The 72089-nt window shown below is 32.6% G+C and overlaps 4 protein-coding genes across 5 annotated transcripts; 3 read left to right on the forward strand and 1 right to left on the reverse strand.

The window, feature by feature from the left end:
• The first annotated feature begins 16626 nt into the window (after positions 1-16626).
• Positions 16627-19873, forward strand: LOC108338901 (protein translation factor SUI1 homolog). The gene is made up of 5 exons (XM_017575967.2): positions 16627-16759; positions 17435-17521; positions 18564-18769; positions 18846-18899; positions 19634-19873. Exons 2-5 carry the CDS (start codon positions 17485-17487, stop codon positions 19676-19678), a joined length of 342 nt encoding a protein of 113 aa, XP_017431456.1. The 5' UTR covers positions 16627-16759; positions 17435-17484; the 3' UTR covers positions 19679-19873.
• Positions 19874-22475: 2602 nt separating this feature from the next.
• Positions 22476-25626, forward strand: LOC108340797 (protein translation factor SUI1 homolog). Of its 2 annotated transcripts, none has more exons than XM_017578381.2 (5): positions 22476-22624; positions 23336-23422; positions 24464-24669; positions 24736-24789; positions 25386-25626. In XM_017578381.2, the coding sequence occupies exons 2-5, from the start codon at positions 23386-23388 to the stop codon at positions 25428-25430; spliced, it is 342 nt and encodes a 113-aa protein (XP_017433870.1). In that variant the 5' UTR covers positions 22476-22624; positions 23336-23385; the 3' UTR covers positions 25431-25626. The 2 variants fall into 2 exon arrangements, with proteins under 2 accessions (XP_017433870.1, XP_017433869.1); XM_017578380.2 differs by having other exon boundaries at positions 22494-22651.
• Positions 25627-32642: 7016 nt separating this feature from the next.
• LOC108339275 (cytochrome P450 77A3) lies at positions 32643-33257 on the reverse strand. The gene has a single exon (XM_017576415.1). The coding sequence runs from the start codon at positions 33255-33257 to the stop codon at positions 32643-32645; it is 615 nt and encodes a 204-aa protein (XP_017431904.1).
• Positions 33258-55209: 21952 nt separating this feature from the next.
• LOC108339541 (thiamine thiazole synthase, chloroplastic) lies at positions 55210-58505 on the forward strand. The gene is made up of 3 exons (XM_017576675.1): positions 55210-55660; positions 57467-57955; positions 58184-58505. The coding sequence occupies exons 1-3, from the start codon at positions 55259-55261 to the stop codon at positions 58343-58345; spliced, it is 1053 nt and encodes a 350-aa protein (XP_017432164.1). The 5' UTR covers positions 55210-55258; the 3' UTR covers positions 58346-58505.
• Positions 58506-72089: the final 13584 nt, after the last annotated feature.

Below are 72089 nucleotides of genomic sequence, written 5' to 3' on the forward strand. Positions count from 1 at the left end.
GATAAATATAATTAAGTCTTTAAACATATTTCTCCCCGTTTTTTATCATTATTAAAAAGGCTCTATGTATGATTAAAAAAATTCCCCCCTTAATATAAAACTCTCCATAATATAAGCCAAAAGAAAAGGTAAAACAAATAAATAATAGTTATCATAATTTTTATTAAAGGGAAACAAGATGCATAATTCAAAACATAGGAAATACAATAAATTTTGAAATCATAACAAATAAATATAAAGAATGTAAAGAAGCACTCCTCGTTATTGAGTAACTTATAAAAACATAAACTACCCCTAAATTTGGTATCTTAAGGAAGAAAGATAAATAATTATCAAATTTTTGTTTTCATTTTAAAATCTCCCCTTCAATTTGACAAACCTTACTTTACCAAGTTTTGGTGCACACCCAAAAGCTTCTTCCTTAATTTTGAAATAACCTGCAAAATAGAAAAGTAATATTTTTGTACCTAAAAATACTTGGTCTTTTAGGTTAGTTAGACAAATATTTAAATTATTTTATAGCCCTAGTGAAACTCTCCACAAGAAACACCGTAATATTTTATTTTACATTTATTTGATGTATGATCCTTTTTCATGTAATAAAAACATGTAGCAACATTTGATTTTCTAATTAATTCCTTGCTTTACACAAATTTTATGAGTTATTTTATATTTATTTTTATTTTTAATTTTTAATTATAATCATAATAATTTTGATTATAATTAGGAACATACTTGATTTGATTTTTATAATAATAATCATGATAATTATAATTATATTTAGGAACATTTTTAATTTTATTACCATAATTATAATCGTAGTAATTATAATTATTTTTGTGAAGATGTTAACACCTTTTTTATTTTTAAATTATTATTATTTTCAGTGTTGGTTGTTTTATCAAGATGCTTCTTTTTATTTGAACATAAAATACATTCTTCACTTTTAGTATATTTACCTTTCTCATAATATAAAATGTTGTTTTTCAAATCTTTATTTTCTTCTAGAATTTTTTTCATGATTTGATTTTAATTTTTTAAATTCTTTCTTCAATTTCTTGTGAGCATTATCTAATTTCTCTGATTCAACTAATAATTCTTTATAGGTGTCAAGTAATTCATTCTCACTATAATTTGAATATTCTAAATCGCTAGAGGAACTTACTTGATTTTTAGAGATGTCATCAGCCATCAAAAATATTTTGACTTGCTCATCAGAGTCGCTTGAGCTTGTTGTTGATTCATTATCTTCTTCCCAAGCAATATATGCCTTCTTTTTCTTGAAGATTTTCTTTGGCCTCTTTCTACACCTTTATTTGGGTTTGAACAATTTGCCTTCATGTGTCCTTTTTTTTCGCAACCATAACAGCGATAGTTTGATGATGATTCCTTATTTTCCTTCTTCCCATTTTTAAATCTTCTTTTCACCTTGGACTTCATGAACTTGTTAAATTTCTTAATGAAGAGATCCACATTTTAATCATCTTCTTTAAAGTATTCTTCTTCACTAAGATGTTTCCTATTATCAATCTCAAATTTGAACGTCAAAGTCTTTTTCTTTCCTTTCTCTTCATCCTTGTTCAATCTCCCGAGATCTAGTTCATGTTCTTTCAACTTACCAAACAATGGAGTCATTGACATAGTGTTGAGATTTTGTGACTCACTAATGGCAGTCACCTTTGGTTGTCAAGTCCTTTCCAAAGATTTAAGAATTTTTATATTTAATTCATCATCATCAAATGACTTAGCTAATCCAATGAGATGATTCACTATATGTGTGAATCACTTCTAAACATTTAATATAGTTTCTCCTTACTTCATGCAGAACATGTCATACTCTTGGATTAGAGTATTTCTTCTGACTCTCCTAACATCATCAGTTCCTTCATGGGTGACTCTCAACATCTCTCACATCTCTTGAGCAGTCTTATAGGTTGAGATACTATAAAATTCATCAATAGTTAAAGTAGATGATATTATGCTACGAGCCTTTACGTCCTGTTGGGATCTTCTTCTATTATCATCATATCATTGTTCACGCGGTTTGGATTCCTGCAAATTGTTAATAAACACAATAGGAACAAAAGGACCATTTGTGAGAGTTTCCCAAATCTCACTATCAATAGATTCCATGAAAATTTGCATTCTCACTTTCCAAAAACCATAATTTTCTCCATTAAAAAATGAAGGTCTATTGGTAAGGCACCCTCAGTAAAGGTTTGATGTTTCCTCGTCATTTTGAATTACTATCAAAGCAAGCTCTCATACCACTTGTTAGAGCGGCGCAGCGAAATGGTTAAGGCATTCAACAAACCAAGATGGGGTGAATTGGTTTCTTATCGCAAATCGCTCTTTTAATAATTTTCTCACGTAAATATAAATTCCTTAAAACAATTTAAACAAATTAAAAGAGTAAAGAAGAGAGAAAATTGCACAGGTAATTTTTATCCAGGTTTGGATCACAAAGATTCTATATCCAGTTGTTAATCTCAATTGAGAATTAACGCTTCACTAGTACAAACCAACAAACGGTTACAATCATAAAGAAAATTATCAAGTTGAAGGTTAGAACACCTCTCTTGTTACCCCAAGAGATGAAAGTCACTTCCCCTACAACCCACAAGAGATGAACACCTCCTCCCAACGCTTCATGAAGGATGACCACCTCCTTTGAATCTTCACAAAGGATGAATACCTCCTTGAATCTTCATAAAGGATGACAAACTTTCAACTTAGCAACAACAACAACACTCAATTACACTCCCAATGAAAGTTCTCGCTCTATGCCAAAAGACCAAGTTCTCAAAGTCACAGAATATGAGTTATACAAATCCTAAAACACATATCATTGCACACTGCAGATAAGAATTTCGAAATAAACTTATTTCGTATGTTGTATTTTGTATTTTAGAATGAAAGCCTCAATATAATTTATAGAGATCTCACTCAAGGATACCTCCAAAATTTGATGTCAACTAATTAACGTGTGACAATCAATTATCCATTTATGGTTATTGATTATGCATTTAATAAATGCACAATGATAAAAAACTTACTTAAAAATTCTCATAATTGTTCATGATAATTGATTATGGCAAGTCATAATAGATTATTTATAATCGATTATTACAATTTGATAATCGATTATCTTGAGTTTAAAATGAGGTTTTCTATTTCAAAACGAATTTTAATGCAACCTAAGGCAAATATTACATAGAATCAAAGATAAACCACATCATATACATAAATCTATTAAATTACAAAAGCTTTAATACAAAACAAGTCATCACGAAGATCTTCTTGCAATAAGAGCACTTAAGACTTGACTTTGAGACATCTTCAAAACTTCTTCTATTAAGCTTTATGCTAACAGCCTATGAAAAATAAAGTTATGTAAAGGTAACTGAATGTTAATTTGATATGTTATAATAAGAAATTATATGTTTAACACACGTAAAGTGTAGCATACATGGTTAGAGTGCCTTGTTATGGGTTAATGGTCATGTGTTTGATTCTTATGTGTGCATAAAATGCATTTCTTTATTTTAAATATGTGTTTTTACGTGTTGTGTATGAATGTGATTATGTGAATTTTTGTGCATGGATATAACAAAGATAATTGTGATAGTTTAGTTGGTTTAGTGTAAGACGTTAAGCTTGAGGTAAGTTTATTTTTCTGTTACTTTTTTTAGGATGAAGATGGCTTAGGTTGAACCTGGAAACAAACAAAATAGACTAATATAAATAAGGTAATGAAGAATAAGAATTTTAACATGCAATCATGGTGATATTATCATATTTTTGTTTAAATGTGATTGAAAGCCGAAAAAGGAAAGATATAATCACAATTAAATGGGTAATTAACATAAAATTATTCTGAAAACATTAGGAGAGTGTAGTTGATGGCAAGTTCAAGGTTTCATCGTCGAATACTAATAATTTTGCTAAGTGAGAAACCTAGCGCAGTAAAATAGAAAGAAAAAACTGAGTGAACCGTGAGTATGGAGAAATTGTTTGTGGTCCTACTAAGAGCAAAAGGGCAAGGAATTTTGAGTCGTGTTGTTGGAAACACATAGGTGTTGAAGTTTTTACTATAAGAGAGGTAAGGGGAGCTAACCTTCAATGTTTACATGTGAATGATATGATGTGTAGTTTTGTGTAATGCTTTGCAATTATGGTCATGCTATTGTTATGTGTTAGATGGGTTATCATGTTGGTTTTGATGACTATTTCACTATAGAGTTGTTTTGTGTTTTATATAATTATCCTTCCAGTGCAGATTGCCATGTTGTCGTTGGTACTTTCCTTTTTCTTTGATGTTACCATATATGATGTTTTTTTTTGCTTTAGGTGCTTGGTTTCAATCATGTTTAGGGTTCTATTATTACTTGTACATTGTCACGTTGTGGTTGGTGCATGTGTAGTTAAGGTCTTATTGTTGCGTTAGTCCATACTACATAAAGGGATTATTTTTTGTTGTACTGTGTTAATTGTTATGAATCATGTTGTTTAGTGATTGGGTTGTGTGGATTGCATTAAAGTCGACTTGGCCATGCTCTTTTTCATTAAGACGATGCTACACTACTTTCGTTGCATGAAAGAATTGGTTTCACTAAATCTGCATGATTTTCTCTTAACCGTATTGATCTGCCTTAAAACCGAAATGGGTACTTTTGAATCTGTGATGTTTTGACTAGAACAAAGTAATTATTCTTTTGGCCATTCTATTTTGACTATCTGTGATGTTTTCCATAATGTTAAGACATTTTACCTAGTTATGTAGTTGTCTAATATGATGGAGTGGTCTGTTTTATGCTATATTAATAATTGTCAGGTTGTACTGATATACTGTCATGAGGTTTGGGTGGTGTCAGGTTGTTTTAAACTGTTATATGGAATTTTAAGCATGTGTCAAGTAGTTTCCTCTTCTAGTATTATGTGTTATGCTTGAGCCTTTATGTTATAATTGTTACCATGATGTTTTTAGGGTTGTGTCAAGCTATTTAACAAGTGCTCATGATGGTTTACTTCAAAATCATTTGATTAGACCATGGTTGTGTTGTTTCGTGATTACAAATTTGGTTTTATGTGTGTCTGAACTACACAACTTTGATATACTAATGTCTTAAGTGTTGTCAAGCTGCATATACATGATTTCTTAGTGTTTAAACATGTTGTCATGTGTTTTTGTATATTGTTTCCAAGTTCTATTGTGTGTTGTCGTGTTGGGCCAGGTTGGGTTGACTAGGCTATATTGGCCGAGCTGCATTGGCCAGGTAGTTTTGTCCAAGTTGTTTTTTTACCTCAGCTTTGGGGTTTTAAAGCTTGATTTTGGATATTTTTGAGGTTGGTCCTGGGATTTTTTATCTTGGTCGAAAAGTTTTTGTTGGTTGTCTTGCTATTTGTAGTTTTAGCTAGGTTGTGATGATTTTATATCGAGTTGTGATTTTGTGTTTTTCGAGCATTATGTGAGTCGGTCGAGCTGTTGCACATGTTTGCCAAGTTATTTCTTGTGTTAGCAAGGTTGTTTGTAGGATGTTGAGTTGTTGTGATGATTGTTGTGTGTTGGTTTGTTTAGTGTGAAGCTGAAAGACATGTTTGGTTGATATGTCTTATTGTTATACCTTGTAAAGCTAGGGGTTGTACCTTTCACCTATGAGAGACAATGAAATGTAGTTTTCTTCTCCTACGCGAGACGATAGAAGAGGAGAGGTTCGAGTGTTGCATATTTCACCTTTGAGAGGCGATGGAAAGGGGAATATGTTTTGTCCATAGCTTTTTGGATCATTGTTGAGTATAGTGTTCGATGAGTGACATTGAAGTTTTTACTCATAAGTTCTTAAGGATCAGGGGAGACAGGTCCTTGTTGTAACACTCCAAAATTTAGGGTGTCATGAGTTATTACAAAAACTGTATATTTCAAAACTTTCTTATACCGCGAAAATGTATTTCTTAAAAATCTCAATATTTAAATTGCATAATTAATTCAAAATGTAATAGTTACAAAAGTCTTGTGCAATTACATTATTAAAAAATAATTAAAATAACTAAGGAAACAAAATAACTCCAATTACATTGTCTCAAAAGTCTCAACACAAGAACTTTAAAAAGAAATCACAAATTTTTTCCCCGTTATCTCTCGAATATATCATGCTTACGGAACATCTACAACATCATATGTATAATACATTATACGATCATCGTCGATAATTTCATTCACAAACACACACAAATATAGGGCAAGCTACCATTAAAACAATAATAAAAACAAGATATATACGCATTGATTATATCAACCATAATTAACTACCTCATACCTAGAAATATTAACAATAAGATTCCTACTCCTATAAATATAAACAATTCAAATCATCTTAGATTACTCAATCCATGATCCACGATCATTGATCCTTGATCTTCAATCCTCAATCATCGATCCTTGATGTCATCACGCACATAGATCCTTGGTCGAACCACTGCTCAACACCTATGCTAACTACCTTATCATCACTATTATATTAACATCACTATCAACATAGCATAAACAAAAGCATCTTCAACACCATGATCATCAACATAAATATACCACCGTCATGAATATCCCCATCATGAGCACATCATCATGAATATCCCCATCATGAACATCACCATCATGAATATCACCATGAGCATTTACAACCTCATGAACTCTATCATGAAAAGACTCCATCACACTCATGTACCCTACCTCAAACACTTGTAGATTCTGTAAAACCCGTAATAAATAAAATATTTATTGATTTTAGTATTTTATTTATTAGTGTGATTTATAATATTACATGTGTACCAAATGACCACGGACGGTCCTAAACAAAACACGTGGGACGTTCGGTAGGACTCAAGCACTCAGACCGGACGGACATGATAGGTAGGTTTGTAGAGGTGATTAAGGTAAAACACTGATTAGAGGGTTGGGTTCGGGATTGGGCCGTGATTAAGGCCCAGCTAATCTTAGGCCCATGACCAAAACTATAAATACAAGTCAAAGGTAAGAGGTAGGCAGATTCATTAATTGCACATTTATTGCAGTACTGAAACAACTGATCAGACCTTTTACTGAATTAAGCATCGGAGCACCTTTAACAGGTACCCTCACAGGCGCACATCGACCTACCGACGGAAGGATCACAAGAAGAGACCAGACGAACGTATAAGAAAGCGTGCAGATTTAGGTGACTCGACCCCATACAAGAACAACATGATTTAACTCTGGTGTGTTAGTGGCTGATGAAATTGTGGTAGAGATGAATAGGGATTTATTTGAATTTAGTTTTATTATTTAATTTTTAGAATTTTTGAAGAAGTATTTGTGTTATTGTTTGAAAAAAATATATAGGGGTTTGGCCTACATTTATTTGTAGTAGAGGTGGGCATGCACACGCAGAGGGAAGCAGTTTCTTTTTAACAAATTATAATTGATTCAACGGGAAGGAATAAGAAAAGGTGGGTCTTAGTTTTAGGAGATATTTTTTAGGGTTATAAAAGTTAGCTTGGAAGAGAAGGGTCAGGGAGGGATAGAAAATAAAAACCCTAGCTTCATTTATCCTCTAACAGATCGAGAGAGAGTGAGAGGAACGAAGAAAAGCTTACAGTTTAGCGTGACTACAGGGAGTGGGAAAGGAGATTAGCCGGGAGTCACTAGGAGGGAATACACCAGCGGTTGTGGAGGGGCGTAAGCACCAGAAAACGTTGCATTCAAGAACGTGAGCAATCCTTGGATCTAGGTAAGGGGAGTGACTAGAATATTTGTGTTTGGATTGCATTATTATTCTCTTCTTGTTTCTCTTGCATTTTTTTGATGTGGTTGAGAAAGGGTGTGTCTCACTGAATATAGGAGGATCTCGGGTTGTGGTTGTGTGTGAAAGAAAGTGAGTAAAGGCATGATTGTGTGGAGGGGTAGTGTTGTTGTGCGCATGAGTGTGCTTAATGGAAATGACAGAAGAGCGGGGATTACATATGGGTGAGTGTTTCGCTGGTAAAAGAGTAGATGGGAGAGAAAGGTTGCAGATTTTACTTGATTACAGAAGTTGAAGGGGGAACGTGAAAGTTAGAAGGTAGAAATGTTCATGCATGGTTTTTTTCTACTTCCAGTGCGCTTCGTAAATTTTAATAAAGAAAGAAAAAGGTATTTTTCCTTATTTACGGGTTTCTACGTTAATTGATAGAGAATTAGAAAGAAAGAAAATAAAATATAAATGGATGATATGTGTATGTACGTGAATATATGCTTTTGGTTCTTTTTTTATAAAGAAGGGAATTATGAATTTTGCTTGGAGAGGGTTTCATATATATATATATATATATATATATATATATATATATATATATATATATATATATATATAGAAAAAGGAAGAAGAATTTTAGAATGGTTAGTAGCTTTTAGTGGGATCCGCGGGTTAATAAAAAAGAAATTTAAGAAGAAAGAAGGAGAATAGGAGAGGGGTGTAGGGACATAAGTTTATTATAGAATGTTTTACTTGTTTATTGAGAGGAGTAATAGAAGAGTGATTATTTAATTTTAGATGGGTCGCACGGTGTAAGATAAAATGATTTAAACTTTAAGAAATGGTGTTGTATTAGGTATAGGGGGTGGAATTCCAGGATTCAAGAAGATTAAATTGAAATGTTAGCACTTGGGTCTATAAGAAAGTGAATGTCTTCTTGTGTTATTAATTAAAGGTGTTTTATTGGATTATTAATTGAAAAGTTTAGAGCAAAGGCCAGCGTGTTGGGTTTTCAAGATTCTTGTACAAATAATAATAGTAAAAAGAGATTAATTAAGAGTGAGTTGTTTCAGGATAAGACTTTATTTATAATTGTGGTGAGTTATTTAAGATTGTTTGTTTCCAGTTATGAATTAATTATTATGTTATAATATAACCTTGTATTTTGAGAAGTTAAGGTATACGATCGAGATTTCGTGTGAAAAATAATGGGAATTGTATTTTATGTTGTGAGTTGCCCGGTGAAGCTTTTGGAAAAGTGGTGGGAGTAGCACTGGTACTTGTTTGGTGAAGCTCACTAGGGGTAGAGTGATGGGGGTGTACACTTGTCCGGTGAAGTCCAAGAGGGTGGTGGAAAATGTATACTTGTCGGTGAAGCTCTAAGAAAGTGGTGGGAAGTAGTGTACTTGCCGGTGAAGCCTTCCAAAGAGTGGTGAGAAATGTCATTATATAATGTTGTGGTAAAATGTATCGACAGGTGGAGCTCTTTAAGTGTGGGTGTGAAATATTGTTTACCTTGACGAAATAATGGTTTGATTATGTGTTGGTGACTGTGATTTCCGATAGTGCGATTGTTAATGATTTGATGATTTATGACGTATGTAATGTCATGTGAAAATGTGTGTAGGTGTATGAAGATATGTATTATTTAGGAATCTATTCTAAGTTGATGTTTAATATTTATGTATGTCTATATGATCTATTCTGTTAGCTCACCCTTGTATATTATGGTTGTGGTTTTTACTTGCGATGATCGTACTTGTACGGGAGTAGATGTTGTTACAGATGTAGTAGCTAAAGCGAAGCTGATCAGCGAGGTACATGGAAGAACTATGGGATTTTAATTTTAATGTTAATAGTTTTGTAATAGAATTCTAAATTCAGTTATAATAAATCAAAGTTTTTATTTAAACGGTATCTCGCAATGGTATCTCTTAAACTCGCTTCTAGTCGCATCAAAGCCAACAAACTCAGTTTCCCTACTAATGCAGTAAAGGGATAACCAATGATCAATCCAAGGACTCGGTATAGTTAAGTTGAAAATGTTTAGTTAATTCTTGCTTTTATTTTCTCATTACTACTAACTAACAGACAAGGTGGGGAAAATGAAATTAAATGAAAACAAATTAAAAAGAAAAGAGTAAAGAAAGCAAATCTGTATAAAAGAAAAATCAAGAAATAAAATGCAAAGAAATAAAACCTACACTGAAGTAATGAAAAAATTAAACCTAATTATGCATACAAATCAAACAATAGCTAAACTAATCTATGAATGCTAAGCAAAATAAAGGACCTTAAACTACTCTCAACTGAAATAATCTCCTAAGAGCAACTATATCCTCTATCAACTCATAAAAGTCCCTAAAAGTACATAAAACCAAATACCAATTCATAAAAGCAATATGTGCACGAGAATTAAAAATAACATCTAAAATCTAAATGCTGAAACAAACAATATCAAATCAGAAACTGTAAAACAACCACTCAAGTATACGAAGGCATTAAAAATCAAAACTGAACTTCATCTAACTATATCCTAATCTATATATCACCAGAAATCAATCAAGAACAGAATTTAGAAATGAAACAAAGCAAAGTCAGTGCCTAAATCCTAACTAATCAAAAGCAAAATAACACTCAAAAATAGAATTGATTTCATAGGTGAAATGCACATTGATTGAATAAAAGAATGCTTAGAGTTCTCAGGAAGACATCCTGTTAAGTGAATCCCAATCCAGGGTATTCAGGTTCATATTTCAGAACCTTGAAATGACTCTTTCCACTAATTTGTCAAACCAATGTTCATTTGCCTATTCATCAATCTAAAATTCACAAACAAATGAAAGGAAGCATAGAACATAATTTAAATGTGCAAATGATTGATATTCTGATTATAGTAAGCCCAATCCAGGGTCTTATAGTTCATATTTCAGAACTTGCAATGGCAATTTCCACTCATTCTCAATCAATGCAAATCTAAATCTGATATACACTAAAGAAAAGAGTAGAAATAGATGAATCTTTATGCATTGGACTCATCTCTGACTCGAGAACACATCTCGATAAAAAAAATGCTCAGTACAAAGTCATTTGATTCCAAAAGGAATCATAGAATGCAGAGAATCAGAGTCAAATTTGTTTCTTCATTGAAACAACACAAGAAACACAGAAGCACGAAACATAACAGAATCACAAAACACTGAACAAGCGAAACATCAAGAACAAAATGTATTATTAACGAGAAAAGAAAATTACAAAAATGTACCGAATAAATGCGCAATCGGAGCCATCGCGGGCTGTCACCATCGTGATGTGCGCTCCAAAAGAAGGGAGAACGAAAACCTACTCTATAGAAAGCGTAAACCCTAATCTACATAGCGTAAAACTAAAGGTATCTGAAAGTTTGTATGAAAAGTGTTTGTCTATGTGTAAGTGTCTTATTTACATGGTAAAAACCCTTTTTATAGGGTGGAAAACGGAAGAAGAACAAAAATGGGAGAGGGGAACCTTGCTTGACACGCTTTAATCTTCGCCCTCCACATGGCATCTCCGGTCAGCTCCGTTTGCTTGCTGGTCAGCTTCTCCGGGCAGGTCCGATCAGAGTCGCACTTTCTCTTCTTCTTAAACTTTAGCCCTTCGATCCTCTTCAAGCTTTACCTGTTACGCAAGTTAGCTCCGGTCATCTTCTCTAGACAGGATCCAATTCACTTTTCCTTTGGCTGCCTCGGTCTCTGAGTAAGTACTCTTGAGCCATGAAGCTCTTCTTTCTTTCACTTTGCCCAAGCCCTAGCTTTGGTTTCTTTCTTTTCCTCTCTCGCTGGAATCTAGCTTTTCTGCCAAATGTGCTTGAGTGTCTTGCAAATGAGAAGGAAGATAGGGGACCCCTAAGGCAGCTGCTGCCAAGACTTCAATACGCTGCATTTCACTTAAGCCCAAGATGTGCACAAGCAGCGGCCCAATTCCAGCACGTTCTCAACTGCTCAATTGTGGCAGCAGCATCAATTCCAATATGTCAACCCAATTCAGTAGCAGCCCAACATCATTGGCAGCAGTAGTGGCCCAATATACTTTTGTTGACCAAATCGCCTAGTTGACCAAGGCCCAAAACCCAATCTGCAGAAAAAAAATCAATCAACAATTAAAGAAAAGAACATTTCAGAAAATAAAAGCCTATCTAAACAAAAATAAAGAAAAGAATTCTTAAAAAAAACTAATTTCCTATTTATGAACAAACACTAAAAAAAGTACTCCTAAAAACCTAATTTTAACTACAATTTTATAAAACTAAAGAATTTAAAGAAAAACCTAAAACTAGCCTAATTCTAAACAATTAAAGACTAAAATAAGCTAAGAATGACTCCTAATCACAGAAAAATGTGCAAATATAGAGAGTTATCAGTATCAAAGTTAAGTTTTAAAAAGTTTTTGTAAACTCGTGGCATCCCATAATTGGGGTGTTACAGATTCCCTATAGTGGTTATCTATAGTTTCCCCATACAGGCCCGCTCGAGTCGTCCCGCCTTCGCGACTAAAGGATATGTTTCCCTATCACACAGGACTAAGCAAAACACCATTCCCTCCATACAAAGAAGATTTAACACTCGAACACCATTTTATTTTTCACAACCATTGTCAAAGAGAGTTGATATCTCGTGTCACACAGAAATAATCTTAGGATTTAGTAGGTACAACAAGCATACACATCTTCCATGTCTCATGCTCATTGATCAATCACACACCTTTGTGCATTCCATCACCCATTCATGCTCCATTACCAATCAAAAGTCAAATCTGACCCTAAATAGATCAATTATTCTCATTTCGTGCTCAACATCACAATTTGAAGCCCTTGAAGCTTGTCCCTTCTCTATTTTTCTCAAAAGCGCACTTTTGCAGCAAAAATACATTGGGATAATCAATTATCACCTTATGATAATCAATTATTCCAAACAGTTGCAGTACCAAATTTTCAGTTATACAACGTATGAAAGGATAAATGATTATCATCCCAGATAATCGATTATTCTAGTGATGAAACTAAAAAATGACGCACAAACTCATTATGGACAAATATCAAATGTTCAAAACACATATATATCGTCCCCAAACCACGAGGAAACATACTTAACACATCATACATGCATTCAAGCCTCACATACCCACCCAATTACATACATTACATCATTTTAATCATCCAAAACCCATCATTATGTAGATTACAATTGAAACAAACCCAACATACTACATATGATCATCATACCACTCTTTACAATAGATATTTTCATGGTAAACCCCCCAAAAAACATATCTTTGTCCCCTCTTGGTATCAATACATATTATCATGGAAAAACCCAACAAAGCCATACATGCTTTCATAAGGAAAACCCAAAACAAACATCATATAAACCCTATCACCATGCAAGACATGATCTCATACATACACAATTATCAAAGTAAGCATTACCTTTTAAGATAATCAAGAACATATAACATACAACAAACAAGGTAAGTTTTCCCATACCATGACCAATACTAAAACTTTGTCTATACCTAAAGATCTCTTCCACTACAGTTGCACCCTCACACTCACTCACTCTCTTTTCCTCTAACCTTCAAAATTTTTGTCTCATTTTCCTAATGGCCAGAGTTTCTATAGAAGGTGTCTAATATGATTATAACTATGTGTTGGATTAATTTTCCTTGTGTGGAATATACGCATTGGATATATTTATAATAAAGGCCCATAAGGAGTAATAACAACCAACTAAGATTAAAGATATAGATAAGATAAAATACATTTATCTTTCACTTAATTAATTCTGAGAAGTCCCTAGATAACATATTCTATCTTAATATTTTTATTCTAATTTATTATGATAAGTCCCTAAATAATGCATTATATTTTAATATTATTATCTAACAATAATATCTAATTATATATAATAATATCTCAAGATATCTTTTAAAGTATCTAACAATATCTAATAATGATTTTTCTAATAATAATATCTCTTTCAATCTCTAAACCCACCAAGTTTATATCTTGTATCTTTCTTAACAAGCTTTTAAAATGACTACTACCCAATCTTCTAAAAAATTCACATAATTTATTATTTTGCATACTTCTCCTTTCTATACCTCCTTATTTTAGTTTTTGCAATTAACAAATAAAAAGGTAAAAGATCCTTTTGTCTCTAGGCAAACATATAAATAAAATCAGATAAATAACATAACAATTATGTTCTAACAAAGATATACACACAAGAACACTAATTACCAAAATTTCAAGACTACTTTATTTTTAATATCCTTATTTTTCCGAGTCTTACACTTGCTGTGAAGGCAGGACGACTCAAATCGCCCTATTTTGATAAACAAGTTTTGTATTATAGGACACGAAAGAACGATATATGGTTTGGAATCACATATAGTGTAACTTTGGTTTGATTTTAATTGAGATGACATTAATATTGTGACATTGGTAATGTTATTCTTTTATTATATTATGAACCTAATTAACTTCTATATGTCAATAAATTACATAAATATTATACATAATTAAATACTAAAAGACTAATAAAATAACATTTATTAGTTAACAGACAAAAGAAGCACTACACTAACGGTGTAATACACTAAGGGTGTGTTTACTTACACTAACGGTGTAATACACTAAGGGTGTGTTTACTTTGGGGAGATGATTTAGAAGAGAGGGAGTGGGTGGATTTGAGAGGATTTGAAGATAAATTTTTTATTATTTATTTGAGTGAATTTGGAAGAGATATGAAAGTAAACTTTGTGAGAATTAAGGTATGATTTGATTAATGTGACATATAAAAAGAAATTGTTTAATTGGTAGAAATTGAAGATTACCAAAAATGTCTATAGTTATTAAAGTAATATAAAATGATAATTATTAATGTTGTATTTAATTGTAAAAATGTTTATAAAGGGTAAAAAATTAACACTAATTATTAAAATTAATTTTAAAAATGTAAAAAAATTATAATTTAGTAAAACTGAATTTATTTTTAAATGTAAAAAAATTATTATTATTGTTACTATTATTAATTATTTTTATTACTATTATTAATTATTATTATTATTAATTATTATTATTATTAGTTATTATTATTATTATTAGTTCTAATAATAATTATTATTAGTTATTATTATTATTATTAATTATTATTTCTGTTTCCTTCGTTGACATGGAATTATCTACTTATATATGTATCACAGGAAAAGTAAATTAGCCAAGAAGCTAGCAAACTAGAAAGACTATGTAGGTAAGTAAAGGGTATTAGAGAGAAGGAGATAAGTTTGGTTGACATCTTCCAATATTTTTTCCCAAATTTGACAGTGAGGGCTTAGTGTACAAAATCTTAAAAGTTGAAGTTAAAATTAACAGTTTTTCAGAAGTGAAGAAGGGAGAAATGACCTTTATGTTTTACATGATGCGATAAAAAAATTTAAAGGAGTGTTGAATGGAACTAAATACATCATGGTTTCACTCATGGGAACCGAATATAATATACAGGAATCAAAAACAGGTCCTTTACATTTATTCATAGTAGTGGAATTGAATATGGTTCACGTGGAACCAAATACGTATTTGAAGAACTCAATTCCTTCAAATTTTGTTCTTCATCTTCAACCACTCATCGCCATCTTCTTCATATCTTCAAGCACTCTGTTATTCATCTTCATTTTCAAGCATTTGTTATTCATCTTCATCTTCAATATAGACATCAACCTCACATGAACCATATACTAGTCTCGTTCTTGGTTTTCATCTCCAACGAACATCCTTGCAAGCTCAAAAACATGAAAAACTTAGCCAAAAAAATAAACCAATGCACCATGGTATTATGGAATAAGTCAAGGACAAATGTGACTTTTTAAGCACAATCTTCTCAAATCTGAGCATTTTCGCAAGTGATGAAAAACTATAAATCTTGCAAATCAACTAAAATCGTTCTTCGCTTATCTATTAAAACGAACATTTTTTATCTCTCAAATATGCGCTCGTCTTTCTTCTTAAAAAGTAAAATTCCTTCGTATAAACATATCCTAAATTTATAAAATAAAAATATATTCAAAATTTTAGTAAATTTTGAAAAAACTATATTTCTTACTTAAATTAACATGTCAAAATGAATAAATTATTTAATCTAAAATAACATTAATTAAAATAAATAAATAAATAAAAAGATGAAAAAGTCCTCGATCAAAAATTTATTAATCTTTATTTTAATTACGTCAAATAAATAATTAGTTTATTTGTATTATGAACAATTATAGGATTAAATATATTTTTAATTTTTTTATGACGTATCTAAATTTTTTCATAGATTTTGTTTTAAAATTTAAAAATAATAAATATAATTTTTTTTTAATTTAGTTATGATAAATTTTTTAACGTGTTAAGTTAAATATGTTTTAGTTTTTAAATTTTAATTCAAAATTAGAATTCATAAATTTGATATATTTTAATTTTTAAATTTTAAAACTAAATGAAATATAATTATTTTAATCTAATTATATTAATTTTTTTTAAGTATTAAGTAATATTTTGGATTAATTTGAGTTATTTATACAGTAGGTTAAATGTGAATCTTAAATATCATTTAACATATAAAACAGAGTTAGCACTTTTCAGTTATGAAGATTATATTGGTTTGTTTTTAAAATTATGAAATCAAATATATCAAAGAATAGATTTTATTATAATTAATCCAAAAATTTATATTTAGTCATGGAATAGAAAGAGTGTTTATATTTATTTATTATTAAGAAAACTTTCTGCACGTGCAACACACGTGCCGCTCTCAAGTTCCTTATTAAAGAGATCCTTCTCTCCCAAACATGACCATTCCTCAGCGCTTTGCAGACATAGAAAGCAATAACACTTTCACTTCAGCCTTATCCAATTTAGGGTTTCGGTTCCTGACCGTACTTTTGACGTATCGAAACCTTAAATTTAGGATCAGGTAACCACCTCTGTTAATCCTTTTTAAGATTTCGTTTATCTTTGTCGCTAATTTTAGGGTTTGGCTCTTCCTTTGTCACCAATAATCTTAGTTTGCCCCAATTTTCTCTCGGACTTTTGTTTCTCCGGACATCTTATACACTTTTGGGGTTTTTGATTTGATATAGTCTTGATCTGGTCTTTCCATTAGAAATCTTGTGTTTGTTATGGTGAAAGGGGTTTCTTACTAATTCGTTTCTTTAGGATGATTTTGGTGTACAATGATTTTTGAGATATGAAAATTTTCTTCTGCGATAAGTTTTTGACGATTTAATTCTTAAATCGTCACTATCAATTTCAAAGCAAAATCTGAACCCTAGGATATATTTGCTTTGTGCTACTGAGATTTTTTGAAAATTTTAAAATTAGTTTTAAATTGTGGCGAATAAACTAAGTGTGGATTGTTTAGTCATTTTTATTTATAATATAGTGTATTTGTTTTGGATCTTTAACTTGGTACGGATGTCAGAATTTTTTTAATACATTTGATGGTCATTGATGAATTTTTCTCTAGTTTGTTGTGTTGAAGATTCTTTTTATGTGGAGATTATTAATGGCAGAGATTTGGCTTTTGTAATTTTTTCAAGTGTGCTATTATTGTTATTCAATTTTACTAACATGTTGATTGCAATGTCAGGTCTGAACAATCTGGTTGGTGGAACCTTTGGTCATAGAGAGTCAAGTTTTATGTCTGAATTAGACGATCAAATTCCTACTGCCTTCGGTATGTTGCGACTCCTTGATAAAATAATTTTGATAGGTTTGGCCTGGTGTATAAAAGGAGAAATAATTAAATGAAACAGTTATAACCTCCTGATGATGTTTCCTTATAACTGACTATTATAAATAGTCAGGGTTTTGTTTTAGGGAGGGTAGCTTGTATTTTAGAAAGGAAAGGAGTGGTGGGAGAGTAAGGTCCTCTCAAAGGAACCTCAATTGTTTTATTCTGTTACTGTTTTCTACCACATTGGCAGAAACATTCTTGTTGGTAATAAAATCTTTCAAGAGTCTGTTTGAATATTTCTGTAAGTTCTGTTAGCCTATCAGATTTAGTCTGTGGATTACTTGTCTTGTTCACGATATGTGATATTTCTAAAGGGAATAAATATCAGTTCATTTTGTATGTGTGATTAACGTATGTTTTCCTTCCTTAACTCTGTTGTGCTACATGTACTTGCAGAATAGAATATTTATATGTTCTCTAACTTTTATGTCTTATTGTTGTTATTTTGTGTGATTGTCTTTATATTTCAGCAGTATGCGCCTAAATAAATATTTATTATACACTTTTCCTTTTGATTCTCAAAGTTATATACCTTCTAATATACAGTTCAGTGAAAATTTGGTTGCGAACAGTGTTCCTTTCATTTGTTCTCCCTGAGTGTGGAATTAGACATTTCCCTTGACTTTTCAGTTTTATGAACGACATGTTATTTTGAATACTAATTTGATTATATCCCATGGTTCACCAATAATATTGTCCTGTACATTCAGACTATCTTATGTTTTTTTTACTTGAATAGGAGATTATTGTGCAAAAGAGGGATATGCTAGTTGTACGAGTTTTCTGAGTGTTGGTTTATGGTGAATTTTATGTTGAGCTTTTCATACATTGTATTGCATTTTAGTTTTATCATTTGTGGAAGTTATGTTATTACACGTGCTTGCTCACTATTGTATATTATGAGAAGTACTTTGTTACTGTTATTAAGCAACTAAGATTAAAGATCGAGTTTGGTGAATAATGAGTTTGCCTCAATTTATAGATCCTTTTGCTGAGGCAAATGCTGATGACTCGGGTGCTGGGTCAAAGGAGTATGTGCATATTCGCGTACAACAGCGAAATGGTAGGAAAAGCCTGACAACTGTTCAGGGATTGAAAAAGGAATTCAGCTATAACAAGATACTTAAAGACGTTAAGAAAGAGTTCTGTTGCAATGGCACAGTTGTTCAGGACCCAGAACTAGGACAGGTCTGTGTTGACATTCCCCTCTCTGATAATGATCTACCCTATTGTAACTTCAAGTAACAAGTGTTTGTGGTTGTAGGTTATTCAACTTCAAGGTGATCAGCGGAAGAATGTTTCTGCCTTCCTAGTCCAGGTAACTGTCGTCCTCATCTTTGTGTTATGAAGCGTATTCTATGATTACTTATCTATTTTGATTTTCATCTTTTCGGTTCACTTCTTTATGTGCTATTTTCATTATTGTGCTTTAAGGCTTGTTTTTTTGAATCTCCCATTTCTGAGAATAAGTGCCTTTTGCTGCTATTTTATTGGGAATGACCTAGTAATAGTGTAGGCAACTGGATATCCTGTTGTAGAATACTCCGTTAGTCTTAAATGTGTTACTAACGTAACTGGTCAGTCTTCTCACAAGTAATTTTTCACTTACATATTCGAGACCATATCCAATATTTTTTAATTTTGGGTCAAATTTGAACCTAGGCCCTGTATACTCTGCTGAATTGTAGACAATTTATTTTACTTAATCTTTTTTTTATGCTTGAGAAAAAGAAAGCCAAGAAAAACAAAAGGAAGCACAAATAGCTTTTATTTGTGTAAATCATTGTTTTATTGTAGCTGAATGAACTTTATTTAGCACAAATCATTGTTGGGTCTTAGCACAATGTTTTCGATTTTGTAATTTAATTGATGCTATCTGTAACACTAGAAAAGGGATCAAGCATGCTACATAACAAGTGTATACTTCCATCCATTCCTCTGGATATGTGGGAAAAAATCGTAATTGTTTTTGAGAATGTACCAAGGAATATTTGGACAGAAGGATTCTCCATCTAATTATCTTGTTGGTTGTTGTCTTGTGAATGGGAACAGGCTGGTATAGTGAAGAAGGAGCATATCAAGATTCATGGTTTCTGAGCTATTGGAGTGTCAAGTATCCAGACTTACCTGCCAAAATATGTGCTGGGCATAGATAATTTGAGTTGTCTGTTACTGTGGTATATCAAGTGTGTTCTGGTATTTAACTTCTATGTGTGGGAATATGGATTTTAGAACATTGTGTGTTATTTGCTTAAGACATATATGAAAAACCAGTTTAATGGACTTCTATTCGATCCTTTTTCACTAATAAAACCTAAGTGAAAAGAAAGAGATAGGTGAGAAATATAGGAGAAATGTTAGTGGTTTGGTTGAAAATAAATCGTTTTATTGCAGTGATGTTTTATATATTTATATTATTAGTATTATTTTTTCTTTATAAAAAAGAACTAGATTTGAAAAAAGAAAAAGAAATTGCAGTCTCGTATAATCAGTTATTAACCTCCTAATCGTTTTTCCGGATGTTCTAAACCAGTCCTGTTGCTGTTACAAAATACTATTTAACAACTTTTTTCTAAAATTTAATTTTGGTTGGAGTTTTAATTTAATTTTTTAACTGAAATTTAAGTGAAAGTTGTTCTTCAAAGACATTCACATCAAATTTATGTGATTTCCCTCATGGTTTAAACCTATTTTTCGTGGATATATTCACATGTATATGATATATCTACAAATATGTATATAGGTATATATGTGTATATACGTATATATAATTTCACTATACGTCTTCCAAGCCATTTTCTCGTCCTCTTTTCGTTTTCTTTCTATTCTTTCATGTTTACTAATAAATGATAAGTTGGAGATTTTCCTACGAGTGCCTCCTCGGACAAAGATCTTTTTACATGTTTACTGTTTTTTTATCGCTCTTTCCCAGCATAAGCAACTTAGAAAAATTGGTGGAATTATTTTTTTAATTTTATTCACACTATGAAGGGATAACTAATCCAATGCCTAGATTTTGAAATATTTCTTAAATACCGGACTTCTTGTTTATCAAGAAAATCTTTCAACGACAACACTGTAAATGAAGGTTTTTTTTATTGAGATTTGTTCACTTTCAAGTGTTTTCAAGCACCTAAAGATTAAGATATGAAATGATTATGGTTTAGTATTTGAAAAAGTTGGTTTCTTCTCCTTACACCCTATAATTACTAATTGCACCCAATGATTTTTAAAAACCCGTTTTACTCTTCAAAATTGTGACTTCGGGATTAGATCAGAACTTCTCTTACAAGATTTTTGGAACATGTGAAATAATTTTCAAAACAAGTTTTTCAACCCAACATTTTACTGTTTTTTTCTTCTGTTAAAATGAAGGTGCACTCAGTAAAAATTGTAATCACAAAGATAAAAGCCGAAATGTTCAACTTTAATTTTTTAATGTTATTGCTGAATATCCAATCACATGAAATTTTAGGTAAACTTTTATATTTAAGTTCAGAGTGTGTCTATATATATATGCTTTTTAATTTATAAAAAAATAATTTAGAGTAGTTTTTAAAAAAATAATACTGTTTTATGATTACTGTTTATTATGAAAAAAGAGCAAAAGTTGTAAAACCACTATGGAATAAGTAAAGCTTGATAATTTTATAGGAGTTATCTATTTTTGTTAAAATAGAGAAATATAGAAATAATTATTGAACAATTAAATAAGGATCCTTATCATTAAAGAATCATTACTATAACCTTTTTTCATATTCTTTTCGATATTCAAATTTAACATAAAATATTTATTGTTGATGTTATTCACACCCAACCTCTAAAGAATTTCTACATTGCTTTGAATTTCCCAAGTGTTATCAAGAAACCCAATTTTTTTTCTTCTTAATTCCACAATCAAACCCTTCTTTTCATGGTGAGAAAATCTTTCTCATGTAAATATTTCAACTGTTAATTTAAAAAGTAATCTGTTCCCTTTTCAAGTTTTATACTAATGTGAAATATCTTTAGATAAACGGTTTTGATGCATATGTGGGTTTACATGAATATGAATATCTTAATTACTAAAATAACAAGCAAATAAACTGACTCAGATTAATTTCTAATTCAGTAAACTGGTAAGCATAGGATGAATAATTATATTTATGTATATGCTATAATAAATCATATAATATTATCAAAATTATATGTAGTGTCTTTTATTTTTAATATAAATTATAAAATAAAATAATCTATATCTACTAATGAAAAATATTATTTTTATAACTGTTTTTAGTGTATATAATTAATTTCCAACTTTATTGTTACTAACATATTCATTTTTATTATTTTACTATTTAAGTTTTGTAAGTATTTTTAACTCAATTAACTACTTATAATAACAATTATAAAAATTAACTACATATGATAAAAATATAAAAATATTTATTTTATAATTATTTTTCATAAACATATTTTTATAATTAGAGTAATTATGATAATATATATATTTTTATATTTTTCTCACTAAATAAAGAATGAAGATATTAGTTTATATTGATATCATTAATCAGTATTATTAATATAAGAAATTCACTATATATATATATATATATATCAGTTTATATTTGTAATAACTTTTTACATTGAAATAATTATTCATAATAATATTTTTCAATTTTGCTTTTGAATAATTGTTTTATTAAATTTAAATAATTGTTTATAATAAAAAGAATCATTTACATACTAAACCGTTATTATTTATAAAAATAGTAATTAAAAATTATCTTATAATTTAGTAAAATATTTAGTGTAAAATAAAAGTAGATAGACACCTAGAAAAAGTACTAGAGAATTCTTTTATGATAAAGCAAATTTCTGGTATGCGTGTTGTCTACTCAAACTAAATCCTGACTTCTTTACACGGGACACACGATTTTGATCTCTCTATTATATAAATCTATTTTCTTTCAAAAGCAAATACCTCACCGAGTCTCCCAGATAGAGAAACCGATCAAAGTTTCACTTCAGTTTAGGGTTTCGGTTTCTGATCCTCTCTTTCAGGTATATAAACCTTCAATTCAAGATCAGGTAATATCTCATCATCCTTTTTAAGATTTGGTTTCTCTTCCTAACTAATTTTAGGGTTGGGGTTTTTGCTTATCATCCTTCTTCTAAGTGTGCTAAATATTTACTCCCTATTTTTGTTTTTCCTAAATCTTTCGTCTTTTGTGGGTGGATTTGATTCTGATACAGTCTTGATTGGATCTTTCATTTAGAAATTTGTGTTTCTTATCAGTGAAAAGGTTATTTTTTTTTAATTTAATTTGTTTGAGGTTGATTTGGGTGTAAAATGATATTTGAGGCATGGTATTTTTATGCTGTGATGGTTCTTGACTGTGTGGTTCTTGTGACTATCGATTTCAATGCAAAATCTGAAATCTAGGAAGGGATTTTGCTATGTGGTATTTAGATCTTTTGAATTTTTCTGTAGTTAGTGTTTTAAATTGTGGTGTAGGTTAAACTAGTTTTTTTTTCCAAGCGCTCTCATTTTAAATCATTGAGTGTAATTATTTTGGAGCTTTATTTCGATACAGAGGTCGGAAATTTTTTAATACATGGATGGTCACTGATGAAATTTTCTCTAGTTTGTTGTGTTGAAGATTCTTTTGGTGTGGTGGAGATTATTAATGAGAGGGATTTTGCTTTTTGTGCTTTTTTGAAGTGTGCTTCTATGCTAAATCAATTTAGCTAACATGTTTATTGCAATGTCAGGTCTGAGCAATCTGTTTGGTGGAACCTTTGGTCATAGAGAGTCAAATTTTATGTCTGAATTAGACGCTCAAATTCCCACTGCCTTCGGTATGTTGTGAGTTCTTGCAGATGTTTTAGTATGTGGATGAATTGTCTTCTCCGTGATATTTCTTAAGGGAATAATTATCAGTTCATTATACATGTGTTATTATCATTATATATGTACTTGCAGAAACAGGACAGCTCTAGTTGTTTATAGGCTCTAACTTTTATGTTTTACCTTTATTTCACCATAGTAGTTTTATACGTGGTCGTCTTTAGATTTCTTTTTAAGATTTCAGTACTGTCTGACTAAATATGTATCTGCTCACTTTCCATTTAATTCTAAGTTATATTCCATCTGATCTATACAGTTCAGGGAAATTTTAATTGCTTACTGGATGAAGTTCATTTGTACTCCTGAGTGTGGAATTTGGTATTTCCCTTCAGTTTTATCAGGGACATGTAATTTTGATTATAAATTTGACCATGTTCAATGGTTGAACAGGACTGTCTGTTAATTCAGACATTTTATAGTTTTCTGGTTATTGGTTTATGGTGGATTTTATATTCAGCTTTTCAAATTTTGAGTTTTATCAGGAACATGTTATTTTCATCATGAACATGATCATGTTCCACGGTTGAACAAGACTGTTGTCCTGAAAATTCAGACGTCTTACGGTTTGCTGATTGTTGGTTTATAGTGAATTTTATACTAAGCTTTTAAAATTGAGTTTTATCAGGTACATACTATTTTCATTGTAAATTTGATTATGTTCCATGGTTTTCTGATTGTTGGTTTACAGTGAATTTTGTATTCATCTTTTCAAATTTTGAGTTTTATCAGGGACATGTTATTTTCAATATAAATTTGATCATGTTCCATGGTTGAAGACTGTTGCACTGTAAATTCAGACAATCTTATAGTTTTTGCTGGTGAATTTTATGTTTAGTTTTTTCAACATTGGTACGTCAGTTCCAAAGTTGTGTTATTAGACATGCATGCTCTCACTGTTGTCACTATTGTATATAACGAGTGCGTAGATACTGTGATTATGTCAATTAGGGTTAGTGGTTAAATCTAATAAATGATCTGCCCTCGATTTATAGATCCTTTTGCTGAGGCAAATGCTGATGACTCGGGTGCTGGGTCAAAGGAGTATGTGCATATTCGCGTACAGCAGCGAAATGGTAGAAAAAGCCTGACAACTGTTCAGGGATTGAAAAAAGAATTCAGCTATAACAAGATACTTAAAGACGTTAAGAAAGAGTTCTGTTGCAATGGCACCGTTGTTCAGGACCCAGAACTAGGACAGGTCTGTGTGGCATCTTCCTGTCAAATAATGATCTATCCCTTGTTGCTTACGTGTTTGTGTTTGTAGGTTATTCAACTTCAAGGTGATCAGCGGAAGAATGTTTCGACCTTTCTAGTCCAGGTAACTATATCTTTATATGTGTTATGCAATGTGTTACTATAATTGAATTGTTTTTTGATTTTCATCTCTTGTCTCTTATTTGTTTGCTTTATTTCATAGTTGTTTCAAGGCTTATGGCCTATTGGAATGACCCATTCTAGAGAATTGTGCATTTTTCTTCCATTTTATTGGTTTAGGGAATGATCTAATAATAGTATACCCAACTGAATGTCCTTTTGAAGAATATTCTTTTTGTCATTTTAATCTTTTGCCAAGTAGTTTGCCATTTACATATTGGAGACCGTATATAATACCTTTTTGAAATTATATGGTTAATGCGAACCTAATTGTCATATTCTCTTCTAAAGAGTAGTAAATTTATTTAACTCAACCTATTAGATGTGTAAGAAAAAGAAAGCAAAAGAAAAAAGAAACAAACATAAAGAAAGCAACTACATAAATCACGGTTTTGTTTGTAGCTTAATGAACTGTATTTAGCACAAATCATAGTTGGTTCTTAGCACAATAATTTTGTAGCATGTTCAATGAAATATTTGGACACCAGGATTCTTCATCTAACTATCCTTCTGGTTGTTTTAACCTGTGAATATAAACAGGCTGGTATTGTGAAGAAGGAGCATATCAAGATTCATGGTTTCTGAGTGGTTGGTGTCTTAAGTGTCAAGTCTTACCCAAGTCTTACCTGCCTACTGTGTTGGGCATAGATAACCTGAGTTGTGTATGTGATTGTGGATTTCTGTGTTTCGATGTACTACACCATGTGATGTGGGATTATGGATTCTAGAATATTGTGAGTTATTTGCTTTCAATACATATGAAAAAACAGTTTAATGGTCTTGTATTTGATCTTATTACATCATTTAGTGTTTTTTTCGGTTTTTTTTTTTACAAACTTGGTGTACTTTTGGGGAGAAATTGCCCAAATGGACAAGTTTTAAAAATATTAGAGTTAGGGGAACTCGTGTATAAGAAGGAAGTCTCCACATGATGAATAGGAAGGAGTCGTGTGCGGCAGTAACGACTTTGGATTTGGTTTAATTTCTTTTAAAACGAACGGATCGTTTGTACAGGTTACAGAGTTTTTATATAAAATTTTTTGAATAAGAAGGAATATATTTTAGTTTTAGTCTGTAAAATATTATTATTTAAAAATAATATTGATATTTATTTTAAAGTTAGTTGATTTTTAAAATAAATAATTATTTTAGTGTGTGTTTATACACATTTTAATATTATTAAAAGTTTTTTTTAATATATTTAAAGTATTATTTTTTTATATAGTTTTTTTTTTCTTTTATGATTTCTATTACTTAATCATTTAATAAAATTAAATTAAAAAATATATGTTTTACTTTTATTTCTTAAAATAATATTATTTAAAAAGTAATAAAAAATATATGTTTTACTTTTATTTCTTAAAATAATATTATTTAAAAAGTAATATATGTTTATTGATAGAAAAATATAAAAATTTGTGATTAAAAGATTTTGTCTTAAAAAATTTATTATTAATTTTTTTATGTGAATGATTTTTTTTATTAATATTTTATTATTAAATAACGTTATTTTGGTTAGACGAAATCGTTAAATAGGAATTAGAGAAGAAGAAAGAATAGATAAATTTACAGTTAACTGAATTGAAAATGTTATAAGTTTAGTTTTTATAAATTAAAACTGAATTTTTAGTAAAAATGGATCAATTTTTTTAGTATAACATAGTATAATTAATTATAATATAATATAAATCAGTTATTTTTGCCAAAGTTCTATTGAATTGGATTTTGTGAAGTGTCATGGTAAAGGTGACGAAAATGTTGGATGGACCTGGATGGTACTTGTTGGTATAAAAAGTGAGATGGGATGTTGTGTAAAAGATGGTGCATGCTAGATTGATCATAAGATTACGTTGATATTGAAAAGAATTAGAAAAAGATCTGGCATAGCGATGCTAGGTTTGTGTGGGAGGCTGACCAAGCTCATGTGATATATTATATTGTTATAGAAATAATGGTTTAATTTAAATGTCTAGAATTTTAGCAAGTTGAACAAAAACAAACTTATGCCGTCATTGAAAGATTGTTGTGGAGATATGTAGCTCATGATCAATGTACCATTGAATATATATTGTGTTGTTACGTAGATGGTTATTTTTGATGAGTGGATTTGTGAATGACATGATTATTCAGTCATTCCAAATTGGTATTCATCGTGTGGTATTGTATCAATTTCTATTGGCATATTCTATCCATTTCTATCTTCTGTGATGTAAGTTTATCTTATAATTTGAGTGATTGCAAGGTGTTGTCTTAATGATAGAGGACTATCTTTTACTTTAATATATTTTACCAAATTTGAAATTTAGAGAACAAAAAAAATCATGGAGTACTATTATAGAATAGTTTTATACAATTAAAAATATTTGTATTTTTTTTAATTTCATCATTTTATTATTGTTGTTGGGTAAGTGAATTTGTTAAGCGTCAAAATCATTTGTTTTTAAATTTTTAAATTATTTTTGGGTTTAATGTTTTTAATTTTTTTTTAAATTTTTGGGTGGTTTAAATATTTGTGTCTATATGTAAGACATTAAATATATTTGTAGACATCTTGGATAATTAATATATAAAATTTGTTTTTATTAAGAGATGATTCATAGTTTTTATTATAAAATTCTGGTTCATATTAAGGATGAAATTTTTTTAGTTTGATTTATCAATTTGTTAGATTGTGTCATTTTTAATTTTGGTTTTTATCGAATATAAAAATCTTTGTAGCGAATCTTTATTTATTTATCAATATGTTAGTTGTGACGTTTATATTTTTGTCTTATTTCATGTTTTTCTTTGATTTATTTTTGTTTATGACTTTTGAGGATTCAAATTTAAAACGAGTACTATTTTTTAGATAAGATTATATCATCTTGTATTTAGAATAAGAATCTTGTTTGAATAAGTACTATTTTTTTTGTTCATATATTGAAAACTAATTTTTTTTAATGTTTATGTATGTACTTGTTTATCAATTATGTTCGGTTCATTATTTTTAGAATCTTGCAAGAAGTAAAACACCTATGGTTTTATATGATTCCATTGGGTTTTCATGTTCTTTGCATTTTTCATTTTAAATTCTGCCTTTTTACCTTTGATTTGTGAAAATTATCTATTTTTGTATTTTTTTTTATTAATTATAATTCTAATTAACTATTTACAAGTGCAATTACATTGATTTACTTGAATATGGAGGTTTAAAGGACAATTTGTTTAGAACTGAAAAGAAAAAGTTAATCGATCCAAGTACAAAATAAAACAAATTATATTTTGAAAGAAAAGAAAAGAATAAAAAAAAATCCAAAAGCAAAAACGAAAAAAGAATTGAAGAGTTCAACACAAATTTTTACTGTATTTTTTGTTTGTTTGTGGTCTAATGATTAATTGATACAATTAGCCTCATCCTTAAAGTCTGCACATTATCTCATTTAAATCTTTTTTGATAATCCTATTACTTTCCAATTTTATTGTTTTGTATCTTTTAAAATTTCTTAAAGTTTTGTCTAAAGTTTTGTCTAGAGTTTTGTTTTTATTTTTGAGCTCTTGAGTCAAGATTTAGAGTTTGCAATATTTTTCGCATTGATTTATCACTCTTTGCTTAAGTTAATGGAATTTTTTTGTTAAACGCTAAAGGGAATTTTATGGAAAAAGACAAGAGAGTACTTAAAATAAAATAAAAGAAAAAAAGAGCTTACAAGTGTGATATAAAAGTGAATTTTTGAGTGAACCACTTAGCAGAGTGGTTAAGTTTTAAATATATTTTATTATTATTTTGTTTTAATATCATTTCTTGCAAGATCTAGCAATATTGAGCAATGCAAAATGTTTCAATAGAGACATTTTTTTGGGAGTGGTTTTACACATGGTTTAACCTATAATACTCTTAATAGGGTTCATTACGTTAAAGGATTTGAAAGTACTAAGAGAGTAACATGAAGAGATACACCTAGTGTTTATGTGGCCCCATTGGAGGATGTTAATGAAATCGCACAACACATAGTACATCTCAATGGAAAAATATGTGAGCTTAGAAGAAAGCACAAAGATGACATCAAATCATTGCCAAGGGCCAAAACAAGTACTCTAAGACACACTAAATGTGAAAGTTATGGTCATGAAACTCACCAATGTCCTAATTTGAATGCAAATCCCATGACTAATGAAGATTTCAAGAATTACATTGTATACTTGAAAAAGGAGGAAGAAAAGATATTGCAAAAAGTAGATGTCTTGAAAAGAGAAAGACAAGGGAAAAAGTTAAAGAGAGCATGAGAGAAGGAAGCAAAAGAAGTAAGAGAAAGAAATAAGAGAAAGAGAAAGGAAAGAAAAGAGATATAGAAGAGAAATAAAAGAGTGAGAAGAGAAAGAAAAGAAAGAGAGAGAAGAGAGAGAAAAGAAAGAGAGAGAAGAAAAAGAAAAGAGATAAAAAAAGAGAAAGAAAAGAGAGTAAAAGAAATAAATAAAAGAGAGAAAAATAAAAGGAAAGAAGAGAGCATGCTAATTTGTAATTGAAAGGAAGCAATAACTTGTCTCTTTTTGTTTTAATGCTTAGTGAAGATTTGTTTATCAAGGAATAATGACATCAACAACGGAAAGAAAGAATGATAACAAAAAGGAAGACACAAGTTTGGAATTTAATTAACCTGACACTCCATTAGCTTACTTGTTAATTAATTACATTGGATAGTCAAAGACATTCTTTTAGTTTGGACACAAGCTTGGAAATATATGCAGATCAGTTAGCTTTTTTGTCCATCTCTAAGTAATCATTTAATAATAAGAGATTTGTTTTATCTAGATCTAAATCTCAATTTAGTAGAATTTCTATTTTGGATTATTTTATATTTGTGTCTTTAATTTATGTTTGTGTTTGAGTGAAATTTCTTCTAGAATTCGTGGTCGAATTCTCTATAAGAAGGGGAGGATAATGATAAATTGATCAGGTCAAGAGGAACAACAACTAAAGAGAAGACATCCTACAAGAAATCATCCACTTCATGAAATGATAAGGATAAATTTAAGGAGGGAGCTACTTCTACCACTACCAATTTGAGGGGAACTTCTCTCTTCAAGAAGGTGGGAGGGGGGGGGGGGGGGGAGGGTGGGGGGGGGGGTGGGGGGGGAGGGTCGGGGGGGGGGGGGGGGGGGGGGGGGGGGGAGAGAGAGAGAGAGGTTATGATGGAAGGTTATATCCTAAATCTCCTAATCCAATACATTATGAAGCATGAAATTCAAAAGACATGAAGATCATGGCTTATAGTACAATTATAGAATATTTTTATGCAATTAAAAATATTTGTAACTTTCTTCTAATTTTAACAGTTTGTAACTATCGTTGGATGAGTGAATTCATTGAGTAATGTAATGAGTTTGGGCTTGATGTCTTTGAGCTTTCTTTTAGGATTTCTTACGTGGCTTAAACATTTGTGTCTATATATAGGGACACCAAATACATTTTTAGACACATTGGATGACCAATATATGAAATTGGTTTTCATTAAAAGAGGATTCTCTTAGTTTATGTTATATAACTCTGGTTCTTATCAAAGATGGATTTCTTTGTGGCAAATCTTCTTTGACTTATCAATTTGTTAGATTGTGGCGTCTTCAACTATGATTCTTATCAAAGATGATAATTTTTGTGGTGAATCTTCATTGACTTATCAATATGCTAGATTGTGACGTCTTTATCTCTGTCTTATTTCTTGTTTTTCTTTGATTTATTTTTGTTTGTGTGTGTTGATGATCTAAATTTAGAATGATCATATTTTTTCCTAGATAGGATAATATCATCTAACATCAATCCTGTATTTAGTGCTCTATATATAGGCAAAAATGTTTAAGCAACGTAAGAAACCCTAAAAGAAAGTCCAAATTCAGATTTATTACTTAATGTTGCTTAAGAAAGCTCTAAGAAAATTTCTACTGGACATTAAGATAACCAAAAGTTTATCTAGATGTAAAAGTTACTTTAAAGGAGCTCAAAGAGAAGAATAAATGATTCAACTAAAACAATAATTGATGACAACAACAAAATGAACATGAAGGTACAGAAGCAATAAAGACTTGATCATAAAAGAACATGAATTAAAGAAGTAAAAAATGAAGAGAATAGAAAAGGATGGATAATGAGAATATGTGAGGATAGGGGTTAAGGCTAAAACACAAGCAAACACTAGAGGAGGTGAACAATGTCTTCAAAATCCTTAATGAAAACAACATTTTATGGTTTGTAAAGGAGATATATAATTTGTAAGATGTTTAGACGTTGGCTATGAGATGAGTAAATGGAAAATGTTTTAAATAACAAAACAATAAACTACAAATTTTATACTAGCTCACTCACAAACAAAACAATAGAAAACATAGAACCTTGAACAAACGCTGAAAGCATTAAATGCTCAATGATTGAAAACATAAAAGCAAACAAGAAATAGGACAATAATGTTGTACATACTTCTGTTCAATCTTGTGCAGGACGAATACTACAAGCGTTCATCTGCCTCATCTTATAAGAATAAAAAATGAACGTTGGAAAGAAGAAGATAAAAGAAGAATGATCCGTTCATCAAAATGTTTTCCAAATGAGAAGTCAAATATGCTTTTGATAAAGTTCTGAAAAACATGTTTACTCTAACAAAAAGACCACATCCTATGACAGACATCTACAATAATAACCAGAAGAGATAAGATTCCGAGACAAGCTTTGTCAAACGGTCATATTATAAAATCTCAAGAAAAGTATTGTCAAAATTGTTATATCATTAAGGAGTATAAATATAAGATAAAAAGAAGAAGAAAATGATGATTGATGAGAATCTAGAGGGGTGGATTTGTTTGTTTACGGATCTATCTAGGTTGAAATGGTAAGAAATTTGGACATAATTAGTTTTTTTGAATTCTGGTGAAGAAAAGGCAAAAGGTGAATATGAAAGGTGGAAAGAAAGAATCACTCTTTCCAAGGGAGACAACACACAAAGGATGGAAAAATCATTTGATACAACCAAGGATTCTTGAATCACTCAAGAACTTAGGAGAATCATTCTCACTAAGATAAAAGAGATAAAACTCTAATATTTTTTTTAATAAAACTCAATTCATATACATTTGATCAAAATGGTTCAACGTATATAAAACCATAAACCATCATAATTACAAAAAAACCATTAATTACAATTATATTTCACTTAAGCTGATAATGATCCCACTAAACGGCTTATGTAGCCAAAAGTCACCCAAAGGCATTCAACTTTGCATCCTTTTTGTCTCCCAAAGGCTGATGACTAAGTGGTCAACTGGGTCTTTATTACAACTTGAAATAAAACCAAAATATAAGGCCCATGTAATTGATTAACCGAAAACATAATTTGGTCAACCAATTTTACAAAGAATTTGGTCATTTTTTAAAGGTTTAATTGCTTGTTTTGTCCCCAGTTTTGTTTAAGTGTGTCAAGTTCGTCCATTCTTTTAAAAAAGTTGCAAGTTCGTCCACACGTGGTTTAAAAGTGTCAATTGCATCCTAACGTTGAACAATTTGCATCAATGAAGTCCTCTCCGTTAAATATAGACTAACAGTGTTAACTGATTGATGATTTGGCAGTAGAGAATTTAACGTGACAAAAGAGTGGCAATATTGGTAATGACGTGTGAATGAAATGTTGGGTGACATGGCATTAGGTGAAACTTCGTATGAAGATGCTTGATGATACTAGAAAGAAGACATCTGTTGAGGAGATGCGTCAAAGTGATTCTAGTCTTCGTCGATGAGGAAGGGGAAATGATTCTTGCTTTAGGCGCGATGGACGACTAGTGGAAAGCCTGCACCATCTTAGCCAATAACAAGTTTATATGCACCATGCCTAAACTCCACGCTGGACAAATCCTCCTCCCTATACCGAAGGGCATCATCCTCACACCTTTCGTTCCGGTCACGTCCACGTCAACCCCATCCCCGCTCAAAAACCTTTCGGGTCGGAACTCATTCGGATCCTCCCACATATTCGAATCCTCAGTCAACCAGGCCGTGTAAAACTCCACACTCGCGTTCTTCGGGACCGTATACCCTCCCAGCTTAGTATCCTCCGTCGCAGCGTGGGACAGCACGAAGTGGCTCGACGGGTGACGCCGGAAGGTCTCCTTCACCACGGCGCTCAGGTAAGGCATCCTCTCAACGTGACTCTCCGTAATCACCTCGTCCTTCCCCACACAGTCCACAATCTCTTTGTACAACCTCTCCTGAATCTCTTGATCCACCACCAAATGAAACAGCGCCCACTCCACCGCGGTGGCGCTCGTGTCCGTCCCGGCGCTGATAACCTCCGACACGAGCGTCACGAGCTCTTCCTCCCCCATCTGTCCACGTCCAGGCACCTCCAACCCGAACAACGAGTCCAAGTAAGCAGCCCCAACGGGACTCGCCATTTCATCTCCAGAGAATCTCCCTTCCACGTAGGCCTTTCTATTCCTTATCAACGGCGCCAACAGTTCGACCTGTCTTTTCCTCAACTCTCTGGCAACTTGCAGCGTGAAGGTTATTCTTTGAACCCGTTTCATGGGGAAGAAGACCAGGGTTTGCGGTTAAAGGCGTGAATGTTTTACCCTCCGACGAGTTCACGGCGCAAGGGTTCTGATTTATGGAAATCTTTTTGGGTTTCACGGCGCAAGTCTGGGTTTCGCTAATTTTAGGATTAGGATTCCGATTGAGAAGGTTAGGGTTTCCAACCTGTTCTTAAAAATTAGGGAGATTTCTCTTATGTAATTGGAATTAAGATGATTGAAATTAGGGTTGTTGAGCTTGTTCTGCTTTTTGGGTGGTTATGAGTTCGTGATTTGGGTTTTCTATTGATTCACGGTATAGGGTTTCCGGGAACAATATGCAAGGAGCGAAAACTGATAAAGACCCAGAAGGATAATCAGAATTGGGAAATTGGGAATCTTGCAAGTTGATATTAGGAATCGTGTAAGTTGAAACTGTAATTCCATGTCACCCAACATTTCATTCACACGTCATTACCAATATTGCCACTCTTTTGTCACGTTAAAATTCTCTACTGCCAAATCATCAATCAGTTAACACTGTTAGTCTATATTTAACGGAGAGGACTTCATTGATGCAAATTTTTCAACGTTAGGATGCAATTGACACTTTTAAACCACGTGTGGACGAACTTGCAACTTTTTTAAAAGAATGGACGAACTTGACACACTTCAACAAAACTGGGGACAAAACAAGCAATTAAACCTTTTTTAAACAAACTAATTACTTAAAATTTGCAACAGAGTGGCACATTACCATCATTGGTTGGTTTCACATCATACCCTCCTTCTTTGAGAAGATTCATCCTGAATCTTAAAGATTTATTTTCTTGCTGGTTTTGTAAAAAGTTTATTGTGTCCATGTAAAGGACTTTGTTTCTCAAGAACTAGAAACTAATTCTCGTCCTCCAAGATCAAATACAACTTGAATAAATTTAGATTTTTTCCGTTCTAATGGTTGCAATCCCTAGAGCTCCTCTCTTCTTGCCAACAGCCTTTCACCTTCATATGTAACAACAAATAACAACATGCTAAGTGTTTTATTATCCTCCAGATTTTGTTTTTCATTAGCGAACTGTATGTGTAATAAAGCACTACAAACAAGCTTCCTTTTCAAACCTGGGGAGTTGTTTTATTTCATTCACATGCCCATCCTTTTGTTTCTATAAAATGACATGACAAACAGTAGAAGAAATATCATTAACAAATAAATTTTCCATGCTCTATTTCTCAAGTTCTTTATCTTTTTCTTCATTTTCTCTTCATTCGTTTTCTCTCATTCTTTCTTTTTCTATTTTCTCCTTTAGCCTATGTTGATCCTTACTGACTTGTCTTGGTGTATAAAATTAAAGCTTAATTTTGTTTCCCTTATGCCTCAAATAAAACGAGCGCTCGTCAATATTGAATGTTTTAAAACAAAGCCATGACCATCCTAAAAGAAGATGACAAGAATCCATCGGAGCAATATCACATGATAATTCTTGCACACACTACCCCGTAGTGAATCTGATCCATGTTCGATTCAGATAAGAGCTTGTTGGTAAGTGAAGTTTCAACACCAATCTTTGACTCACAACATTGTTGATGCTTCAATGATTGTATGCAACTAAATAAGGGTGACCTTCGATTAAACACCTTGTATAGAAAATTTCTATTACCATTCGAAACCCAAAGCCGAAACTATGATACCAAATGATCAGAATCCAGAGGGATGAATTAGTTTGTTTATGGATCTATCTAGGTTGGAGTGGTAATAAGCAAGAAATTTGGACAAAATTAGTTTTTTTGAATTTTGATGAAGAAAAAGCAAGAGGTGAATATGAAAGGTGGAAGGAAAGAATCACTCTTTCCAAGGGAGACAACACACAAAGGATGAAAAATCCTTTGATACAACCAAGGATTCTTGAATCACGCAAGAACTTAGGAAAATCACTCTCACCATGATAAAAGAGATAAAACTCTATTATTTTTTTTAATAAAACTCAGTTCATATCCATTTGATTAAAATGATTCAACTTATATAAAAGTTTAAACCATGATGATTACAAAAAAATCATTAATTGCAATTATATTCCACTTAAGCAAATAATGATCCCACTAAGCTAATGACTGATTGTAACTGCAATTGTAATAGCAAAAAGTCACTAAAAAATATTCAACTTTTCATCCTTTTGGTCTCCCAAAAGCTAATGACTAATTGACCAACTAGGCCTTTATTACAACTTGAAATAAAACCAAAAAATAAGGTCCATTTAATAGATTAACCCAAAACATAATTTGGTCAACCAATTTTACAAAGGATTGAGTCATTATTTAAAAAAACTAATTACTTAAAATCTATAACAAAGTGATAATGGTTGAATTTACCGTTATTTGATACTTAATTTTGATACTAAAAACATCATTTTGACTTAGAAACTAGCTTTGAGTCATAATTTTGATGAATAAGAGAGTTGAAGGTGAATTTAATGGTTTTGTGCTAGATTTCCTTGTTTTCAACAAAAATTGAGATGATTTGGAAGAAGAAGTGAAGAAGTAAGGAGTTGGAACTTAGGAAGAGATGGAAAAACATTAGAAAGGAGGATCGCAGCAGCATTGAGCGCCACTTTAAGGGCCTTCAGCGCCAAAGTACATTGTCTCACGCTTGGCTGCCCTTTTCTGGAGCCCTCAGCACAGGATACCCCTGGCTCGTGCCTGGGCGCTGAGCGCAACTTCCTCGAGTCGCACCATGCCTGGTTGCCTTCTGAGCTGACCCTAAGCGCCAATTCTGACCTGCACACTGCTGGGCGCCATAAGTGGGGTGCTAAGGGCCAGTCTCGTGGGCTTGGACCTGTTTTCTGTTATTTTTATGTTCTATTTAAGGACTTGGACGTCCTAGGGTTCACATCTTTGGACGAAATAGGCTCAAAAACACATTTTTTGCTCCCTTTAAGGCGGATTTGGATGCGGAAGCTCCTATATTCAATTTCTAGGGTTTTATCTTTCATTCTTTTTCCACTATTCATCTAGTTTCACCATGTCAATGGTGAACTAAACTCTATTTGTTGTTGGGGAATGATGTAACCTTTGTAAACTCTCATGTATTGAATTGATTCTTGATTATATATGATTCTTTCATTAATTGTTAGGGTAATTCTTCTTTGCGTAATGCTTGCTTCGTTTAACTCATTCTTTAGCATGATGTATGATTTGTATGAGTACCAGAAGGTATCTTACAATTCATGATCTGGAGAATTATTCCGAGAAGCAGTATTGCTCAGGAATGAGGGTATGAGTTCTGGTTGTCTTAAGCTTCTGATCTTCAGAATTAATTATTAGGAATGCTAGGAATCGTATGAACTAATAGTTAAGGATAGACTTTCTTCGCCGAGGAATCGAGTTTTAAGTATTTTAGAGAGTGACATTGACATTAATGAAGAATAAGAATTCGTATATACATGAGAGTAAAATAGGTGAAATCTAACCCCAACAACATATTCATCTCATAATATCAAATCCGTTCATCTTTGCACTTTTGTCCAATTGATCAAATTGTATGCTTATTTACTTTTCAATATTTGCATTCTAAACCCAAAAAAGTTTGTTTTCAAGTCTTATATAATTAAGAAATCACATAACTATTTAGGTCGTGAGTCTCTAGGAAAACGATACTTGGTCTTACCATGTTTATTACTTGATACGATTCGGTACACTTGTCGGAGTCTTAACATTAACCCAAAACATAATTTGGTAACCAATTTTACAAAGGATTGGGTCATTATTTAAAAAAAACTAATTACTTAAAATCTATAACAAAGTGACACGTCACCATCATTGGTTGAATTCACATCAATGATGAAGAAAAGATGGATATGAAGATATATCATCATCAATTGAGCAAGGAAATATCTATGAGCTATTAAAGATAAATTCATCTAACCAAGGAAAAAGAGAAAGAGAAGAGCTCAAGAGAAGAAGTATACTCTGAAGCTTCATCAGAAGATTCACTTGAAGAAAGAAGAGAGAGTAATAGAGTAAAACATTACGAAATTCTCTCAAGCTTTATTGTAATATCTACTTACCTTTGTAAGAAGAGAGAAGAGAGAAGAGAGAGAGAAAAAGATAAGTCAAGCAACACTTTGGAGCTTCACTGTAGTATTTGCTTACTTTTGTAAGATGAGAGAAAATAGTGAGGAGAGAAACACCTGCGAGTGTTTAGACTGTATTGTATTGTACTCATATCCTCTCTGCGAGAATAATAGTCTAAATGACTTGTAAGCAATCTTTGATTGCAATTTTGAAGAGAATAAAAAAACTTGCAACATTACTTTGGAGAGTTAAGGAAATCTAGACAGCGCATAAGAGGATACCATAATTGTCTAGTACCAAGAGTGGTGCAAATACTCAACTAGTCTAGGGTAACTGAAGGTTATTCACTGACTTGGGATACTAGGAGTGGTGAAGAATAATGCACAACTAGGAGTGGGTGAAACTCAACTAGGCGGTGTATCAATGGCGACCAAGAGTGCCTAGGGATACCAGCAGTGGTGCGAATACTCATCAAATCTAGGGTAACAAGAAGTTATTTGTTGACTGAGGATACTAGGAGTGGTGTGAATACTCATCTAGTCTAGGATACTTGGTAAATTGTAAAAGACAAAAGCTTTTAAAATCTTTTACACAAAAAAATGATGTCTTTATACTTTTCTTGAATCACAAGGTAAAAGATTTTCAATGCAGCGAAAACTTAATCGAATAGGGAAAGAAAGTAATCGATTGAATGAAAGAGAGTAGGGATCATAAAATTCAAACACTGCATTTTTATACTAGTTTGGCCAAGCTGCCTACATCCAGTGTCCTTCCAACCATAGGAAGCAAATGCACTATAATGATCAAGGTTTTTACAATAAGGTTTTTACAGAAGACCTCACGTCAAAAATGTAAAACACCTATCTGACCCTCTAATCAAAATATAGGCAATACACAACCAGACCAGCAGCAAGAATTCCCTCTTCTGCCGTCTAACCCCTTTGAGGCACCCTCAAAGTCAAGAACACACACGTTCTTCTTCCTGTAGTCACAACATGGAACTCAAACCAATCTTTAAGAGATTGCAGAATTTGATCACGCTGTAACACCAAATGTTCAAATTGATCAGTCTTTGAAACACAACAGTCTTGCTCTTCAAGAAATCACAAGTTCTTGATCACCGCGGTCAATCTTGTTTCTTGGAGCTTTTCCTCTTTTTCTGTAAGACCACAACTTTTTGTAAGATATGAAATTGTTAGAATCACAAAAGTTCTTACAAAATTCAAATTTGCGTCAATTTATAGTATAACACATATCAGACGTTTTTTAATCGATTGAGCTACTAATGTAATCGAATATAACAATCAATTATAACAGATTTAGCAATAGTCAAACAAATAATTGAGTGTACAATTAATGCAATCGACTATCATTTAATTCTTGGTTAAAATATTTAAAATATGATCGTTATGTTAGTTGTTACAAACATTTAACAGATTTTTAAAACATCAACTAACTTATTCGAATACAGAGAGCATGCATTGGATTAAGTGAAATCTTTTTGCACAGTTTTGAAAACTTTTCTCTTTGAAAAATCTCACAACACACTTCAAAAAAGATATGCAAACACACGAGTTTTAATCAATTCACCCCATAATGTAATCGACTTAAAATTGTTGTTTTGCCACACATTTTAAAGTTCAACCATAGTGGTTGTGATTTTCCTTTTCCAAAAAACATGTCATGCATACACATAGAAAATAACATATTTAACATAGTGATATGCAATGAACAACACAAACATGTTCTCAGATATGCTTTAACAGATTTAACACATTAAAGAAAAACATATAACATGTAAACATAGAACATGTAACACAAAATACACATGTGTTATTAATTATGTGTTGTCATCATCAAAAACTCAAATATCACTGAGATTGTGGGTTAAGCTAAACTTGTGCTCTCCTTATCAACAATCTCAACACTGAGGATACTAGGAGTGGTGAGAATACTCAACTGGTCTAGGATAACTAGAGGTTATTCGTTGATAAAGGATAACAGGAGTGGTAAAGAATACTTCACAACCAGAGTGGGTGAAACTCAACTAGAATATAAGAGTGATACTAAAAGTGTCTAGGGATTTCAAGAATGGTGAATAATATTATGCAATTAGGAGGGAGTAAAACTCAACTAGTCAGAAGTAATAATGGTTACTCAATATGACTAGGAACACCAGTAGTGGTTTAAAATACTCAATTGTACTTCATTGAATATTTAATGGAACCCTCTAAGTTAACTTAGAGGAGAACTGGACGTAGCTCTAACGAGTGAACCAATATAAAATTATTTGTGTGTTATATCTCGTTTGGTAAACAAATAAATCTAGAGTGAAGCTACCTTTACCCACACAAGTCAACAAGTCATCAACAAGCATTTACATCGTCTAAGGAGTTACTACCTACATACACCTTTTGGGATATATTGAATTAGTTTTGTAAACAATCTTAATGGGATATCGTTTACAAATGAAGCACAATCAACTCACAAGCGTTACATACATCATGTTTAATCCCTTATCGGCGAAGAAAAAGTTATGAAAACATTATTTAACCCTCGTTCTAGTTTTTTCTCACAACTTCAGTATCACTTAGCCAAAACTAGGTAAGCTTCAACTTAGGTAAATGAGTCATTGGGCACATGAACCACAACCAGGTCCATTCACGTAAAGGACAACACATTTTAAAATTATATTATAAATACAACAGAAATCCAGGTTTGACTTTACTTTTACACATTAATTTCCATTTGGACTATTTTCTAATTCTTAAATAGACTTCTTGAGTGTTGGAGAATCTTCTATGGACACAACACTCATTCATCTTCTGAAGGATGAGTGTCGAGATGAGGAAGGAATAGTAGCTGAAAAAGAAAATATTAAAGGAGTTCGTAAAATTGAAGTTTCTTTACAGGATATCTTTAAGCTATGTAAATACAATCTATTTACAGAAACTCATGGAACACAAGTCTAAACTACGTACATGGGAAAAATAAATTGGTCAACTTAATTTTAATATAATTCAAATATTCTAGATTACTTCACTAACAAGTTATATTATTCATGTTTTATAAACTTTGTGTTACACTAAAAGATGTAGCTTGAAAATATTGAAGTAAAAAAAATTTGATCTAAATCATAAACCATTTTTTTTATTCTTTTTGAGTTCTAATTTTTGCTTTTACTATTGTCTTAGAATATTTGTTGATAGTTTAAATTAATCTTTAATTAAAATTCTTGTCATTTTTCTTAATTGTAATAATATTTTGTTAAGTGAGAAAGTAAATATTCACATGTATACGCTTGGAACATATATAACGTAATAAAACACTTAACTTATACTCTTGGATCAAGTGTTAATAGGTTCTCATCCTATATGTTTAAAATAAGTAATTTACACCAGTTTAGTTAATTCAAACTTGTAGATTTGCTTAATATAAAAAAAGAAAAATGGATTATTATTTTAATCATGGACATTTGCAATAAGTAAAGTATAACTAAATCTCATTAAAGACGTTTAAAATGAATTATAGTTTTAATGAATTAAGTGAGACTTATTTAGTTAGTTTAACATCTCTATTTATAAAATAAATGAAAATAATCATATAATAATAAATAAGAATTCAATTATGGAAAAGCTTGAAAATCAATCTATCTTTTATATTTGTTTTGTTTCTTTTATCATTTATTACTTTAAAAATCCAATTTTGTTATTTTTATGTTTCTTAATCGTGTTGATTGAAAGACGACTTGACTTATCTTTACCCTATAATATCTTGTAATGGACTGGTTTCATTAAAATATGATTCTAAGTTTTGAGAAAATATTTAGAAATTTCAATTCATCCTCTATTTAACTTAGCACTCTTTAAATCTATGTTGGTCGATGTTGCAATCTCTAAAATTAGTAACTCCCTCGCACATTGTAACACATGGGAATAGCTTTCTGGAACAAAAACTGAAATGCATTGTAAGACTAAAAAGAAGAAAAAATAATATAACGGCTCTATAAAAAATAACAAAGCCTTTTTCTTACTCTATTTTTCAATTCTCTGTTTTAAATATGATAGTAGAGGTAAGCCGTTTTTTAATGTTAACTTCGCACATTTAAAATTTGTACAAAACATTAAGTTGCTTGAGTTCATGCGAAGACAAACTAAAAAATTAAATATGAGGAATGAAATGTACCAAGGAAATACAAAGACAATGAATTTTACAATAACAATGTTTGTCTTTTGAATGTATTACTAAAAACCTGCGCTGCAGAGCTGCCAAATGAATGTAGATCTTGCTCATTTACAAACCGATACCCATACTTTTTTATTTCATACATAATCATATCCGGAATGTGGTCCCTGCTTTCATTATGAAGTCTTTTCAGGTTCCATACTGAAAATATCAATCTGGAGTTACAAAATTTGCGTTGTTCCCTGAGGCACTGTTGACGAGAGAAATAAAATAGCCATTTATGATCTGAGTGGTCCACACATAATTTTGTCTCAAAATCGGAGAAATTATTTCTCCGTCTACACGATTCTGATTAACTGCACTAATATCGCACAACACACAACACCAATCCAATTATTGTCATGCATAACAGATGTCTATGATTATTGAATTGTCCATGCTCAGAAGCTGATTGTTGAACCACATTGGTATTTCACTTCCAGGGATAATACTTTCAACACTTGAGCTGAATAAAGTGGGTGTAAGACATATTGCCTTGTACCACGACAGAGTTATGTTATGCGTTAGTAGTTGTTTCCCATCCCAAAAATAAATTAAGGCTTTGTTCACTTGAATAGAGTTGGGAAAGAGTGATTGATGGATTTGATAGAATTTGAAGGTAAAAATTTTGTTATTTATTTGAGTGGATTTGGAAACAAGTAGTGGATTTGAAAGTAAAGTTTGTGAAAATTAGTGTAGGATTTGATTGATGTGACATATTAAAAAAATTTACTTCCAAATCTACTCTTACCTCCAAATCCACTCAAATAAACAACAAAAAAATTTACCTTCAAATCCTCTCAAATCCATTCAATCACTCTCCCTCAAATCCATTCAAGTGAACAAAGTGTAAAAAAAGGAAAGTATAAGGAAGAAACACGCACACCTGAACAATTTGTAGCATCCATGAAATACTCTTGCTAGTGCACCGTTCCCTCTCAACTATTTCTGGGCAGTCAAACATGATTAATCCTACTATATCTTCATCGTTCTCTCTTATATTTTCGAAATGTATCGGAAGCTTGTAAGCTTTTAAGGGCAAGTAAGTTTGTAAAGGGAGATCTGGCAAGTATTTCAATCGGTCGTAATGCTGTAAATTTAAATAATACAGTCTAAAAAGGTTCTTGAGGTTAGGCAACGTAACAATTGTTTCCCTTCAAACTTAACTTTTCTAGGCAACTTAACTTTCCAATGTCATCAGGGATTTTAACTAAGCGACAAAATCTTAGATTGAGTTCACGCAAACAAGGGAGAGTAGGAGAGGAGAGTATTTTTTTTTATTGAAGGGGATGTTGAGTGTAACTTCTTCAAATGCTTTGTGTTCCTTGCTTCATCTAATAACTTATTATTAAACTTACGCATTGAACAATTAGTGACACCCAGATATTCAAGAGAATTCAGGCCCAATATGCTATTGGGTAAGCTTACTAAGTTTAGACATCTTTTCAAATTCAAAATCGTAAGCTTCCTCAATAGACCAATCGATGGACTGAGTGTTGGAAGCTCTGAGCATCCTTGAAGATTTATCTCTTCAAGATTCAGGGCCTCTGCAACATTTGGCATCTCAACTAATTCGTCTGAGTAAGAGAGATCCAAAAGCTTCAAATTAGGTAGCACCTACAAAGATTGGCAAATACAAGAACCCAATTAATAATGACACTTAGGTCTTCTTTTATTTTTTTCTTAGAAATAAAAATTTAATAAACTTATATCGCTTGTCTTAAACAAAGCATCAATTTTTTTCGTGCTTAAATGAAAGGAACGAAATTGTCTCACACGCGGGAATATCTTATGAGATGAATGGCGATGCAAAGAAAGACATTCAAATGCCCAAAGCTACAATGTCACAAATACAACTTCAGTAATAAATTGTGACAATCACTTTAACGAATACAACAAAAACAAACAATACATCATATTACTTGTAACACAACAGCATTGTCACTAATACTCAAGGAGTCAGCAATCGCTCTAGACAATATTTTCTTATTAGACTATGTACAAGATATTTATGTACAACACTACCTCAATCATATTGAGACAACCTATCTAAATCATCTAATACTAAACAAGGCATGTTAGAAACAAACATTGACTTCCTAGGAAAATAAAATACCACCAAACATACTAATATATACAAACGACAAATCACATCTACCTCAATAGCATCATTAAGTACGACCCCATCAAACATATTCATCAGGTCTTTCAAAGTGGTTGTTTTTGGATTCAACATCTGACCTACTTTACCAACTACTGAATCATCGCACGAAACCTCAAAACCTCCTACTCCTAAACCTAAAGTCATCACAACATCAACCGTAGTGAATGGCAGTAGATTTTGGCTAACTCTAAATGATTGATGGTGCCTAACCCATCTGCTTTACCAATTTTAAACTGACCTCTAGAGGTTTAACAATGTCTAAACACCACCTAAATGGAGTCTTTTCAATGTGCGTTTGATGTCTGGTTCGTAGTAACGAATTCATATGGACAATGTACGATGTATCCATCCATGCTAACATGCGCCACTATAAAACAGTCCAAATTTCAAACATTAGAATTAATGTTCCAAAACAACAACCACAACACAAATATAGAAACTCTACTTACATTGCTATTACATGCTTCCATTTCGGTTTCCACTCAAGTCAAGAATTAAATCATAAAATTACCTACAACAAAAAAACAACCAAGGGCAAAACCAATAATTTTCTTTTTATTCTCCAAAAAAAATCAAAGTTTATTAATAAATTACTATATCTATTATTACACACTAACCCAAATTTGAACAACATACAAAACTAACCTATAAATGGAGAAATGCATCAAGTATTAAGTGTAACGGTGTGTGCGAAAAACCAACCTCCAACTCGCCGGTGATTTCGAAAAACCAACCTCCACCTCGCCGGTGTGTGCGAAAAACCAACCACCAACTTGCCGGTGATTTTGAAAAACAAACCTCCACCTCGCCGGTGTGTGCGAAAGAACAAAACGTTGCCAGAAATAGCGCTTATTAAACCACCGACGAACCTCCAAATAGGGGGAAATGAGAGAACTCTCACAATGTGAAAAGACAAACCCTTGGTACAACAAGTCGAAAATAGGGACAGAGACAATACGGGTGTTTCTCAAGAGTGGCAGAGAGAGAGTTCGGAAAAGTCGAAATCTTGCAAAGAAGAAGACTCAACCTGCCAAAAGGGTTTCTGAATATTTTTTCTTTCCAAAAATGCCCTCCTAAACAAGCGGTTCCATTTAAAATAAACAACTAATCATAACATGACATGTGGCGTTGTCAAATAGTTGGTAAAAATATGTTGTCAAAGAAACATTTTCCATAAAAAAAAAGGGAAAAGAAGATGGAATAATATTAAATTGAAGAAGTATTATCGGTAGAGAGATGCAGGAGTTACGTTAGTAGAAAATAAAGTTGGAAGAAACTTTTAAAATAGTGTGGGACCCCTGGGCTAGTTAACTAGAAATGTGATTAATTAAATAAGAGGTGTGTGTTTAGTAAAGATTTGATTAGATGTTTCGATTAACTTATATTGATGTGATATTTGCAGGTAGCAAATATATGTTTGATTGTTTTATATTTTTGGTTGATTTGAAATAGTTACAATAATTGTTTGATTATTGGCTTGTGACACTAGTGCAGAACGGGCTATAGACGTCCGTTCTGTGGGTCCTTTAACGTCCGGGGGCGATCGGACGTCTATGCGGGTGACGTCTATGTAGACGTCCGTGCGCCAGGAGGTCACATCTGCCACTCGGGTGACGCCTCGTCCACGTCTACTCTTTCCCGATCCTGAGTCTGAGGTCGACATACCTGAAAAATTAGACAACGTTAGTAATAATTTAATTATGATGAACATACATATAAACTCAATAAAAGTGAAAACATCAACCTATTAATTAATTGTTTTTTTCCCAAATGCCTTCGTTGTGATCACTACGAATTGCCTGCATGACATCGGCAACGTCATCAACTGGGTCTTCAGTGGGTCTACATGCAACAGATGTTGTCTCAAGTATATCAAGAGAATCGTCATCGTCATGTCCATGCATGTTTTTTCCTTCTAAAACCACTGACCATTTGTTATTCGCTGGATCATTTACGTAGAATATTTGTCTTGCTTGACTAGCCATGATAAATGGTTCATCAGTGTAATTCATCTTGTTTAAGTCAACCAATGTGAAACCAAGGTCATCCATCATGACACCAGAATTTATATCAACCCATTTACACTTGAAAACTGGGACTCTAAAAGTGACGTAATCAACTTCCCATATTTCTTGTATTATTCCAAAATAACTGATGGATGCTGTGATTGGATTTTTGTCTTTAGAACTAGCAAAGTGCACAGCCTCAGCTTGTAGTGTGATGCCACTATTTTGAACTCTGCTTTTGTCATCTTCTACCTTTGTCTGAAAAGAAATATTGTTTATATAGTATCCACCATATGTAATGACATCTGTGTTCGGCCTACGAGATAACCTCAATAAAGTTTCAGAAACATGTGGAGTCGCATAAATCTTTTTCTTAAACCATTGCAAGAAGGTTTTCACATGTTCATTAAGATGCCATTTTTCACTCATTTTTGGGTCTGTTGCCTTTATTTCATTAACGTGGTCAGAAATGTAAGGAATGACATCAACAGTGTTGTTTAAGACGTACATATGAGCTTGGTCAATTTCTTTTCTGGTAACACTTTCAATTCTCACACCTCGAACACCCTTACCTTCACATTTTCCTTCATGTCAACTCTTGGGAAGACCGACGGGTTCACAAGACGGCATATAACTTGAACAAAATTCAATGGCTTCTTCTGCAACGTATCGCTCTATGATTGAAGCTTCTGGTCTATACTGATTCTTGACATATCCCTTTAAGATCTTCATGTATCTTTCAACTGGGTACATCCACCTTAAGAAGACCGGGCCACATATTCGAATTTCTCTGACTAGATGAACAATCAAATGTACCATGATGTCAAAAAAGGAAGGTGGAAAATACATCTCCAATTGACATAGTAGTCTTATTCCCTCATTTTCCAATTCATCTAAACCTCGAGGGTCAACAACTTTCTTGCAAATGGCATTAAAGAAAAAACTCAGATGTGTCAGAATACCCCTAACAGAATGAGGTAATATGCCTCGAATAACAACAGGTAACAATTGTTGCATCAATACATGACAATCGTGAGACTTTAAACCAACTAGATTTAAGTCTTGCATAGACACAAGGTTACTGATATTTGAAGAATAACCTTGCGGAACCTTCACACTTCTTAAACAGTTACAAAAACTTTGTTTTTCTTTTTTGGAAAGTGTGTGACAGGCTGGAGGCAGATAGGTGCGTCTCCCTATTATCTGTGGATGTAACTCAGATCGGATTCCCATGTCAGCCAAATCTTGTCTTGCTTTTATTCTGTCTTTGCTCTTCCCTTTGACGTTTAATAAAGTTCCGATAACACTGTCACAAACATTTTTTTCAACGTGCATCACATCAATACAATGTCTAACATCAAGTTCACACCAATATGGAAGCTTAAAAAATATCGATCGTTTCTTCCAAATGTTGTTTGCAGAGGTACTTTTATGATGTTTTCCAAACACAATGTCAATGTTTTTGACTTCGTTGTACACCTCTTCACCATTCCGGGGTCTGCACACAACCTCATCCTCAGCACTTCCATTGAATGCTTTTTTCAATCTACGATAAGGATGATTACGAGGAAGAAATTTTCGATGTCTTGTATACACTGTCTTCTGACCATGCTTCAACTGAAGGTAACTAGTGTTTTCTTCACATATGGGACATGCAAAATGACCTTTAACACTATAACCGCTCAAGTTTCCATACGCTGGGAAATCATTTATAGTACAAAACAACATTGCACGCAAACGGAACTGTTCCTGGACATGTGAATCAAACACGTCGATGCCTTCTTCCCACAACAATTTCAAATCATCAATTAAAGGTGCTAAGTAAACATCAATGTCATTTCCAGGTTGTCTGGGACCCGATATCATCATGGACAACATCACATATTTTCTCTTCATGCACAACGAAGGAGGAAGATTGTAAATCATCAACATAACTGGCCACGAACTGTGTTTGCTACTTAAGTTTCCATAAGGATTCATACCATCAGTTGCAAGTGCAAGCCTTAAGTTTCTTGGATCTGCACCAAATTCAGGGAATTTGTCATCAATCTTTTTCCATTGTGGAGAATCAGCAGGGTGTCGAAGAAGATTATCGCACTTTCTTTCGTCAGAGTGCCATTTAAGGTTCTTTGCATCTTCTTTAACAGAGAACATACGTTTGAACCTAGGTATTATAGGCAAATACCACATCACCTTAGCAGGTGCACCATCATTACCTTCATTACCAGTGACTCTGTCAGATTTCTTTTTAAATCGGGATAAACCACATGTTGGACAATACTTTAACGAAGCAAACTCCTTTGTGTACAAAACACAATCATTAGGACAAGCATGTATCTTTTGATATTCAAGACCCATTGGACATAAAAAATTTTTGGCCTCGTAATTACGAATAGGTAGTGTATTATTTTCTGGAAGCATCTCCTTCAACAACTCCAACAACTCGGTGAAACTTTTATCGGTCCATCCATTCCTTGCTTTTAAACTAAACAACTTTAAAGTTGAAGACAGACGTGTAAAGTTCGAGCATCCTGGGAACAACGGTTGCTTTGAATCATTAATAAGAGAATCATACAAATTAGCCCTTCCAAAATTATCTTCACCGACATCACGTATCATGTCCTCTAAATGATCACTCATCCATTCTTCCACATAATCTGTTCCTCGTGATGTCGTAGGCTGCTCTAGTACTTCTCCATGCCAAGTCAAAACGGTATAAGTCCTCATTATGCCGTACATGAATAGATGGTCACGCACATTGCCTAAGTCTTGCCGTATTTGATTAAGACAACGCACACAAGGACAAAAATATGTCCCGTTGACAGACTTAGCATTTTGTTCAACGTATTGCAAGAACTTCGAAACACCCTTCTCATATTCTTCACTGATGCGACGTTCGTTCATCCAGCTTCGATCCATACTATGTTCATAAAATCATCAGTTCAAGTGTTTTAACTCTCACAAGGTTAGGCCCTACCCATTCAAAAAAATTAATTTTCATAATTTGCTCAGCCACGTGCATTGAAGTCTACATCATAAAATTGATAAGATTTCGGCAGCATTTCACATTGGTCTCCGAAATACACGAAATGAGAGTAGTCAACGATGACCACAATCAAATATGCATCCGGAGAACAACACAAGTACTAAACCGAAATTTTATCAATCTTATCCTTAAACTCCAATTGACATGGTATTGCAAATTATGAAAATTAATTTTCTCAAACTGTCCAATCGGACAATTCAAAATTTAACACAAACGATTAAAAGATTAATTGTTTGTCTTAAATTTCAAACGGGAACTAAGTGTCACTCAATGATTACTTATAATAACACAACTAATACACATATATTCAAAAGTCAATAACACAGTCACTCATTACAGTAAAAAAACGTGCATTCACAAAACGATATTACATGCATACAAAAAATATCCAACCAACAAGCTAACCTGAAGAGTAGATTCCAAATGAAAAGGAGGGGAATGGAGGAGTGAACGGCCTAAAACGCAGTCCAAAAACAGTCAAAGAAGTCGCCCAAGAACACGCAAGAGACTGCAAAAAAACGGACCGAAAACGATTTTTAATCGGTTCAAATCAAAGGTATTTCATGACAGAGCAATGTAATCGGATTGAAAATGAATTTAAACGGTCCAAAATAGAGCAAACGAACCTGGAAAATCAATAGCGAAGCAGCGTTCGCGGAGGAAGACGATGAACAGTGCTTTCGCGTTTTGCAAAAGTGAACTGGTCACGGGTTCACGGGAGGCCTAGTAATGCACTTAGACGTCCGGTACGCTGGGGCACGGACGTCTATAATATTATAGACGTCCGGGTCGTCACTAATATGACGTCTTTGACAATTTAAAAATGATATTCGCGGGTGGGTTTAAACGTCCATCCTGGGTCGAGCCGGACGTTTATAGTATTATAAACCTCCCTTTGAGGGGGACGGACGTCTATGACACTGAACAACTGAACGTTTCAACTTCCCATGCCAGCACATAAACGTCCGTCCATGGGAGGGCACGGACGTCTATAGTATTATAAACGTCCCTTTGAGGGCGACGGACGTCTATGACACTGAACAACTAAACGTTTCAACTCCCCATGCCAGCCCATAAACGTCCGTCCATTGGAGGGCACAGACGTCTATAATATTATAAACGTCCGATATGGGGGGGGGCGGACGTTTAAGGGTCTGAATACAATTAAATCTCCAACCACCCCTGTCAGATCATTAGACGTCCGCGTCCTCCCAGGACGGACGTTTAAGGTCCCTATATGGGGAATTGTAACGCATAGACACTTGAAACGTTCACTTCTCCAGCTATTAAACGTCTGTCCTAGGGGGGCGGACGTTCATAACATTATGAACGTCCGTCTCGGCCAAGGACGGACGTTCAAAGGGCTGACATGGGTTCACTTTCTCCAACTAATAAACGTCCGTGCTAGGGGGCGGACGTTTATAACATTATGAACGTTCGTCTCGACCATGGTCGGACGTTCAAAGGGCTGACATGGGTTCACTTTCTCCAGCTATTAAACGTCCGTCCTAGGGGGCGGACGTTTATAACATTATAAACGTCTGTCTCGACCCAGGACGGACGTTCAAAGGGCTGTCATGGATGCGGGAAAGAGATTATCTTCGGCCATGGATTCGGGAAGAGATGAGATTGAGTTTTGGATAACTTACGATCGTGGATATGAGGAAAAGATTCTCTTTGGTCGTGAATGCGGAAAGATGATAGGTCTGGTGACGAATGGGGAATGACTCGAACTGGTTGGTTTTGATGAACAGGGAGTATGGTAGGGTACGAGGGGATCGATCATTGATTTGTGATGATGATGGGTGACCGCGTTGAAATTCTATGTGTGTTGTTGTTGTTTTATTACTGTGATGAATGTTTAGCGTATGTGCGTTATGTAATTCTCTTATGATTGATTCTCAGTTAGCTCAACCTATATTTGTGGTTGTAATTTTCATCTACGATGATTACAGGAACAGACGATTATGCAGATAATTCAGTTGCGTTAGGATACGGCGAGCAAATTGATAGAGTTAGGAAATTTACGAGTTATTTTATATAAATTATTTTATTAAGAATTTTATTTTGTAATCAATTGGAATTATGATTTATTTTTAATTAATATGAAGATTTATTTAACCAAAATTTTCGTAATATATTATATTTTAAGTTTTTTTTTAAAAAAAAATTATTCATAACATTTAGAAAAAATTGGGGTGTTACACTTGAAATCTTCAACAACATGTTACAGTGACCAAATGAGCTGAAAGTTTGCTTCAATGAAAACTGACGTTGTTTACATCATGTTAAGTAATTGGATTATGGAACAGCTTCAGGATTATTAAGAACATGCTTTTTTTTTTAATTTTTAGTATGTTATTTGAGTAATTAATTGTATTGAACAATCTTATTTAAATATATTACACCGTACGCATAGACGTTTAAGTTTTATAACTCTTAATTTTTAAATTTAATCACGATTTTAAGTAATGAATATTAAATTTAATTACATATTTAAAAATATTTTTTTTATAAATAAATAAATAAATATATATATATATATATATAAAGTATATATATATTAAATTTAATTACATATTTAAAAATTATATTTGTCATAATCAAATAAATTAAATAATATAAAAAAATTATCTGATTTACATTTCCAACGTTTGGAACCTTCGCAAAGAACGGCAATTTCTTGAAACTCCGAAAATCGTAACGTTTTGAAAAAACTGCCAGTAAATACTTTTTATCAATGTTGTTGTTTCCAGTGGTTTTCGTAACTACAAGTATTTTTCAAAAATTAAAACTGTCAATGTCAAAAATAATACCTGATTAAATTTTATATTTTTGTAGTGTATTTAACGTGTGAATTTTGCCTGAAAATCATATTTTCGAAAATACTACGGTCTTATTTTTTGTTTTTTGAAAAATCTTCTTGAAAGATTTTATGAAAAAAAATTAAGTATACAAATTGATTTTAATTAGCATATGAGAGAAACTTAATTCATTTTTTGTTTTGTTTTTTATAATTTCATGAAAAATGATAAAAGAAATTGGTGTTAATAATAAAAATTTAAGAATCATATTTAAACTTTTTTAATAATGAATAATAGAAACCTCATTACATTGAGAAAAATAAATTCTAGGAAAGATATAAATAAAAATAAATTATCTATTTCACTATACAAAAATTAATAATAATGAAGTAAAATAACATTACTTTTTTTAGCACTACGAAACCAATTATTTGTATAGACAGAAAAAAGATACAACACATTGCATCAAAATCATTCTCATATTGTATAAATGTAAAAATTTTGTTCCTAGATGATCTTTAAATATCACTATAAATTTTTATTATTATTAAAGTATGTTTTGAACTTGATGAGTCTCAAAAACCAACCTAAACATAAAAAAAAATACAAATAATGGATTTTATTAATAAGCAATACTTTTCTAAAGATACTCTAGATCAATTCCCATGCAAATCAAAGTATCTTCATGAACATTACAGAAGAAATCAAAGAGATCCAAATGATAGCCATATATATAATGCAATATATTTGCCTTTTCATAAATTCAAATTTCCAAAGGACAAGTTTAATAATTTTGATGCAATCCGTGATATCTTTACACAGAAGAAAGTGAAGCCATATATTTAATTTCGTAGTCATGTGATTACAAAAAAAATGAATACCTTTTTTGGTGGGTAAATATCACAAAAAGTGTTAGATTGAACCCTATCACAACACCATTAAAATTTTGGAAGCCCCTATAATGAACTTTTACTAGAATCCTCATCCATGAATCATGCTTGTTGCCCTTAGAATAATGCAGAATGATCATTTCATAACATAAAAAACCCTAACATATAGTTTTTTTTTTATATTATATTATTATTCAACTACTGTAATTTAATATTGAAAGTTTTAAGGTGGTGTTTGTCTTTTAATACAGTGTAAATTGAAATTGACGTAAAATTTTAAAAATTCCTTGAGACATTCATGAAATTATTTATTTATGGATGGTTCAACATCATTTCTAATACAGTTCATTAAAATAGATCCTGGTAAATTATTATATATGTAATTTATCAATGAAACTGTCCAATGGTTTTATTTAAAACATCTAATATAAATTATAAATTGAACCATTTATTAGCATTTATGCCTGAATTATTAATAATATGTTTTAACTTATATATCTTGTACTAAAATGATAAGAACAGAAAATATTTTCAGGCACATGAAAATTTGCATATATTATATAAACTATTTTCAGAAACTGTCTGGAAGTTACCATTAGAAATCAGTATAATAATTGAGGGTATGTTTCTTTAAATAATTTTTTAAAATTTTTATTCACAATTTCAACGACAAAAAATAAATTTAAAAACTAAATAATAAATAATAGAAATTGCAAATGATTATTCTAACTGCAAATAATAGAATATATTCTTATAACTACTGCAAAACAATTTAAATTGCTATTTAGCAAATAAAAAGTTAATGACCAACGGAAATATATAAAAGAAATAATTGTACAGAATCCATGTAATAATATTATATAAGTAATCACATAAGTATATAAAAGACATAAATCTAATATGATATTATGTATAGTCCTTTTTTATCACAAAATAGAGACAAGAGTATTTCAAAATAAAAGGAAAGAAATAATTAGTGCATAACATTACAAACTATATCTATATTAAGTTATCTACTTATCTCGTTCCATATAGTATTAACATTGTTTCTTTTTAAGTCCTATATTATCATATGTTTTTGTAAAGTTTAGGAACATAACAGATGAATAACAATACCATCAAAATAGAAAGGATAAGCTAAATAAGTTTTAAATAAAAAGATAATATATTAGAAATTCAAAAAATAATTACATAGTTTTTACTAATCATACAATCTACATCCAAATATAATAATTCTCATAATCCATTCATATACTAAGAATCATAAACACAATTTCTAGAAGGCCGGTGTATTGTCTAGCATACTAAAATCTTACATTTGTTATTATTCAATCCCTCAAAAGTTCACCTCAACGAAAAATGTACAGCTCACCAAAATACGAAAAGTTCACTAAGAGGGATCAAAATAGGGATCAAAATAGGGAACTTTTGAAAAAAAGTAGGACCAATTTGAACAGACCTTACGAAAAGAGGGACCAAAATACGTATTAAACCTAAAAAAGGACTAACGTGCATCGTTTTTGCGAAAAGTGGGATCTTAGTGAACTTTTGAAAAAAAGTAGGACCAATTTGAACAGACCCTACGAAAAGAGGGACCAAAATACGTATTAAACCAATTATATATCTAACAAGTTCAATCATTATCAATACTCTAAATATGAACTTTTCAACTCTCATAACAAGTTATTTTCATTTAAGTGATTTTAATTATTAGTGGAGTCAAGATGATTTTATTTTAGTTCCTATCCTCAATACACACAATACATATTTTTTTCCATCCTAAAAATTACTACTTATTATTCCATTCATATCAAGCCAAAATAAAATAAACAACTACTTCAAAGTATATACATAGTTGGTACCTCACATACTAAGACAATTCTTTTATCTTGTTCATCTACTTTTATATTCCTAAAACTTCATTCTTCCATAACATAAAAATTTACCTTACAATCCACATTTTAAAAAGAAGAAAATTTGACAAGCTCCCTTATCAATCTCAATTACTCGCTTAACAATTTATCTTTGGAAAAACACCTCCTTAGCAAATAAATGACCCATCTAATGAATTAAACATTGGAAAGAATTATATATTAATGTGCTTAGTTTAATTTAAATATCTATCTATTTACTAGTATTTTAGTTTAATTTAAAAATCTCTTTATTGATAAATTATCAAATTTTATTTTAAATCTTTTATTCCTCACAAATTTTTTTTTCATAAAATAATTTAAATAATACTTCAAACAGTGAAATAGTGACTTTTAAGTAGCGCTTTTTTTTAAAGAGTATAATAAATTATTTTAAATAATACTAAAGACAAAATATATTTTTCTAAACACAAAAAAAAAACATAATCACATGACAACAGAAATAGTTGTTTAATCATTTTACTACTTTGCAACGGAGATATTTCCACATAAGATGAGTGTGGTCACAGTTGCTGCAACAGTGCCAAACAGTGGTTGCTTCGGAAAACAGAAAACTCTGCACCTTTGATTTCCAACAAAATTCCACGTGTCTTCCATGCACACCATCAAAGAACAGTTCTCACAAACTTTCTCTCTCCATTTCTGATTTGTCACCTTTGAAACTTTTCCATTCTTGCAAACTACTCTCCTCAATAAATACCACACTCTCCAGACCAAAACCACATCTCACACTTTCACTTATTGATTCTTTTTCATGGCTTCCACAATCACCTCCTCCTCCTTATTCTCTGCCTCCATTCTCTCTCCACCCTCTTCATCCCTCTTGTCCACCAAACCCACCCATGCCACCCCCACTCCCCGCTTCCACGCGCCTCGCGCGTCTATGTCCGTCGCTTCCCCACCCCCTTACGACTTGTCTTCTTTCAGGTTCCAGCCAATCAAGGAGTCGATTGTGTCACGTGAGATGACGCGCCGCTACATGACCGACATGGTCACACATGCTGACACTGATGTTGTCATCATCGGTGCTGGGTCTGCGGGACTTTCCTGTGCCTATGAACTCAGCAAGAACCCTTCCGTTAATGTTGCCATTATCGAACAGTCCGTCAGTCCCGGTGGCGGCGCGTGGCTCGGTGGCCAGCTCTTCTCCGCCATGGTCAGTAACTTCTCTAAAGACCAGCCACCTTGCTTCTACTGTTATTATTTTGTTTCTGATATTTATTTTCTTCTAACTAGGAAAAAATAAAAGGAGATCTTATAAAATAACTACTGAAACGCATGCATGACTTTTGTGTTTATTAATAATTATTTAATATTATATTTTTAAATTATTAATAATTATTTAAATATATTTTATATTTAGTGTTTATTTTATTCAGATGAATTTTTTTATTAAATTAAATAATTTTATTCAAAAAAAATAATTACAAAATAAATACCATGGCATGAGATTAAGTCTTATTCAAATGTATTTACATCTTGTTGAAATAGTAAAATTTGTTATCTAATTTCAAGTAAATCAAGACATGATAACCATAGACCTATATTTCTTTATAGAAGGGATAAGTTTTTATGTATCATGATTTAATATTTTAATTTTGCTAGGGGATTTTTTTATTTAGATTTAGTATTGGACTATGTTAGATCAGAAGAATTTTTTAGTATTCCGATAGAACATGAAATTTTTTTTAAGGCAAGATAAAAATGTTTCTTGGACATTAAATGTGTAAAATATGAATAAATTTAAAAAAAAATTAATTTTTATTTTATCAGAATAATAAAAGTACTTATTTGAGGCATAGATCTAGAACATTCGACCATGTTTGCACTAAAATGCATTTATTTGACATAATATTATTATAATAATAATAATAATAATAATAATAATAATAATAATAATAATAATAATAATAATTTATTAAATACTTTAATAAATGAAAAAAAATAATTATTAATGGCACATTAAATCTCTATAAAATAGTTATAAAAAACAGAGATAACTAAAACATTTATTAAATTTTTAAATATTTTAATTATTAATTTACCAAATGTAACAAAAGTATTATTTTTTTAGTAAAACAGTTATAAAAGTAGAAATTTTACTCGAGCTTATTCCTATTGAAACTTGATCAAATTATGTGTTTTAAAATTAAATTATGTATTGAAACTTGATCAAATTATGTGTTTTAAAATTAAGTTATTAATATCTGACTGAACTGTCCTGTTAGAAGGGAATTTGGACTGATCTTATTCAAAGGAAAATAGTTGCATTCCATTTTTTTATATGTTGAATTCTATTTTTTTTATCACATATTTCCTTTAATTACTCGATTTGAAAGGTTATCTTTTATACAAAGAGAAATGTTATAAAATTTCCTCTAGTATTAGTTTTATATTATTATTAGAAAATTATGTATAGGTTTAAAATATATAATATAGGTGTATATTGTTTTAATAATTTTTGGTTAAATAATTATTGTAAGAAAAAAAATCGTATCAAAGCGTAAGAAACAAATAGTGAAAAATATGAATATGTGATTGACTTAATCAATTTTAATTAATAGTGTAAGAGTATATTGAAGGGTCATTATGAAACAAAGCATATTAAAGGCTATGAATCAAATGTTAAATAATGTGAAGAATAATAATTTAATAACTTTACCTTTTTAAAAAATATAAGAGTAAATTAAAAATTAAAAGGATCATTATAGAAAGAAAAAAAATACTATTAAAGGTTATGCAAAAAATGGTAAAAAATGAATTACAAAAGGAATATATTAAAGGGTCAATGAATCATATATATAAATTTTAATTAATAGAATGAGAGTGTATTGAAGGGACTTTCAAACTAAAGGAGAAATACTGAAAGGTAGATGAAAACAAAAGAATGGTAGTAGAAAATTGTGAAGAGATAGGAAACAGATAATCTAAATGTAATGGTATTGTGAATGTGAAAGTGCAGATAGTGCGTAAGCCAGCACATCTTTTCCTTGACGAGCTCGGTCTTGAGTATGACGAGCAAGATAACTACGTGGTGATCAAGCACGCTGCACTGTTCACATCGACCATCATGAGCAAGCTGTTGGCTAGGCCAAACGTGAAGCTCTTCAATGCCGTAGCAGCTGAGGATTTGATCGTGAAGAATGGAAGAGTTGGTGGTGTTGTCACTAACTGGGCCTTGGTTTCCATGAACCATGACACTCAATCCTGCATGGACCCCAATGTGATGGAGGCTAAAGTGGTGGTGAGTTCTTGTGGGCATGATGGACCCTTTGGAGCCACTGGTGTGAAGAGGCTCAAAAGCATTGGCTTGATTGATAATGTGCCAGGAATGAAGGCCCTTGACATGAACATGGCTGAGGATGCCATTGTGAGACTCACTAGAGAAATTGTTCCTGGCATGATTGTTACTGGAATGGAAGTTGCTGAGATTGATGGTGCTCCAAGAATGGTAAAACTTTCTCTCTTCATATTCATGTTGAAAAAATTTAGATTTTTTCTACTGTTACGACTGTTCTGATAGACTGATTCTTTTGCTTAGACATGCTGGTACTCTGGTGCATGTATTATGAGTTCTTGGGAGTGTTTGTGTTTTTTATATATTAAGTACTTTTTGAATAATTTTTTATTTTCAAAAACTTAATTTATTTGTTTGGGGTTTGGTCAATTGGAAATGCAGGGTCCAACCTTTGGAGCAATGATGATATCAGGGCAGAAAGCAGCTCATCTGGCTTTGAGATCTTTGAAACTTCCCAGTGCTTTGGAATCTGTGGGAAATGTTCATCCTGAGCTTGTCCTAGCTGCTGCTGCTGCCGAATCTGTTGAAATCGCAGATGCTTAAATCAATGTTGCATTGAATTTAACTTGGTTGTATTATCCATGCTTGGAACTAGAAATAAGTAGTTCAAACATTAAGCTTTTAAGATGTTGGTAGTGATGAATTGGAGTGGTTGATTAGACTCTATGAGCTTCTTGGTAATATCATGAATTATGTTTGTCAACTCGTTTTTTTCTCACAACCTCAAGCTTCTGTTTTAATGGTCACATTCTTGTGCCAAGTTTCATGCTATGTTTAACTTTTTTTTTTTGAAAAAATTGAAATCAAAGTTTCTGAAATAGTATTTTAGATGAAGTTTTATATGAAAAATCCCTTATTTATAAAAAAATTAAAATAATTTATGGTGAAGTATAATAATTTATGGTGAAGTATATGATTTAGATGAATTGTTTCTAATAAAATAAATTTTAAAAAATTATCAGAATATTTTATTATTTAAACGTATGATAATTTAAACTTCATTAAAAAAGTTTTAAAATTTTCACACTTTTCATATTTATGTATATTTTTTTCTTATAACATTTTTAAAAATAATTGATATTTAATCATTAAATTAATTTTTTAAATATATTTAATTTGTGTTACATATAATAGAAACTTATTTAAACTTTCATTCCAACAAAGCATTTTAAATTTAAATACTTAAATCAAAATATTGTAATTTGGAATTGTTCCGTGGAACACATCCCAAAGGCATTTTATTGAAATTGAGTAGTACTTTCCAAAATATGGGAAAATTATACTTCATTTAAGGATGTTTAACAAAACGAGATCATTTTTTTTATAATTAAATCATTTTAGTAGTTTGGAACATTAATTTTTCATTTTTCATGACTATTTATTAAAATTTTAATAAATATTTTATTTTACTAAAAGGATGATGTCACTTGATTAAAATTATAAAAAGATAAATTCATCTATATTATTATTATTATTATTTATATCTATTAATAAGATGTCAATGTAAAAAATGGATACAGTGAACTGAATTGTAAAAGACTGAGTAAAAGATTTTATTTTTAAAAATTGAATTAAAAATTAATTTTGACTAATTAAATTATCTTTTATTTAATAAAATGTCAATGTAAAAAATGGATATAGTGAACTGAATTGTAAAAAACTGAATAAAAGATTTTATTTTTAAAAATTGAATTAAAAATTAATTTTGACTAATTAAATTATCTTTTATTTTATCAATTTACACTGTACTAATAGAAATTGAAGTTCACTAATATTTTAATATTTCCTTATTTTTTATTACAAATGATTAGTAAGTGTCAACCGCTAAGTAAATAATTATTGAATTTATTTTATCTTATTTATTTTATTCTATTCTATTCTATGTTATTGTATTTTATATTATTTTATATTATTTTTTATTATTCAATTTTATTTTATGTTATTTTATTTTGTGAATTTGAGTTATTGTATTTTATTGTATTTTTATTTTTTCTTATTTTATGTTAGTTTTAATTTTATTTTATTGTTTTAACCTTTTGTTATTTAGAGTTATTTTATTTTAGTCTATTTTTATTTTATTCTATTTTTACGTTAGTTTTTTTTGTTATTTAATTTAATTTTATCTTTTTTTATTTTATTTCATTTGTTAAACATTCTAGAAAAAAAATAAAAATGGAACACGTCCAATTTAGGTCACACTATTTCAGTAAAGTCAACTTTATGAATCATAATCAATTTTCTTCTTATTTTTTTTATTTACGCTATCTTCCATTTCTGGATGAGATTATTTTGCTCAACCATGCACACAAACCTACACTATCTTTGGCTGATTACCAAAAGTGAAAAAATCTTCTCTGACCATGAGAGCGGATGAGAGCAAAAAACAGGGTAGCTGGATTGCAGAGTAAAATTGCAGGTGCCCTATCTTTCGCATGTGAAAAAGTGAGAACAGAGGAGCATTGACCTCAGATACACTCACATAAAAAATTCAATCAGATCACGCCACTATGGATTCCCCAATTCACTCATCAGATATCACACCACCTTCATCACCCAACTTCAACTTCATCTTCCAACTATCAAAACTCCAAACCCATTTTCATACAGAGAACAAAAGAAAAGACATTCCTTAATCATCTCTCAGACAAAAGTTGACTTCTCTTTATCCTCACGACATCCGTTTTCACTAGCCTTCCTCGTCATCTATTCATCTTTCATTCTCTCCTCCATCTTGTTCAACGCCTGAAAAACAGAGAACAAGTAAGCCCCAAGCTTCATCATCTCCATTGCTAACACCAAAACACAAAGCACAAAAACAGAGGGAGAAGAGAAACAGAGGAAGAATGAAGGGTTTGGAACGCTACGAAGAGGGGCAACGCTCCTGCCCTGATTAACGTTATCGATGGTCTTGGCGACAACTGGTGGCAGCACCTTTAGCCGAGCTTGAAGATCGTCATGGTGGCGACTCCAAAATCTCTTTTCTAAACCCGTTCCTTTTTTGGATCATCGTCCCGTCACGATTCCGGTTGCGACAGATGGCGTGATGGAAACTACTCCAGGATGTGCAGAAGAAAAATCTGTTCAACCTTCATCTCCCACTCAAAGTATTCTTCTACATTGTCTCGTCCAAAGAAGGGTGGAAGATCGAGTTTAGGTTCCACATGATGGTCTCTATGGTTATGATTACGCCTAGAAGGGCGTTGATAGTGATCATAAGGGTGATAACTATGGTGATCACTATGTTGGGAATGATCATCATGATCATGGTTTTGCCTATGAGAGTGATCCCCTTGTGAATGCCCTCTTTGAATGAGAGTAAGATTGGCGACCATTTTTCGTAGTTCATGTAACTCAGCCTTGGTTCTATTGAGCTCTTCTCTCAACTCTATGTTGTCCTGATCATGATTGGTGTTACCTTGAACACTAGAGTGACTCATGCTTGTGAAGTAGAGAAAGTGTTTTCACAAAATTTGAAAGCCTTGCACAAGTATGAATCAAAACTTTTGGAAAAGAGGATTTGTTTGTATTTGGTGAATGACTTCTATAGAGATGCTAAAGGTGAAGAAACCGAATAGCTCCCAGGAAGGAGAGGTGAGTCACAATGGACAAGCTTAGAAACCTTGTCCTTCCTTAGCCAGAGTGTCTCTTGACGTTTCTTACCCAAGTTTCTAGATAGAAGTCGTTCAAAACCTTTTTGGAATGTAACGATGTTATGCCCCTAATAAACCAAACGAAGGTTTGTCTATATGGTAGCGCACCTAGCTATCACGGAGACGTAGAACACAAATATTCAACAAGCAAAAGAAAGAAAGTATGAAATGAATGGAAAAAGAAAATAAAACGGCCCTAAGTGAAAGTGCAAATGACACTGGGAGCCACTTGACACACTTCCACACTAAGATGCGCAACTAGACTATTACAATGTTTAATGGAGTACTTGGAATTGCTTGATAAGCAATTTCCCCAAGTAACTCAAGTTTCAAAAGCAAAGAAGAATATACTACAAAGGTTCCGTGATAGAAAGCCAAATATACAATGAAATGTAGAACTATTTAAACAAAGTCAAGTGTGGCAGCAACAACTAAATAAATGAGCTGAAATGTAACTTTAAAGTGGTGTTTTTCTGCTGCAAGGAAGTGCTGGACAGCCAATGGAAATTGCTCTTGAAGTCCACTTGAAGCAATGTTAGCAAGACCTCCACTCCTTAAGATGCTACCCCTTTGATAAGGCCTAGCTGGATGTTAAAACTCCACCACCAAATGATATTCCAGCACACCAAAAATCACAAAACCCGTGAGTGATGAAATGCAAGGTGCATCCAATTTAAATGCAGAATTAATATGACAGTAGATATGGAAGTCAAGAAAAGAAGATTGCTAAACACTTGGAGCTGGAATAAAGGTTAGCACCCAAAAGGTACCTAAGAGAGGGTCTAGAACAGATTAGAAAAGCAAGAAAAACTCAAAACAAAGAGCAAATTCAAGTGTAGTGAAAGTGTTTGATGAAAATGCCAAACTGTTTGACAAAATGCCACAAAGAACAGCAGATTTTGGTGTTTTCTGGTTTTGGATTCGTGAACACTGGATTGCAGGGGTTATGTGCTTTTTGATGCTTTGAATTCACTTGTATAATGATTCAAAAATGGTTGGAACAGAATCCCCTAGCTTTTGCCAATCCAAATTTCAAATTCAAACTTTTAAAGTATAGAAAACAGCAAAGAAATGCATACTGCACCAAAAATGTGGCTGGAAAATTGGAACAGCAGTGTGCAAAACAAATGGCAGTGTATCAAAGGCTCCAATGATATGTCAAACAAGTTTATCTCATCAATTTTGATGTGTACAAACACTTAGACAGCAAAGAATGATACAGCAGCAACAAATCAGTAGTGCACTTCCCAATTGAGACAAATTTGATGTTTTAGGAAGTGATTTGGCACAAAGGTGTAAAAATGACCAAATGAACAGTAAAGATGAACTTTGATGCACCAAATATATGTATAGAAAAAACCAAACTGTGCCAAAATCTACTGAATCACAATATGACTTGTTGAGTTCCAAATTTCAAGCAAAAATGGGAAGTCAAACTATGATTTTGCAGATTTAATGAAAATGGACCAAGGCAACAGTTAAAACAAGTTTCAAATGGTAAAATACACTTGTTCAAATGGGCACACTGCACTGAAAAACACTGGTTCACCAAATCACTGTGACAGTTGCTCAAAATGTAGAAAAATGCATTAATATTGGTTCAGAATGTTGAAAACAGCAGATTCAATGATGGCTGGTTCAATCAAATGCACAAGAAAGATCCTAATCCACTAGATCTAGTTGTTGATTACCAACTAGCAGATTAAAAAGTGACCTAAGACATGGCAAAGATTACAGCACGGTGCAAAACTGAAACAAAATTCTGTGACAGCAGTAAAATCCAGATTTAATCAACTCAACCATGCATTTTGCAATTCTGTGATTAAAATGAGTTGTTAGACTTCCAACACTGCTGAACAACACCAAGGAAACTTGTTCAAAGCTTAAGAACCAACAAATCTGGTCTGAAACAGCTTATAGCCAATGCACCAGATTTGGAAATATTGTGCAGAATTTGGAAAACAGATTATGAAGAACTCAACCACTCATTTTGGAAGGCAATGTGTATTACTGATTGTTAACACTTGAAACATATGTGAAAGCAACAAACAAACTTGTTTCAAGCTTTAGAATCCAAAAATCTGGACAAAAACAGATTATAGTAAAGCAAACCAGAAAATGAGTTTTTCTGCAGAATGTGGACTGGAAAACAGTGTACCATGCTTGTGAGCTCAAATGATCAAAGCTGACTTTATGTCATTGCTTTATAGATCAACATATAGCTAGCAAGTGCACTGGATTCAATGAAAAACGTAAAAAAATTCAAAACTAAGCAGATGCAATACGTGATGACAGAGTAAAACTGCAAAAACATTTGCACAAGACTTGACAGAAACTGAAATTGATTTAGAAAGCTGAATTTGAACTCAAACAAACAAAGTGCACCGATTAAAATGATGAAGAAACACTAAGGAACAACTGAATGAACACAAACAACAAGCTCAAGTACGAATTAAGACAAATAGAATTGAAAAAAAAAAAATCAAAAACAGCATGACAGGAGAACAACACAACACGTACAAACTGGAAATGAATGAAAGAGCAACTTAGCTCTTGCAGTGGCAACGTGGAAATCGATTGGCTCTGGATGCCAAATGATGGAAACTACTCCAGGATGTGCAGAAGAAGCTCCATAACTCAGAGAATTGGCAGCGGATGAAAGGAAACAGTGAAGGTTCGGAGCGCACTCAAGGTGTTTGTGAAATTGTCTGGTGGTGTTGAATGGTTGTGTTTGGTAGAGTTCTAGCTCAGTAGGCTTTCCAAAGGGGAAAGAAGCTAGAGGAGGTGCTAGATAACAAAGCACAGAGGTGAACTTGAGAGTAATAGCTGGAAATTGGCAGCATTTCTTTACTTCAATTCAAATTACCTTTACAAGTGATGAAGCTCTCTATTTATAGAAGAAGGAGAGCTTCTAAAAGGTATTGTGCAAGTTATTTTAAATGTGCACATGCTGTAATATAGATGGAGGAAGCTTGGGGAGAAAGCTGTAGTTGCCAACTCAGCAAAGCATTTGGAGAAGATGGAGTTGTTGTCTTTGGGCGTTGACGTAGTGCAAAGGCCGTGGACACCAACCATCCATTTGTGCTTCTTTGGTTTTCTTACGTGGCAGCCTTTTGGAGTTGCTTAGACATGGTTCCTCCCTTTTATTAATATTCTACAAAAGCAATGTAAAAGTATTTAGCAAAGAGAACATTCTAAGATTTTTAGAAAGAAAAGATTAAGTCCTTTATTCAACTTCCCTTTCTTGGTCTTAGAGTGAAGTTGATACTTCTTTGGATGGTAAGTCCCTAAAGGGGTTGCCATCATGGCGACTCCACTAGGGACTCTAGAGAGTCAAGCCATTTGATTAGATGTGCGAATTCAATGTGGTTTTGCTTTATGTTGTCCTTCCCTTTTTCTTTTTTTGTGTTTGTATATTCTTATCTATGTTTGATATTTGGAATGATTGTATGTGAATTTTTTTGCTTGTTCTTTTAATTTGAAATAATTGTTGGATGTTAAAACCTAGGATAAATGACATGTTTATATTTGCTTGGGAAAATCTTCTGGTTGTTTGGCAGGTGAGGGTTTGGGTGTGCATTGCATTCTCCCTTCACACATATGCATATCATGAGTGGGGCCCTACACCTAGGTCTGATTGTAACTTAGAATTAGAGGGGTTGTATAACGGTGTCACTTGGGACATACTTCTTGTTTGACTATCATGAGAACTCCAACTAGAGTTTGTTCTCTTCAACTATGTCTTCACACCGAGTTAATTATTCGACTGTTGTGGAGATGTTGTGAAGGGGGCTATAACTCTAGTAACCATCGATCTTTAGGCTAAGGGAACCATCATTCTTATGAGATTACATATACTTAACTTTGAATCTAAAGCGTTGAACCTTGCTAGGGCACAAAGGGAGAAGTGTGCAGCTCTACAACCCTCATTTTCGCTTAATAAAATTAAGCACCTTGTACATATTACTATATATGTTATACATATTTTTCCTTTCTTTCTTTTTTGCTCATGCTCTTTTATCGTCTTGCCACATTTTCTGGTTTTAGGCAGGAAGTTATAAATTTGTGGCTAAGCCCTGAAGGTAAAATGGAAATTAAGATGGGATTTGAAGTCGAGGGGTGTTCAAGTTCAAACATTTTAAAGGAAAGGATAGCCATTGAAGCCAAGGAAGGTAATATGGATGGCTTGAGAGAGCTAGTGATGAAATTGAAGACAACCCAAAAGGATGCATTCAAAAAGAAGTATGGGAATTTGTTGAGCCTATTAGAGGTGGAGGTCCAAACACCAGCAATTACTGCTTTAGCCCAGTACTATGACCCACCACTAAGATGTTTTACTTTTTGAGATTTCCAATTAGTGCCAACAGCGGAAGAATTCGAGCAAATCTTAGATATACCTCTCGAGGGCAAAGCTCCATACAACTACCTTGGGCAGTATACCCCTATCTTACAGCTAGCGAGAATCATGAAAGTACACCCTATGAAGTTGGAGAGCGAGTTCATAATCAAGGGTAAAGTGAGGGGCCTTCCTCAGGGATACCTAGAGTGGTACTTGCATCGTTTGGTTGAAGACGAAAAGTGGGAAACATTTATGGATGTATTGGCTCTTATCCTCTATGGTATCATGCTTTTTCCTAATGTCAAGAATTTCTTCGACTACACCGCCATGAACGCATTTGTGAGATACAAAGAGCGCTTTGAGAATCCAGTCATTGTTGTCCTAGCTGAAGTTTATGGGACCCTTAATCAATGTTATGAGCTAAAGGGAGGAAAAATGTTATGTTGTCTACTAGTGTTATATGTGTGGTTCGTCTCTCGTGTGAGTGAGGACGCCTTGAATGCCACATTTCCCTAGGTGAGCTACTGCAGTGTAAACCAAAGATGAAAGGGGCAAACAAATGGGTACAACTCTATGCAAGTTTAAATGAGAAACAAATTAAATGGTGTGGGTATCCGGTGTTGTATTAATTACAATCCTGTGTTAGCACAAAAGCAATTCAGGCATCCTATGAGAGGGTCACCAACACTTGCATCTCTTGCCACATTGTTGGTCTATTACAAGGAAGAAACTTTTGCTGAAGTGCTTCATCAAGTTAGGGACGCTTGGGGCAATATTGTTCGTGCGGAGAGGGACCCAAGATCATGGACTATTGATGAAGGAATTCCTTATATTCATTGGATTGTAGAGAGGGTTAGGACAATTAAGTTGTCTTTCAGGTTAATTTCTCCTAACTTGGATTGTGAAAAGCGGTTTCATATGGCTGAAAGTGAGGAGGTGCAACTGTTGAAGGCAGAATTAGAGCGGGTGAAACTAGAAAATATCAAGTTGACCAGTAATATTCAGAACCTACAACAAGATTATGCGAATCTCAAGCAAGATAGTGTGGAAAAAAATGGAGTATATGAAGAATTGTTAAGAAAACAAAAGCAAGAACTGGTAGCAGCCAACATTGAGCTGACCTTAAAAAATCGGGAATATGGTATAATTGAGATATCAGAGCATGTTACAAAGCAAATGTGTGATGAATTCAAGAGGGACAAGCAAAAAACACTAGAGAGGTTGCACGAAATGCATATTAGAATGGACGATGCCGAACAACGGGTGAAAGCAATAGTGGCAAAATTGAAGAAGGAACGTTGGCATCGGGCTGAATCAGAGAAAAGACATCAAGAATTGATGAATCAAATGAAGGAGTATATCGTTGAACAAGGGCGAGTTATAGAAAACTAGAAGAGAAGTTTCTCACAACTAGCCTCCCTTGCTAATGAAGCCATTGAAGATGTCCCTAAGTTATTAGCTGATGTTGAGTCTGCAATGCCGATCTTTAACCCGCCTAAGAAGATTGAAATTTTCCTCATTTAGTGCAAGAAATTGATGAGAGAAATGAAGAATGTGATAGCTAGGGCTCAAGATAGTTGATAATGACTTTGTATACCTCCTATGTGGTGAACTTATAAATGTTGTGGATGTTTTAGGAACGGTCCTATTGACTTTGTTTCATGTTAATTTCCAGATTATACATTTGACAATGTTTTAACATCTTTATAAATTCTTACTATAGTAGTTACACTACGTTGTCTTTTCTTTTTCTTCTCGTTTTTATTTTCTTTTTCTTAATTTATTTCATCTAATGAAATTCAGTTAAAAAATAATAAAATGACTAAGTCTCCAAGACACCCTAAAGGACACAAACCAGTGGCAAAATCATGGAGAACCAAGGAGAAGTGCAAGAGGGGATGAAAGCCGATATCCAACAATTGAAGGGACAAATGAGCCAAATCCTAGAGGCCTTGAATGTCCTACAAAGCCCTGGAGATTTGTGCGCACCGTGACCACAACAAAGAGTTCTAGAAGCACAAATTTTCCCTCCTTATGGTCTCTCCCCAAATTACACTCCATCCTTAGGAGTGAACTTGGGACATGTTGACACTCAAAAGGCCAGAAATAACACAGATGAAGGAGAAAACGAGTTCGGCGCAACCATTTCCACAATTCCTGGGGAGACGAATCGACTGGGTATTGTGAGCATGATAATGACAAAAGAACCTGAGACGAAGTCTTAACCTTATGTCGTTACATCAACAGATTTTAAGGATGACAATAGTAAATTAGAAATGGTTGAGAAGAGGTTGAGAACCATGGAGATTGAGAACCAATGGTCGAATCCAGATGTTTGTTTTGTGATATTGGCATTCTGCTAGGCAATGGTCAAATTCAGGTTATTATTCTTGAATATCGGCCCTCTACTAGGCAATGGTCAAATCCAAGGGTTTGTTTTGTGATATTGGTCCTTTGCTAGGCAATGGTCAAATTCAGTTTGTTGTTCTGCGATATTGGCCCTCTACTAGGCAATGGTCAAATCCCGATTTTTTCTTTCATATTTCGGCCCTCTGCTAGACAATGGTCGAATTCAGTTTCTCTTTGGGATTTTGGCCCTCTGCTAAGCAACGATCATACCCAAGTTTTTTGTTCTGTGATGTTGATCCTCTACTAGGCAATGCTCCAATCCAGGTTTTTCCTTTTGTATTTCGGCCCTCTGCTAGGCAATGGTCGAATTGAGTTTCTCTTTGGGATTTCGATCCTCTGTTACGCAATGGTAGAACCCTCTTTGTTGCATTGTGACCATCTTCATGAATTTGGTTACCATACCTACATTAATCGATTTTTATTCTCCCACTTAGTCTTTGAAACCCAGACGAAATTAATGCTTCAATCTTTACTTAGCTTTTATTATGATAATACGAAAATATCAAATTTTCACATTATCTAGTAATATCTAAGTAAAGAGGGGCAATTGTCAACATCCAAGTTCGTCCGGATAACTAAATAAGTAAATAATGATTGAATTTATTTTATCTTATTTATTTTATTCTATTTTATGTTATTGTGTTTTATATTATTTTTTCTTATTCTAATTTTATTTTATGTTATTTTATTTTGTTATTTTGAGTTATTGTATTTTATTCTATTTTTATTTTTCATTTCATTTTATTTTATTTTATGTTGTTTTACTTTTATTTTATTATTTTAATTTTTATTTATTTAGAGTTATTTTATTTTATTCTATTTTTACGTTAGTTTTTTTGTTATTTAATTTTATTTTATCTTCTTTTGCTTTATTTAATTTGTTAAAAATTCTAGAAAACAAAAAAAAACACAAAAATGGAACACACCCAATTTAGGCCACACTATTCCAACAAGTCAACTCTCTGAATCATAATCAGCTTTCCTCTTCCTTTTTATTTATTTACGCTATCTCCCATTTTTGGATAAGATTATTTTGCTCAGCCATGCACACAGACCTACACTATCTTTGGCTGATTACCAAAAGTGGAAAAATCTTCTCTTACCATGAGAGCAAATGAGAGCAGAAAACAGGGTAGCTGGATTGCAGAGTAAAATTGCAGGTGCCCTATCTTTCGCATGTGAAAAAGTGAGAACAGAGGAGCATTGACCTCAGATACACTCACATAAAAAATTCAATCAGATCACGCCACTATGGATTCCCCAATTCACTCATCAGATATCACGCCACCTTCATCATCCAACTTCAACTTCATCTTCCAACTATCAAAACTCCAACCCCATTTTCATACAGAAAAAAAAAGAAACATTCCTTAATCATCTCTCACAAACAAAAGTTGACTCCTCTTTTATCCTCACGACATCCGTTCTCACTAGCCTTCCTCATCATCATTTCATCTTTCATTGTCCCCTCCATCTTGTTCAACGGTTGAAAAATAGAGAACAAGTAAGCCCCAAGCTTCATCACCTCCATTGCTAACACCAAAAAACAAATCACAAAAACAGAGGAAGAAGAGAAACAAAGGAAGAATGAAGGGTTTGAAACGCTACGAAGAGGGGCGGCGTTCCTGCCCTGAGTAACGTCGCCGATGGTCTTGGCGACGACCGATGGTAGCACCTTTAGCCGATCTTCACAATTGAAGTTGTCACAACCATATTGTTTCGGGTGTAGGATTAAGCGATTTTTACAAACACGCCTTCACACTTTCAATCCTAAGTTGTTCGGTTAATTGTTCCTTTCCTTCGTCCAAGTTCTTCATTATCCTCACTTCAAGTCGATCAGGAGGTACCTGTCAAAGGTACTTTGATGCTTAAGTCAGTAAATAGTCTGTATGAGGTCAAAGCAAAGTCTTAAATTCACAATAAATACAATCACCTACCTCTTACCTTTGACATCTATTTATAGCTTTTGAGATGAGCCTAATATTAGTGGAACCTTAATCACGGTCTAATCTCAACCCATTATACAAATTGATACTTACTTTTAACTTCGATTCCTAACATCTTTTGAGAAGTACTTTTACAACTGAGACCGCCCGACCGGCTTCTACTCATGTTTGGTCGGATGGCCTTCACATTTGTCTTGTTTGTATTTGGGGCTTTAGATGTTGCAGGCCGTCCGCTCCTTTTTTGTGTGGTACACATATTGTCGAAGTTTGTTGTGATATCTGGTCTTATATTTATATTGCGAAAGTATTTTTGTAGAAAGTCTTAACCTTTTATATTATTGACTATTATTTTGTCGAGACTTTTAACCTCTTTTGAAACTTACTATTATTTTGTCGAGGCTTTAAACCTTTTTTATTTATAATTATCCACCTACATTCATAATTTCTTAATTTAATGAAATATGTGTTTATAATAAGAAATAAATAAAATATATAAAATTGTAAAGTACAATATTAAGAATCAGTTATTGGGTTCATAATGACAAACTGAACCGTAGTCCAGTTTAGGGCTTTGTTCAATGTTTTCTGTTTTAGCTCTTTAATGTTTTCTGTTTACCAGAGATCCATATATATAGATCTCTGTTTACTGTTTTACGATGAATGAAAGCAATATCTTTTTGATACACTTGAAACCAATCAAAATAGAGAAAGGATATATTTTACTTACGCGTCTCTCTGCCCTGAGCATTTTCTTCGCCTGCACCATTGCCGTCTGAAGCCCCTAAGGCTGCCGGAGCTCCGCTGGACCTTCATCCTCTGAGACGGAACTCTCTGGAAGCACTCTGCTCTCTCTCCTGATCAGTGTCGAAGTGCTGGACACGTTTGCAGAAGCCATCCAATCTGATGGCTTTAGTTTTCGCATGGGCCGCCCAGTATTGGGCCTTATCTCAGTGCACACCATCTTGGGCCTCAGCTTAATATGGTATCAGAGCATGTCTAGTACCTGCTCTGCTTCCGCTCCACCTGCTGATACTCTTGATACGTTCTTGGGCTGTTCTGTACCACTTTAGGCCTCATGGAACAGGTTGAATTCAACAACCCATCCAGCCCTTATTATCTACACCCAGGAGAGAATCCTGGACTCACCCTCATCACACAAACTCTGAGTGAAAATAACTACTCTTCTTGGAGCAGAAGCATGAGAAGAGCTTTGCTTTCCAAGAACAAAGTGAAATTCATTAATGGGTCCATAAAGAGACCCCAGAAAGATGATATCCTATATGATCCTTGGGAGAGATGCAACATGATGATACTATCTTGGATAACCAAGACTCTTTCCCCTCAAATTGCCGAGAGTGTTATATACGTGGAAGAAGCAAAAGAATTATGGGATGAATTAAAAGAAAGGTTTTCCAAAGGTGATCATTTCAAGATATCATATCTCCTTCAAGATATACACTCCATTAGACAAGGGGAAAGAGGAGTTAGCCAATATTTTACGGATCTAAAAATTCTGTGGGAAGAATTAGAATTCTTGAGACCCATACCCATTTGCACATGCAAGATACCATGTAGTTGTGCCCTTTCAAAGGTTCTCTTGAAATATAGAGAAATGGAGCACGTAATATGTTTTCTAAAGGGCTTGAATGACTCTTACAACACTGTTAGGACACAAATTCTCCTAATGGATCCTCTTCCAAACATCAATCGGGTTTTCTCTCTTATCATGCAACAAGAAAGACAAGAAAAGCATGGGTCTACTGATGCCAAAGTGATGGTAAATACTGCTGACAAAAACAGCCAGTGGAAAGGCCAAGGAAGGGGACCTGGATTGCGTGGCCAAGGAAGAGGAAGAGGTAGAAACCCCAACCATGGGAAACAATGCTCATTTTGCAACAAAATGAACCACACTGTTGATGAGTGCTATTCTAAACACGGGTACC

This window comes from Vigna angularis, chromosome 5 (genome assembly GCF_016808095.1).
Source record: "Vigna angularis cultivar LongXiaoDou No.4 chromosome 5, ASM1680809v1, whole genome shotgun sequence".
Lineage (NCBI taxonomy): Eukaryota > Viridiplantae > Streptophyta > Magnoliopsida > Fabales > Fabaceae > Vigna > Vigna angularis.

Excerpts from the sequence above, each read along its gene's own strand:
- LOC108338901 (XM_017575967.2), top strand. The coding sequence starts at position 17,485 with ATGTCTGAATTAGACGATCAAATTCCTACTGCCTTCG. Across the intron at positions 17,522-18,563 it reads TCAAATTCCTACTGCCTTCG|ATCCTTTTGCTGAGGCAAAT; the intron begins GTATGTTGCGAC and ends CTCAATTTATAG. Across the intron at positions 18,900-19,633 it reads TTTCTGCCTTCCTAGTCCAG|GCTGGTATAGTGAAGAAGGA; the intron begins GTAACTGTCGTC and ends GAATGGGAACAG.
- LOC108340797 (XM_017578381.2), top strand. The coding sequence starts at position 23,386 with ATGTCTGAATTAGACGCTCAAATTCCCACTGCCTTCG. Across the intron at positions 23,423-24,463 it reads TCAAATTCCCACTGCCTTCG|ATCCTTTTGCTGAGGCAAAT; the intron begins GTATGTTGTGAG and ends CTCGATTTATAG. Across the intron at positions 24,670-24,735 it reads AGGACCCAGAACTAGGACAG|GTTATTCAACTTCAAGGTGA; the intron begins GTCTGTGTGGCA and ends TTGTGTTTGTAG.
- LOC108339275 (XM_017576415.1), bottom strand. The coding sequence starts at position 33,257 with ATGGCGAGTCCCGTTGGGGCTGCTTACTTGGACTCGTTGTTCGGGTTG.
- LOC108339541 (XM_017576675.1), top strand. The coding sequence starts at position 55,259 with ATGGCTTCCACAATCACCTCCTCCTCCTTATTCTCTGCCTCCATTCTC. Across the intron at positions 55,661-57,466 it reads GCCAGCTCTTCTCCGCCATG|ATAGTGCGTAAGCCAGCACA; the intron begins GTCAGTAACTTC and ends GTGAAAGTGCAG. Across the intron at positions 57,956-58,183 it reads TTGATGGTGCTCCAAGAATG|GGTCCAACCTTTGGAGCAAT; the intron begins GTAAAACTTTCT and ends TTGGAAATGCAG.